Here is a 54,085-nt window from a genome sequence, read left to right on the forward strand (position 1 = left end):
TATAGCCAGGAAGATAAACCATCCTCCCCCAGCAGGAGATCCCTGGTGTGGATGGCGCCGAAGAATTCAATGCACATTACGGGCAGCGCACTAGACCCTCCAGACTGAGCTGTGTGGCACCTTCTCTGGATCGGGGGGGGGAAGAGGGATGCCAAGGTCAGCCTGTGCTGGGGGCGGGGCTTCCTAGAGCAGGCAACACTTAGGAAAATTCTACTGCATCCTGACCTTTTAACATAGATCTAGGTGTGCACGCAGCGAGACGGTCCCAATCTTAACCAGGGGGAATCAGATGCTCCCCGGCATTCGTTGGACTCTGCTGGACCAAGATCAGTGATTCATTCGTGCCAGGGATGAGCCCCGCAACTCCAGGCTCGGCAGTTCATAGCCCTGGTACCTCCGGCCTTGCTACGTCAGTTACAAAAGTGAAAGGATTCCTTGAGCCCTGTTACCTCTTTTGTTAGAAATTAAACCCTGACTAGGATGCAAGCTCCAGAGCAGAGTCCCTTCCACAAGAACACCCTGCCGGGAGTCGCACGCCCATCCTGTTCCACCCCCATCGGCTTCCGTGCCTCAAATCTCGACTCAGTGCACTCTGCAATGCTATTCCGGAGCCAGGCTTAACAACAGTGTCCGCTGGGATTGTTCTGCTGGGCCGCGACCAGGGCACAGCTTTCTAACCAACCCAATCAAGTGCCCGAGCGTCATTCTCACCAGTGACCTAGGTGCCTCAGAGCTGAAGTCCCGCTGACTTTCAATAGAACAGGTCAAAATTTTCAAAAGCCACTAGTAACTCCGGGTGCCTCAACTGCGGGGAGTGCCACTCGCAACGCCTGAAGGGGGCCCAATTTTCAGAAAGTGCTACAGACCGACTCTCTGAAAAATCAGTCTCCTTTACGGTCCTTCAAGTTGGCCACCCAAAGCCACTAGCAACCCCGCAACACCTTATCCATGAGGACCCAGGTCACTTTGGAAAACAAGATTTAGGTGCTTTTATAATTTTACCCTCAGTCTGGTACTTGGCAATTCAGAATATAGGTCAGTTTCCAAAGCCCACAGGAGTCTTTCTCCTGACTCCCAATGGTCCTGGATTAAGCCCTTAACATAAAGGGCCCCTTTAAGCTAGACCCTATGTTCTTTAATAGAGAAGCTGCAACACTCCTGCCTATTTTGTCTCCAGTGATTCTTTTGGTACCTTTCAAAATCCCTCCTCCACCCCTGCAAGCCCCCCAGCAATCTTCTCAACATTTGATCTTCTTTAGAAAGGCCTTTATTTGACTTTATAGCAAACGAAACACTAGTTTAAATCAAGTGTACCTGGTACACTGTTACAGCAATGAAGTGGCAACAATTTTAGACGCGACCTACCCTCTCCTTTCCTCCGGGCTGATCCACTGATTTAACACTGCCACAGGTGGGTGAGTGGGCATTCTATGCTCAAACATGATTTGGACGATAAAAACAAGATGAAATGTTACAGAAGTGAAAAATAAAAAAAAAGATTCTCTTAATGTTATCGGTCTAGGAGAATTAAGATTTCATGTTAAACACTGAAGAACCAGCCATTAAAACAGTTATGCACAGTTAAGTCTGTTTACCTGAAGGATGCCTTAAAGTGGTCCATATGATACAAGTCAGTTAAGGATCCTATATGAATTACTGTCCAGATGGGTTTTAAAAAAAAAAATCCAAACAACCCGTTTTGGACAAACCTGGGAACATCGGCACATGGATAAAGACTAGAAAAATCAGGTCATGAGACAAAAACGTTCTGCGCATGCCTGCTCCCCAGAATTCTGGATGACACTGCATCTCCCGGCCAAAAATCACCCCCCACAAAAAAAGCCATGGGCAAGACGTTTTGATCCAAAGAGATTCTCCATCCCCTTTTATCTTATAAATTCTCACTCACACCTCCATAAGTAACCTAGAACACTGTGTATATTTCACTTGAATTCAAGAGGTAAACACTGATGGATTCAATTTCACCCACTCTGTTTTAGGAGAGCGGAATGGAGTGAGGGAGATGTGTCAAAATCCTTGTTTGCATCTCTTAGCAGCCGCTCCCATCTGATCAAGAGGGAGTATTCCCCCCAGCCCCACACCTCTTCATGGTATTTTATCTAGGAACACTGAGGGTGAGGTGGGGGGAATTCCATCTCAATGTTGAATGCTGCATGACAGCGCTCAGGACTCCAGGGAGCCTGTAGAGATGGAAATGCTCCCTTCCTCACACGCTTTGAAAGAACCACGTTAATTAAGGTTTCACAAGTATAAAAATCAAATCACTCACTCAAAGACTCTGAATTCAGGACTAAAGAGGCAATTCTGATGGAGATGCGATTCACTCGGAGATGCTAATTTAAGTTTTGGAAAGGGACAGTACTCGTTGCAGAAATATCACGGGTTGGGTTCCCTCCCCTATATTTCCTGCTACTCTTTTTTGTCGGTTTTAATTATAATACAATTTACAACTGTAGTAAGAATACTACGGCCAAAGCCCCCGCGAAGCCCTCAAGCTTCAGAAAGTCCATCGATCGTGTAACTGGCTTTCGCTGCTAAAGCTGTTACTTGCTGAGGCCTCCGGGTTCTGTGTTTGCCGAGTGGAATCCTCGCCGTTTAAGCTCTTCCTGCAGACTGGACATGTGTCGTGCTGACATGGAAACAGGAATGTACAGTGAAAGCCCATCCCCAGCACCTTGGTAACCAGTTAGCAACCGTTGCTTATATAGCAACTGTCCACCCCACAAGTGTTTTATGTGCACTACTTGGAGGAATTCCCTTCACCTACCATCAAAATGCAGCCACCTCTGGGTTAGTGCACGACAGCTGATTTAGCAGTGCCAAGCAACGTTATATAGAGGCTTGGCAGGATCTGATTTTAAATGGATAACTATTGATAAATGTCGATTTCAACTGACACACTTAAGTTGATGAAAAAAAAAAACCCCCCAATAGATAAGTCAGCGTGCCTGCAGGGATCCGTTGTCACCGGCCTTGCTGGGAACCCCCTGCAGCACTGCTGTCACAAGAGTGAACAAGCGGGTCTGTGACAGCAGAGCTGCAGTGGTCTCCCCAAGCCGCCGCAGAGCAGATCAGACACGCCAGGACTGCAAGCAGGACAACGAGCACCCAGCTGCAGGCGGGAGGTGACCCCACTGCTGAATGGCTCCTCTGGCAGTGCAGGGAGCCCTCTGAAGCCATGCTGTCAAGGATCCGCCCCCACCTCTGCACTCACCAACCAGGAGCGCTGTGGGTCTCTACTCTGCCCTGCCAGGACTGCAGCTTTCCCTGCACTCTGGGCCTCAGGGCTCCAATGTCTCCAGCCCACAGCTCCAATGTTACAGCCCCGCTCGCTCACTCACCAGCCAGGAGCACAGGAGCCGATTCAGGGGCAGGATCTGTTCAGCAGCAGGCCTCCCCCAGGGCTGGGGGTTCGTCTTCCTCCTTACAGTCCTGGGTGGGGATCTCTGCTCTGCCAGGCCAGGAGGACTGCAGCCTCCCCCACACCTTGTGCCCTGGTCTCTCAAGCCCTTTGGCAGCCCAGGACCTTCCCCAGCTCCCCGCTGTCCGTGCTGCCCAAACCCTAACCCTATCCCCAAAACTATCAAAACAACAGCAGCTAAAAATAGAAAAAATACTAAGAATAAAATAATTAGAAAAAAAATCAAATTCTGCCAATCCTAGTTATACAGTAGTTTAGAAAAGGGAGGAAAGACTCAGCATCCAGTTGAAATGGCAGGAGGCGGGGTGGGGGGAATTTACACCGTTGACTGTTGCGAAGTGCTTTTTGGAGAGCTATGGATGAGAAGTGCTAAGAAAGAGCCAGGGATTCTACCAAGTACGTAAGTGGAACGTGGTGACCCACAGCAGAATGTGGAGAGAGCACACGGGTTAACGCTCCTACTCTTGTGAACAGCGCTGCTGAGTCTACGTGAAAAGAAGCGATTAGGGCCTTATCCGAACGACACTGCAAAGAGCCCCGAACAATATGCTGGGGCAAGTTTTTAACACCGACTCAGATGAAAGACCATCCCCTTCTAACCAACACCATTTCATTCCGCCCTGGCAGTCTCCCAGCCGAGGGCTAACCCAATACACCCCTGCTTAGCTCAGAGCTGTTGAGATCACAGTCCATGATGGCAGGACTGCCAGTTGTTTGGCCAATGTAATGTAACTATTAACCAGTAGCTACCATCATCTTTGTTTGCTATTTTGATAATGGATTACAAGGGACTGATGAATGGATCTGAAATTAATTGGTGACACGTTATTTGGCACAGCACGAGAATGACATGGTAGAAAAGTAGCCGTACGTTTCTAAAGAGAAGGGTTTTTTAATAGAAGTTACTCGGTGCTTTCTAAAAGCAGATTATATGTAACTATCTTGTAATCAGGTGCTTTAACAACTTGGCTACATAGGAAAGAAGACAGGAAAGATGAGTGGACAACAGCGACAATGGAAAGATTTCATGGGAAAACATGGCAGCAACGAACCACCATTTGCTACCAATGCAGTATTTGAAGCTCTCTTCGATTGATTCCATTTCAGATCCCTGTTCTGCCACAGCCTCCCTGCGCGACTTTAGGCAAATGCCTCAGGGTGTCATCAGTCTAAATATTAAAGACTCCGAGGAGCTCTGATATTACCATAAGGGGGTCCCCAGTCACTAAAACAGATACATCGACAACACAAAGAAGGGATGAATTCACAAACCAATTTAAATCCAAATGGTGGGAATACTTACCTTCAAGTGCTCCATTGAGGCTTCTGAGCTTGCAGTTTGGGGATTAATATGAGAACTGAACAGTGGATAAGGAACTGGTTAAAGGGGAGACTACAACAGATCATACTGAAAGGTGAACTGTCAAGCTGGAGGGAGGCTCCTAGCGGCGTTCCTCAGCGACTGGTCTGGGGACCAATCTTACTTAACATTTTTATTGCTGACCTTGGCACAAAAATAAAATGTGCGGATGACACAAAGTTGGGAGGTCTAGGCAAGAAGCAGGAGGGCCAGAATATCCTACAAGATGATCGGGATGACCTTGTAAACTGGAGTAATAGAAATGGGATGAAATTTAATAGTGCAAAGTGCAAGGTCTTGCATTTAGGGACTAACAAGAAAAAGTTTTGCTGTAAACTGAAGACTTATCAGTTGGAGGCAACAGAGGAGGGGAAAGACGTGAGTGTATTGGTTGCTCACAGGATGACTAGGAGCCAGCAATGTGATGCGGCTGTGAAAAGGGCTAATGCAGCCCTAGGAAGTATCAGGTGAGATATTTCCAGTAGAGACAGGGAAGTGTTAGTACCATTAAACAAGGCCACAAGGAGACCTCATCTGGAATAGCGTGTGCAGTTCTGGTCTCCCATGTTTAAGAAAGATGAATTCAAACTGAAGCAGGTGAAGAGAAAGGAGACTAGGATGATCCAAGGAATGAAAAACCTGCCTTATGAGAGGAGACTCCAAGAGCTTGGCTTGTTCAGTCTAACCAAAAGAAGGCTAAGTGGAGATACCATTGCTCTCTATAAATACATCAGAGGGGTAAATACCAAGAAGGGAGAGCAGTTATTTAAGTTAAGCGCCAGTGTTGACACAAGAACAAATGGATATAAACTGGCCATCAACAAGTTTAGGCTTGAACTTAGATGAAGGTTTCTAACCATCAGAGGAATGAAGTTCTGGAACAGCCTCTCAAGGGGAGCGTGGCGTGGCGGGGGGTGGGTGGGAAGAGAAAGAAGATGGGGACGGAACCTAACTGGCTTCAAGACTGATCTGGAGAAGTTTACGGAGGGGATGGTATGAGGAGACTGCCTACAATGGCATGTAGCCAATCTACGACTGCTATCAACAGCCATCTTCAGTAACTGGTGATAGGACACTAGATGGGGAGGACTCTGAGTTACTACAGAAAATTCTTTCCCAGGTGTCTGGCTGGTGGGTCTTGCCCACATGCTCAGGCTCTAACTGATCGCCAGATTTGGGGTCGGGAAGGAAATTCCCCCCAGGTCAGATTGGCAGAGACCCTGGGGTTTTTTTGCCTTCCTCTGCAGCGTGGGGCACGGGTCACTTGCAAGTTTAAATTAGTGTAAGTGGTGGGTTCTCTGTAACTTAAAGTCTTTAAATTGTGATTTGTGGGCTTCAGTGACTCAGCCAGAGGTTAGGGGTCTATTACAGGAGTGGGTGGGTCAGGTTCTGTGGCCTGTGATGGGCAGGAGGTCAAACTAGATGATCACGATGGTCCCTTCGGACCTTAAAATCTATGAGCTAAGTTCTCTCCATTTGGCAGGGGGGGAAACTGAGGCAGAAAGGTGCAGGGACTAAGCTCAGCTCACAGAGGAACAAATGGCCTAAGCCATGCTTCCTTCTACAGTATCTTCTTAGGGTTGGATCAGAGGTGGTGGAGACAGAGATATTCTGTGCATTAGGCAGGCACTGTGCTGTTCTGCAAGCTTCCCCCACTCTCTGCCTATGCATCCTCAGGCCTGCCAGGAGGGGTGCAGGAAGGTCAATCGACATGATTCATTCATTCCATGATATCAGGATGATGAGAAGTGGTGGGGGAGTTTTCAAGTCGACACTTCCCACTACGACAGAGACCCCAGCTTGTTTCACACGTAACAACCAACTGTCAGATGGCACAAGTTGGACTATGCTAACTCCAGCAGGATCTGACTGGGTGACAGATAAAAAGCATCATAAATCCATTAGCAATTTCTCCAAGTCTCCACTTTACTTCAGCCTGAAGGACGGCTTTGGACCAGACACGTCTCAAAGGCTGGATGATTAATATTATGGCGTCATGAAATGAAAGAGCTTTGGATTTAAGTGGCAGATAGTGTGGTCAATGTACCACATGCACTAGTAGCTCAAGACTGAGGTACGAGACAGCGAGGAGCAGTCAGTATTAGCACAGTGTCATTCTCTCTCTCACACACACTTACCAGTTCTAACCATGGCACGATGCAGTTGCTGTGGAAGAAGTGATTGCACGGTAACTGTCGAACCTGCTCTGCTACTGTATAGTCTTCTTTACACACAGGACACTCCAAACCTGTATCTGCAGGACAGATTCATACAGGGAATGGGTTAGCACGCTGGACACAGCAGAGACCTGTTTGCACGGCCTTAATCCATACTGGGCCCAATTACAACAGCCAAACCCTTACCAAAATGGAGCATCAAATGCCGCATTCACTTACTGATCTCAGCTGATTTCTCCCAGAGGGATGCAGACAGGAGGACTCGAGCTGGGGAACAGTGATCAGTTGTTGAAGAGGTGCATGGCTGAGTTTGCAGACATGAGGAAATGATGGAGGATGGATTGGTTTTTTGTTTAGGTCTCCCGTGCATGGCACAATAAGGAGATATTTTATCCAGAGTGCACTACCCATTGCGCCCTACCCATTGCTGACGGGCGACCGACAGTAACGGAGAACAGGTACCGGACACCCCGCACTGATAAACAGAGAATAAATTGGGGGGGGGGGAAAATTCAGCACAGGAAAGGGGAAAGGAAAGGTCCCAGAGATGGGGAGGAGGAGTTTAGAACTAGGGAAGGAGGGTCTGAGCTGGATAGTGGTTTCTAGTTCTGTCAATGGGATTACTCACAGGGGTGAAGTTACACAGTGTTTGTAGGATCGAGCTCTAGAGCAGTAAATTTCTCAAATGCCTTTGCCATTATTTTATTGACTTTTTATGGCCTTGGCGAGTCCATTTTCAAATTTTATTTTTATTATAACTTTTTTTTGTTTTTGTTTTTATAGTTACTGTTTCCTGATGGCTGGACTCCAAAACATACATGGGAGGGGAGAACATTCAGCGACTTTAATGGCTCGCAGTCTGCTTTATATTTGATCTTGGGGCCACAATGGACTTTTTTACATAGTTAATGCTCTGCAAAGTGCTATTAAAGATCTTCCAATATAGGGCCTTGGGGACTACACAGCCTCTAGTGGATGCTAACATTTACCAGGCTGGCACAAAAGATGACCGATAATGAAAATCAAACTAAGGGCATTTTACTTGTCTAATAAACTCACTCGCGTAGGACAGTGCCAACAACACCAACACAAGAACTAGGGGGTCACCCAATGAAATCAAAAACAAACATAAGAAAGTACTTCTTCACCCAACACACAGTCAACCTGTGGAACTCATTGCCAGGGGATGTTGTGAAGGCCGAAACTATAACACAGTTCAAAAAAAGAACGAGGTAAGTTCATGGAGGATAGGTCCATCAATGGCTATTAGCCAAGATGGTCAGGGATGCACCTCCATGCTCTGAGAGCTTAGTCTCTGCCAAAAGCTGCGAGTGGATGATGGGGACGGATCACTCACAATTACCTGTTCTGTTTCACTCCATGTGAAGCACCTGGTATTGACCACTGTTAGAAGACAGGGTATGGGCTAGATGGACCATTGATCTGACCCAGTTATGGCTGTTCTTATGTTAATTTTGCAATGCTGCTATGGAATTAGGATTAGTGATTCTTCCTCCCCAGGAAAAGAGCATGTTGGCTACAGGGCAATCCCAATTTTGACACTGAGAGCTGCTCTCCCGGCACCACTAGTGCTGCACTGACACTGCAACTCCAGCCCCAAAAACACATTTCCTAGCTTGTGTCCTTTGCCAGCAGAGATACTGAACCTGTCACATTAATTCCCGACTCAGTTGCCTGGTAGCACAACAGATGCTCAGCTAGCTCACAGACACAGGGCAGACCTTGCTGTTGCTTTGCATGAGATATTATAATATGGAGATACACGCTCCTCTTCAGTCTCCATAAATGAGACTAAAACTCGTGCATATAAAAAGATCCAGACAAAAACAGATACCATGGAAACAGATTTTTTTTTTGGTAAATGCGTCTTCAAAACAATTTTAGTTTCAGGGAACACATTAGCTTATAGGGGGGAAAGAATCCAGACTGCGACTTTGTGAGTCACACACGCCTGCAAACACACTAAACAAAAACAAAAAAAGAAAAAACCCACAAAAATACACCACACGTTGCTGAACCAACTGTTAAACCGTGAGTACTCATGAAACGCACACAACTCTTTGCTGTCAGTTATGCCAAAGGAACCTGTGATCCTTACACCCACATTTTAAGAGGATTTAGGGGCAGTTCGGTAGGAATCTGTTCAGAGTTGTATTTACCAGCTAAGAAAGGAGAAGTGACATGCAACCCCCCCCTTGGATTTGATAAACAGAAGGCGATAACATGAATAGAAGGAGGTAAGTTAAAAGTAGAGCAGCAACAGCTCAAATAAGCAAAAGGCGTGTTTCTGATGACTGGATAAATGCAACATACCACATGCACCACGCATGCCGCTGTCAGCCCAAAGCCTTGACTTTACCAACCAATGCCTGCTACTCATACAATTCAGACCATTTTAGCTTTTGGGAGGGCAATTGAGATAAGGGATCAAAGCAGGCCCACCTCCAGAGTCAGGGTAGCCCGAGTGGTCAGCAGAATCTCCAGAATTAAAAAGCACAACCCTCCATTGCTTGAGCTGAGTGACTCATCTAGATGGTGGAGCAGATGTTAGAGGGTACACACAACACACTACTGAATGGGAGATAGCAGGCAGTGGTGGAGGCAAAGCGTCTAATCATTAACATAGGGAAGCTTAAGTCAGAAAAGCCTTAGGAACCTATGGATGAGCACTAGTGTGGATCTAGCAATGCATCCAAATGGTAGAAGACACACAGCAGGACGTCAAGCATTATCAGACATGGGAAGACCGACCAGCTATTGGATTTAACCCACCGACTTGTTCCTGAGTTACTGTCACTGTTGGAAGAGAGGTGATCTTCTCTTTGTCAGCTGGGGGCGGTCCTGTGTTTTCCAACTGTCCTAAAAGCTGCAAGGGGATGACAAACACACCATGTTTTAGAACACAACACAGCCTTGTCTTGTGGAACCCCTCTCATTCAAGCTGTGCCTCCACACTACTCCACCACATTAACCAGGCCAGGGAGGGAGCTGCACCATAAAATGTACGCTAGTCACTCGCTACAGGATAGAGAGGTTTTCAGACGGCATCTGATGTTAAATGGATGCAGGTAGGCTGCATCTGGCAGAAACGGCAGAGGAGAAGGCTCTCTGACCACAGCAGGGAGCCAGTGCTGTACGAGCAGGGTGGGGAGGAGAAGAAAAAACCAAGAGACAGGCTGGAGGGAATGGGAGGAGGATACTGGACTGAAAGGGAGTTGACAGAGGTGTCTCAGGACTGAAGGGTTGGAAAAAGGCATTGTGCAGCCCGGTGGGCGTAAGAAGATACACAGCAGTGTTCTGCACACGCTGGGACTTGGGCAGGACATGGAGAGGAAATTACAAGTGGTCCCACTCTAGCCCAGTAATGACACCACAATAAAATGACAGAGGGGATATCGACCTGAGCGGCACCTGTCACTCGCCCCCTCCAGACACTGGAGGCAGAGTCAAGAGGAGCTGTACGTCCACACAGAAGCCAGACTGCTGCTTGTGGAATAGAGGGGGAGGTGATGTCAGCAAATGGCACCCGATGACCATAATGAGACTCTCTCCAAGCCCCCTCCCCTGGACATGTGGGATCTGGGCTCCTTTGAGGAAGCTGTGATGGAGAGCAAGATGCGTTTGAGAGGCAGTTTGTAAAGCTGTGGCTAGCGGCGAATGACGACAGATGGCCTGCACGCCATGTTCACAGCAAGATTAACTACCACAAAAATGTTCTAGTTGCTCATCTTCTCCAAGACAGGGGAGTCATTGCCCTCCAGAGATTTGGCTCCACTCCCAAGCCAGCCCCTTCTGTCCTCATATTAGCCAAAAAAAAGGCTTGTGGGGTGGTGATGGGAAAGGAATTGACCCAATTCTCCCTCAGCCAAGATGCACAGACCCTAGTGGGCAGAAGGCAATTGGTAACTCATAGCTTCAGAAGGCTCTGTAGCTCTCTAGACATAAAAGCTGCATCTGTCTGAACAGGGATCCATGCCGAGAACTGAAATCTTCAACGCAATGCCGGGACTGTCTTTTTGTCGTGCGTTTGTACAGAACCTAGCACAACCGATACCTGGGCGCTACGGTCAGACAAATAAATGATAAGAAGTTAGCTTTGCTATCGTTAAGGTTTGCAGGTCTGTTGCAAGGAACTTGCAACCTTCCTAGCAGATAGCGGCACAGCTAGAATTTGCTCTCACAAAAAGGCAAGGAGATGAAATAATATACACTTCAACGTCAGCTTTCATATGAAGCCCTCAAAAAGCCTCTGCATTAGCAGTCCAGTAATTAAGCCTCAACGCTGCCCCATTCCCACAAGGAGACAGATATTCCTGTTTTATACAGGGGAAAACAAAGCAGAGAAAGAAGAGATTCACTCAAAGTCTCACAGCCAGTCAGCAGCAGAGCTGGGAACCCAAGTATCCTGACCCGTCTCCCCATCCTCTTTGCTTGTAAAGATGGGCTGGTTCTTAGCAGAGATGAAGCAAAAATTATCAAAACCAATTCCTCCTCCTCTACTCTCGTCCCTGTGAGTGTTCTAGATGATAATTAAAAATAGCTTAAAGCACTAGCAGCCTCACTGCTACCATAATCAGGATCCCCTTGTACCAAGACGTTTGAGGTGGAGTCAGAATGAAGCACTGGGAGCTGCATCAAATTACTACATGCAACACTAGCGAGGTGTGTTCTCAGACCAGGTACCGAGGAGCCTGAGGTGGGGCTGATGGTTGTGGAACTGTGGATCAGCTGCTCTCAAAATCATTAGCCTCAAAAATGATTTAAGGGCTGAAATTAATGCCTTACAGTGAGAGACTAAAAGAGACTGTTTAGCTTATCAAAGAAGATCCAGAGGGGACTTGATGATGGAGTTTAACTACTTTCATGGGTACAGATACTAAAGGGCTCTAACAGGGAAAGGCGTAACAAGAACCAAAGCCAGACAAATTCAAATTAGAAATAAGGCCTAATTTTTTTAAGTGAGAGTAATTAACAATTGGAACAAACCACCAAGGGAAGTGGTGGATTCTTGATGTCTTCAAATCACAACTGGATGCCTTTCTGGAAGAGATGCTTTACTCAAACCAGTTATTGAGCTCCATACAGCAGTAACTGGATGAAATGTTATAGCCTATGCTAAACTGGAGGTCAAACCAGATGATCTAATCATAGAACCATATATCTGTAGGGCTGGAAGGAACATCAAGAAGTCATCAAGTCCAACTTCCTCTGATGAGGCAGGACCATGTAAACCTAGACCATCCCTGACAGGTGTTTGTCCAAGCTGTTCTTAAAAACCTCCAACAATGGGGATTACACAACCTCCCTTGGCAGCCTGTTCCAGAGCCTAACTCCCCTTAGGGTTAGAAAGTTTTCCCTAATATCTAACCTCAATCTCCCTTGCTGTGGATTAAGCCCATTGCTGCTGTTTCTATCTTCAGTGAACATGGAGAACAATTGGTCACAGTCCTCTTTATAAACAGCCTGTAACATATTTGAAGACTTACCAGATGCCCCCACACTCTTTTCTCAAGACTAAACATTCCCCTTTTTTTAAAGCTTTCCTTAGAGGTCAGGTTTTCTAAACCTTTATCATTTTTGTCACTCCCGTCCAGACCCTCTCCAATTTGTCCACGTCTTTCCTGAAGCGTGGCACACAGAATTGGACACAGGTCTCCAGCTGAGCCCTCCCCAGTGCCAAATAGAGCAGAACAATTTCCTCCTGTGTCTTACATACACTATTTCTGTTAATACACCCCATAATGATATTAGCCTTTTTTTGCCACTGCATCACCCTACTGACTCATACTCAATGCGTGATCCACTAAAACCCCCAAGTCCTTTTCGGCAGTACAACCACCTAGCCAATTATCCCCAATTTTTTAGTTATGCATTTGATTTTTCCTTCTTAAGTGAAGCACTTTGCACTTGTCTTTATTGATTTTCATCTTGTCCAACTCAGACCAGTTCCCCAATTTGTCAGTGTCATCCTGCACTGCGATCCTGTCCTCAAAAGTGGCTGCAACTCCTCCCAGCGTGGTGCCATCTGCAAATTTTATAATTTGTTATCTGCTCCACTCTGTTATCCAATGGTCCTCGCTGGCCTTAAAAATCTATGAAAAAGGGATTATCTCTAGAAGGAGGTGAGACTGACAGGAGAGGGAAGTGAAAGATAGAAAAATCTTACTGGCACAAATCAGAAAGCTTGGGCAGCATAACTGGGTCTCACCCCACATCAGCATACATGCAAATCTTACCTGGGTCACAATAGCATCAAGGCCGCTCTGTCCCCATGCATAGTCACCTGGATTTGAGTGCAGCATTCCACTCCTGCAGATAGGGGCAAACAGTTAAGGGAGCAATTTTGTCAACCTCAATACAGCTCAGAAATTGTCTTGCACTGAAATTCAAACAAACACCAGCAGTATTTATATAGCACAACATCTTGTGGGATCCCAGAGATGAAGCCGTTCAGTTGGGTACAGCTCTGACGGCACCAGAGCTGGAGTGCCATTTATCGCAGACACAACAGATTTGCAGCACGACACTTTTTGATTGCAACGATCTGATCCAAGGTGGTGGTGCTGAACGCTGCTCGCTACTCACCAGGAAAAAGGGTGCTGTGAGCCTGGGATTGCGGAGTTTGCAAAAAACCCTGCGAAGATCTGCTGTATTATTCTGTTAAGAAGAAAAGGTAAAAAAAATAACAAAAACAAAACAAAAAAAAACAAATTGAGCAAACAGGCTAGGGAAAAAAACCTAGGCAAGCAATGACATTTTAGTGAGAGAAGGACAGTAAACCACTAGCTCCTCCCAAAATCAACTCTGGGTCCCTCCCTCAGAAAGCCACACTTTTGTTGTACATCTTTCCTCCTAGGGTGAGCCAAGACTGCCCAACAGGCGGGAGGAAGGAAGCGTGTTAAAGCAATGCAAACTTCTCCAAGATGGTGCCAGGGGTTGAGAAGGGAAAGCAAAGGGTTGAGATTTCCAGGGCACTGACTCTTTTTCCCTACCCCGATAGCTCTCATTGCTGTGGGGACGGAGATTAAAGGAGGAGGAAGTGGAGAGTGAAAAATATTCAACTCCGAGTCAATAGTTTTCACTGATTTTGGAGGAGAATATGGGTTTTTAAATGACATGCCCTGGATCCAAGGAGTTATGGGATTTGCAGGTATGGCAAATGAATGAACACTCAGAGTTAAAAACCTGGGCCCATGTAAAGGATTTTAGGCACTGCAATACCTAACTAATTTAGGAGCCTAAATCGCATTTTCAAAGGGGATTTAGACACTTAGGAGCAAAAATTCCATCAACTGTCAACAGGATTCGCTTCCTACGTGTAAATAAATCCCTTTTGAAAATGAGATTTAGGCTCCTAAATCAGTTTGGCACTGCAACACTGAGCCCAGCGATGCAGAAACACCTTTAAAAATCTGGGCCCTAGACTCTAGGGCAGTGGTCCCCAACCTTTTTCGTCTGGCGGGCACGAGACGACGAGCCACGGAGCACCGTGGCGGCGGCGGAGCATCCGCTGAAATTCCACCAAGTGGCAACGTCGACAGGCATCACCGCCGAAATGCCGTCGACAAACTGCGGCATCCAGAGGCATCGCTGCTGAAATACCACCAAAAATTGGAGGCATTTCAGCGGCGATGCCTCTGGATGACGCAGCTTGTCGGCGGCATTTCGGCGGATTCTTGTCCGCCGGCCAGTACGCGGGCGGACTTAGACGCCCCGGCGGGCACCATGGTGCCCACGGGCACTGCGTTGGGGACCCCCTGCTCTAGGGATACTCAACAGATCAAAGCCAGTCTTCCTGCACCTGCCGCAGCACCAGATGCAGGACCAAGACCCCTTATTGTATTAGCTCTCAGCATCCACTGGGCCGAGCACACTCCCATCCGGGGGAGTCAGGAGCCAAAGAGATTATTCCAATCCCTTCTCTCCTCCATAGCACCAGTCCTCCCTGCCTCCCCAAACAAGAGCTCTCGTACCTCCCGCAGCATGTCCCGCGACCGCAGGGGCAGCCCCTTCCCTTAACGAACGCCCCACGGCCCCTTAATGGGTCCTGGCTTGAGGGTGTGCTCAGGGACGAGCGGCGGGTAGAGCGGGTTAGGATGCAAATAAGAAGGGGGATTCCCCGCTGATGAACGCAGTGCCAATTTGGGACTTCGTCTAGGTAAGCACTCTGACCCAATACTCCCGCTCTCCTCCAAATCTAAGGACCCGCCCCATGCCCAAGGCCTTAAGAATTAAGACGACTGCGGGCCCAACGCCACAATCTAATGGGAGGGCATCTCACTGCCGTGCAGGGGTTTGGAGGTCACGACTCGTCTCTGTCCTTGTTCCCAGACTGGTAGCACCACTGGGGCACCCCAGAAGCAGTGGGTCCAATGCCTCTCTTTAGCAACCCCAATTCTGGAGGGGCCCCAACAGGCTTTACAAAGGACCCAGTCATCCACAGGGGGTAGGGGGATGAGTCTGCTGAGGGGTAAGGGTCTGGGAAGCCTGGCGGCTCAAGCAGGAGGGAGGCCCGAGAGAAGCCGCGATAAGTACACTGAAAGTCTCGTCACTTACCCTTCAATAGCAGGAGACCTGTCTGGACGTGAGCTGCCCCGGGATCTGTACCTCCGCGTCATGGGCAGCCGCGGGGGCCTGCTTGGTCCCCAGAGATCCGCATGTGCTTGGTGGCCCCTTTCGTTGTCTCGGCTGTCTTGATCCAGCGAGCTGCTGCTCAGAAACGGTCGGAAGTCTGGGAATAACATCGTGTGGTCCAGGTGGTCCCAAAGCTGTTGAGAAGCCAAGACACGCACAACACACACGCCCAGGCTGTTAGGGCAGGAAAGGAAGAACCTGCTTTAAATACAGCTCAAGAGGGACTGGATGGGTTAAGGGATCAGTAGCGGACATGGGATCTCTCTCCTCTTGATCACTGGCTTGATTCTAACGTAGGTCGATAGAGACTGAAAGCTGTTGCCACTTGGATGGTGGCGCACGTTCAGTAGCCCGTGGAATGAGCAGGGAGGGGAGGATACTACACCTAGGGAGACAGACAGACACCCCCACCACGCCCCTTGTTACTAGCCTCAGCAGAGGCCAGGACTGACTAGGCCACAGAAACCCCCCCAGGGCAGAACAGAGGCTCAGGATGAGAGCAGCGTAAGGACACTAACACTGCTGGTATCTCTTCTAGGGTTAGACAGAGGACTACAATCTCTGAGGCTGCAAATCTGGACTCTTTCTCCAGTGTGATGGATTTTAAGATTACTTCTAGACCAAAAGGTGAGGCTTCTTCTGTTCCAATGGAGACAGGACCCAGAGGGGAAAATATCGGCTGCTCGTAAATGCAGGGCTAAACAGCAGAGGAGCTGTGGTTTTCTAAAGGCCCTTTAGAAAGGAACAGTATAGCAGTGACAAGTGTTAGTCTGACATCCCTGGAGACTGACAGTCTCTATTCCCAGAGCAGGTACTGCCAGGGCAGAACAAGTTTTCACACACACAGCTCCCTGCCCTATCTGTAGCCCCGTAGCGCCTAGAGACCCCATACAAGATCAGCTGCCAGGTGCTGTACAGACACCTAGTAAGCGCCACGTGTTGTAAGCTCTTTGTGGCAATGCTGTCTACGCAGACAGACAAAAGGCTGGCGGGAAAACAGGCACAGAGAAGGGAAGTGAATTGTCCAAGATCATATAGCAGGTCTGCCGAGTCCCAGTCCAGCGCTCTACCCACTAGGCCATGCTGCCTCTCTGATAAGTAATCAGGGACTCACTACACAGCAGGTACCAACCGGCAGAGGTCAGCAGTGGCCAGAAGCCATTGCTACCCAGCAGGGGATATTCTGCATGTCAGCAGTCTGAAAAGGCCGACCCCACTGACAAATAACGGACTCCATCTACGCAGGCTATTGTGGGCTGCAGGCTACAGATTACCTCTAGGTTCGTGCCTTTGAAGCTGCAATTGCTGGGACAAAAAATCCTCAGCGTACTGCAAAATGGGGCAGCAGGGTTATGCCAAGCCTGGGGAACCGGACAGAAGGAGGCAGCAGGGCTGCTATAACCAAGGAGTCGGTTAATTAAGAGCCGCCTTTCGGGAAAACTTTGTAAAACGTCAAGCAGAGCAGGGTGCGGGGGGAGGAAACAAAGTCATCCTGAGAAAAGCAATTTAGCAAATTTAGATTGTTTGCCAGACATTCTCTGGGAACCATGGCAACCAGCTTAATTTAGCCCAAACTAATCAGGTGCATCACCCCCAATTAGACTAATTTGTTGATTCTTCCCTGGCAGATTTATGCACAGCTATCAAAGCAGACTACATGTTTGTTTTAGTAACTTACATAGCACTCCTCATACTCAGCCAGAATGGAGCTAAATGCAGTTCTCAAAGCCCTGGGCTAGTGGGTGTTAGCATAGTCTAGCTGGTAAGAGCACTGGACTGGGACTCTGGAGACAGGGGTTCTAATCCTGGCTCTGCCACTGGCTCAGTGTGTGACCTTGGGCAAGTCACTTTAACTTCTCTGTGCCTCAGTTTCCCCATCTGTACTTACCTTCTTTTTAAAGTGCTTTAACAGCTATGGGGGAAAACAGGTAATAACATTATAGGTGCCTCTGGCAAAGAAGGGGTGAGGAAGGGAAGGAACAGCTGAAAAAGGCTAGGGGAGAACTAATCTAAGCCTTGCATCTAACCTTCAAATCAGCTGCAAAGGAGCCGTGGTGGATACACATAGGGAGGTAACACCAGGCCATGGAAGTCTCATGTTCAGCCAGTTCCAGATGGAACCTCGGTGCATCAAAGAGACGGAATGAACACGATTGCCTTGGACGGACTCACAGAGAGATGGTCGCTCGTGTGTTCTTCCCAATCAGCTGACAAAGGTCCAGGGAGAAAGTAGCTGTTCTTTTTCCTTCGTGGCCTTGCAGCAGAATATTTATTAGCTTTTCTGCCAACAGTAGGGGAGAGCAGCAATGCTTCCGCTCCTTTCACTGCACTAGGTTTAATGATCGAATGGGTAAAACTAAAGCATTTTGTTTTAACACCGATGAAAAAAGAAGTCTTGATGGGATGTGGGGGAGGAGAGGTTTCTGGTGGGTAGAGCAGAGGACGAAAAGCTAAGCCTCCATATTGTGTGACATTGGGAAAGCCACACCGCCTCCCAGTGCCTCTATTTCTCCACCTGTAAAATGGGGATTAAGCCTCCCTCGCGGAGGGCGATGTGAATCAGCATGTGACTAATTAGCATTAGATCTGAAATCCTCCAACGCCAGGTTCCATAGAAACAGAAGAGCACGTTTTGCTCTTAGCTAGGACAACCGGCTTGGAAACAGGTTGCTGAGTTCAGACCACAGACAACAGCTGTGGTGATAATGGCCAATCGTCTAAGTCAGACAGTGCAACGTATTTTGTAGGACCCACTGATATGTTTAAGCCCAGCTTTCTGGCCGGCAACAAACAGTAGCCTGTTCATTCTGCAACAGGTGAGCTGGCTCATTAAGCGAAACTGGGCTCAGCTCTCCAGATCCGGTCCAGGAGCTCCCTGTTGGGCCCACTGAAGGGCTAAAAAGGTCATTGAGAAGTCAGAATAGGGGAATCAGGCAGGGGAGGAGAGCTGCTGGGGAGATGGGGGTTCCTGGGAGAAAGCTGAGACAGGGGAGCAGCACACGGAGTTTGCTGGCTGGTGTTCCCAAGCCAGAGGGCCAAAGGCAGGGGGAGCAGCAGAGGGAGCTACCTGCAGGCTCTACGCCAGAGCCAAGGGCCGGAGAGGGCGGAAGGCAGGGGGAGCAGGAGAGCGGCTTACCCGCTGACATCTTGCTGGAGAGCTGGACCCTGAGGAAGAGAGAGCGGGCTGGGAGAGCGAGGGATGCTCCCAGCAGAGAGGCTGGGGGAGTTCCTGCTGGGAAAAGCAGGGTTGCACCCCAAAAGGATGGGCAGGGGTTCTGCCCCAACAGAGGGAAAGGACAGCTGTGACGGAAGATGCTGGGGTAGGATAAGAACAAGGACTAGATGCACTGGGGTGAGACAGACTATAATTTCGGGACATTTGTTACAGACTATTTGCACGACCATTTTGTAATAAATACCTCCCCGCTTGGGGGCCAGTTTAATTAAGAGCCTGAAGTGGAGTCCTCTGAGTTACCCAAGAGGGAAACTGAGGCAAGGAGCCACGTGCAGGGCTGCCCAGGAGGGGACTCACTTGTTTATACCACCACCAGGGCAGGCTCCATTCGCTCACACACCTGCTGCTTTTGCTGTCGAAACCCACCTGTTCCTTTACTAAACTGAACAGCTGTCGGTTCCGTGCCAACCCCTTAGGTAAGCCGAGACGCTCGGCTCAGGTGTGCTATTTGCATAGGACATGAGCTTTCGGGGTAGTTGATGAAATTATGCAGCGCAATTAGCTCGATTTCCTTGCCTTTTCACCCGCTTGCAGGAAAGAAGTGGGGCGTATAAAGACAGTCACGAAGCAAGGGAACCTCCCCAGTCTCCTCTCCTGGACCTCTGACGGCATCGTTCAGAACTGAAAGCGCTAACTTGCAATCTTAGGCTGCAAAACCAGTTTTGTTTTATTGCATTTTTAGAAAGCCTCTTCGTGATTAAACAAGCCTGCGATTCAAAATAGCTCAGTCAGTAGTAACTGATGCTCTGTTACTATGAGGGCACAGAAGGTTTTATAAGATTTTTATGAAAGATTTCAGAATGCGCAAGCAAGCAAGTAGTGTCAGACAACAGAGCTACCTGTGTGAAGCGGGAGCAGTGGGAATTTACACTGGATATACCAGTGTCAGGTGATCTAGACACATCGCTATAAAATGACATTAGAAACAGCTGCATTTTGAGATGTACCAAAAGAATCAGATGCTACAGAACATATCGTACAACGGAAATAGAATAATCTCAACATATTTACTATCCACATTTTACTGACACCTCATCAGCCTGGGGTATGAGTGGAAAACTGCAGCTTTATTTTGTGCATCCGAGTAGCTCAGTTTACAAGATCTTTATGCCTATTAGTTCAACCCGGCATCAGAGGCCGAGGGGAAGGAGAAGAAACAAAAATAAAATCAAGATTATGATCTGCTTTGTGATTCACCAAACACACGCCCCAGAATCAGAACTGAGCGGGAACTTTTGTTGAACAGAATGCAGCTACGCTCGCCTGCAACCCCGCCAAGAGCAAAAGCTCATTATTAACACTAATCTTGATACGTCCATCGCGTCTTTCATCCTGAACATCCCAAAGCTCTGTGTGAACTGCCACACAAAATACAAGCAAAGATCGCTTTGCTCACCGTCACTGCTGGAGTAGACCACGGCAGTTTAATAGCACACAGTGATGGTTTCATTTAGATGAATGCTATATCCAGCTGAAATGCAGAGGGGAATTGAGGCCATGCGAGCTTACAGTGGCACAACAGAGCTGCTGTAAGATCACTCGTGAAGGTGCTCTATGCCAGTGGGCGAGAGCTTTCCCGCTGACATAATTGAACCACCTCCGACGAGCGGCGGTAGCTGTGTCGATGGGGGCGCGTCTCCCGCCGACAGAGCGCTGTCCATAACTTACGTCACTGAGAGGGGTGTTCTTTCACATCCTTGAGTGACATAAGTTACACTGACAAACATGGTAGTGTAGACACAGCCTCAGATATGCAGATTGTAATTGATTAATTGATTGTAAGATGATTAATTGCATGGAACAGTTTCCATATTAGGAGAAATTAAAAGGCCTGGGACTGTTCAGCTTAGAAAAGAGATGACTGCGGGGAGGGGGAGGGAGGATAGGATAGAGATCTATAAAATCATGACTAGTGTGGAGAAAGTGAATAGGGAAGTGTTATTTACCCCTTCGCATAACACAAGATCCCGGGGTCACCCCATAAATTAACAGGCAGCAGGTTTCAAACAAACAAAAGGAAGTGTTTCTTCACCCAACGCACATTCAACCTGTGGAACTCATTGCCAAGGGATGCTGTGAAGGCCAAACTATAACAGGGTTCAAAAAAGAATTAGATAAGTTGATGGAGGATAGATCCATCAATGGCTATTAGCCAAGACGGCCAGGGATGCAACCCCACGCTTTGGGTATCCCTAAACATCTGACTGCCAGATGCTGGGACTGGATAACAGGAGACAGATCACTTGCTAATTGCCCTGTTCTGTTCATTCCCTCCAAAGCACCTGGCACTGGCCACTGTCAGAAGACAGGATACTGGACTAGATGGACCCAGTATGCCTGTTCTTGTGTTTTTATCTTCTTCTGTCTCCTAATACTCCTGCCAGCGAGAGATGACTGGACAAGGCCCCTTTCGGGTCCCATCACCGCTGTTCGTTGCTACATGTGGGGGAAAGAAGGGAATTGTGGTAGATGCACCCTAGATCATGCCTCTTTCCCTCCCTCTGCATCTGCTGCCCCTGTCTCCTTGCACGATTATCTGCTTTGAGCCTTTGTCCTGTCATGCTCTGTACTTGGAACTGTTCTGTTCGCATGTGCCAAGCCATCAACTTCAAAGCCCTCCTGAAAACCCACCATGTTCATGAAGCCTCCTAGAGAGAGCTCCTTAAAGATTACAGGTGAAATCCTGGCCCAGCCGTAGTCAATGGCAAAACTCTCGTGTACTGGGACCAAAATTTCACCCAAGGTCACACTGTACCTTCTTGTGTGTGTCTGAGATGAGAGCAGAGATTCCATCTGTTCTGTAAAGGAGCGTGCCTCTACTCAACAAACATACATACAAAAAAGCTCTCATCTAGCATGGCTTACGACAACACATTCAGGGTTTGAGACTGCTATCTGCTGGAAAGCAAATAAGTCAGTCACAGATCAATCTCCTCCGCCTATCAGTGTGTTCCTAGACATGCTTTCAAGACATGCATTCCCTGAATGTAAATCTCCATTCCAAAAAATTGCTAAAATCCAAACTAGATTTTTTGCTCAGCTAAGGGTATAAAAATAAAAACCTTAAAAAAAAAAAAAAAAAAAGTCAGCATTAAAAGCAAACTCACCTCTGCAAACTGTGTGGATGGACTGTCGTCTATTCCACTGCCACTACCATCTAGAAAACTGAGGAGAAAAAACAGACTAGTCAGAGCCGGTTGTTGCTTTCAAAAATAAGCTCCCCCCCTTCTGGGGGTTAAATATAGACAGAAGCCAGTGTGAGCCAGACTCTCTATAAGGAACAAGACAAGGCTCCCATGCGGGCAAAGAAGGATGATCAAATGTGGTACATGAGTTCCTTTGTGGAAGGAATTAATCTATATATAAAACACAGTGTCAGCTCGGAGGGGAAATGCAGGTAAAGCTGATGCGCCTGCTGAAAGAATAACGTGACTCTGCAGCGCACCGATTTAGGTTTCCCTTGTATGGAAAAAATATGCAAGATGTTTTAGAGAGGCTCCAATTTGGAGGAAGCCAGTTCACAAGAGAGTCACTGAACAGCGGTATAAATACATTTCCCTCGGGTTGCTAGATTAGCATTTGTGCTTCACTGTAGCTGTTTATTTGCCCTTCAGAGCAGCTCACTGGTTTATCTTGGACATTTGGCACTTTGTCCCCTCCCATAAAACTCCCTCACCTCCTAAACTGAAACTGAAAGCGTCCCGTGCTTAGCTCTGCAATACAAACCATGTCATTTTGCAGAGTTTGTTCAGGGAACGGTGAAAGGGCTACTCGGTTCCAAGGCAAACATTCCTAACCACAGAGCCAAGCAAAAACATTGGGCTTCATAGAGTTACATTTTCATGTTCATTTGTTAACTGCTAGGAATATCTGTGTTCAAAAGGGACAGTGACTCACATCTTTCCAGTGAAACATGTTACATGGCTTTCCTGCTTTGGGAGCCCTGAGATATCAGACTTTAGTTACCACTCCCACTCCAAATAGCACAACTTTCTCAGCAGCAGCTCGGGACTGAATATAGTAAGTGCCAGACTAGCACATTTTTCAGTCCCTAGTTGTTTGTAGGCAGCGTGTTCGACTGGATAAAGACCTGGACTGTGAATCAAGAGAGCTGGCTTCTATTTCTGGCTTTGCTACCAAATCGCTGTGACTCCTTGGGCACAGTCCCTCAATTTCCTCTTTCATAAGACGCGGAAATCAATGGATGAAAACTGCTAATTGTCATTTAAATCCTGACAACTAGCACATTAGAAGGAGCAGAGTGTCAGGATACAGAGTCTGCTTTATGCAATCAGAGGAAAGGCGGAGTCTTGTTCAAACACGATTAATCAGCCCTGTTTAATCAACTAACACACAAAATAAAGTTCTACCCATCTCCGAAGAGCTCACCAATACAAAACATCTTTGAAATAGGCACCATATAATGAGTTACACCATCATTACTATTAAGTGGAATATTAAATCAAGCCGTATTATATGGCATTAGACCAAGATTTTGCTCCACCTAAAACTTGGTCAGGATTTGTGTTGCAAATCAACGTTCCATCTCGCCTACGTTTTTGCCAGAAGAGTGCTAAATTAGTACCTAGTGATGCTACCCCCCACCACCAAATTAGTTTCCATTAATAAAATAGCAGCAGCTCTATAGTGCTCTGTATGTTCAAATATTAATCAGTCCCAACAACCCTATTAAATATTATCCCCGTTTTAAAGTTTGAGAACTTGAAGCAGAGGCACGAGGAGACTTTCTTGAGGCCATAAAGGAAGTCGGTGTCAGAGCAACGCACTCGAGTTCTAATCCTGACCCCCAGTTCCAGACTTAGACAGTTACTCTTAATTATAGAAAAAAAAAACAGGAGTACTTGTGGCACCTTAAAGACTAACAAATTTATTTAAGCATGAGCTTTCGTGAGCTACAGCTCCGAAGAAGTGAGCTGTAGCTCACGAAAGCTCATGCTTAAATAAATTTGTTAGTCTTTAAGGTGCCACAAGTACTCCTGTTTTTTTTTGCGGATACAGACTAACACGGCTGCTACTCTGAACTCTTAATTATAGCAGCCCATAAGAAAGAAGCAGTAGTATGGGAAAAGTTATAGCATCAATATGGCTTCTGCTGAGCTTTGCTAATAGAGAGGAGGGATGATCTAGTGCAGAGTTGGGCAAACTACGGCCCGCGGGCCACATCTGGCCCGCAGGACTGTCCTGCCTGGCCCTTGAGCTCCCAGGGGGGAGGCTAGCTCCCGCCCCTCCCCTGCTGTCCCTCCTCCCCCACAGCCTCAGCTCACCATGTCGCCAGCGCTCTGGGCAGCGGGGCTGCGAGCTGCTGCCAGGCAGCGCAGCGGCATGGCTGGCTCTGGCCAGGCTGCGAGCTCCTGCTGCTCTGAGTGGCATGGTAAGGGGGCAGGGAACGGGGGGGTTGGATAACGGGCAAGGGGTCCCGGGGGCAGTCAGGCGACAGAGAGCAGGGGGCAGTTGGATGGGGCGGTCAGGGGACGGGGGCGGGTGGATAGGCTTGGGAGTCCCAGGGCGCCTGTCAGGGGGCAGGGGTGTGGATAGGGGTTGGGGCCATCAGGGGACAGGGAGCACGAGGGGTTAGATAGGAGGTTGTCAAGGAACCACCAGGGGGGTTGGATGGGTCGGAGGTTCTGAGGGAGGCAGTCAGGGGGCGGGGGCCAGGCTGTTTGGGGAGGCACAGCCTTCCCTACACGGCCCTCCATACAGTTTTGAAACCCCAATGTGGCCCTCAGGCCAAAAAGTTTGCCCACTCCTGGTCTAGCGGTTAGGGAGCTAGCTGAGAGACCAGGGTTCAATCCCCTCTTCCGACACAGACTCCCTATTTGTGGCCTGGACAAGTCACTTAGGTCTAACCCCCGGTGTAGACACTACTAGGTAGATGGAAGAATTCTTCCATTGACCTACATACTGCCTGTCGGAGAGATGGACTAACTACACTGATGGAAAAACCCCTTCCATTGAGCCAGGAAGCGTCTACACAACAGTGATACAGGAGCACAGCTGCAGCACCGTAGCTGTGAAGCGCAGCGCTAGTGTAGACACTTAGTGTCTGTGTCTCAGTTCCCTGTCTGTAGTGTGGGAATAACAGCACTGCCCCACTTTACAGGGGGTTCGGAGGATAAAGAACTTTAAAGAGTAAGAGGTGCTCAGATACTACAGTAATTAAAGAACCTTACATGGAGAGAAAAGTTACTTTTAACCTTCATACCTGCAACCACAAAGGTTTGAATCTCCTCTCGATGAACTTGCCTAATTGGCATTAACAATTATATCCCCAAATCCATAACAACACTCATCTACCACAGTGGTTCTCAACCTGTTGTCTGTGGAGCCCTGGGGGTCTGAGACCATGTCTAAGATTTCCAAAGAGGTCTGCACCTCCATTCAGATTTATGTAGGGGTCCGCAAATGAAAAAAAAGTTGAGAATCACTGATCTACCGGACACAAGCAGAGACTAACCTCATAACTTCCACTTCTTTATTAAGGGGCTTCCTTGAAGTTCTCCTTGTCAATATCACTCCAGTGTCACAGTAACTGTTTTTGTTTGTTTTACTCTGGGGAGATGAGTGTTCTATAATTGTCACTGCTATCAGTTGACATAAATAGGTCCTGTTTTAATTTTGCATCCATTTCCCCTTATTTTATGTACAGCATTTAAATGCCTTGCAATACACAACTTACACACTGATTACAAATATATAGTAGTAATTGACCTCACACATTCATGAGTATGTACAATACCTGGAATCATCTGTCACTTCTTCAATAAAGCCGGATTCACATCTGGGGCAAATGTACTCCTGCGAAGAGAGAAAAGGGAAGTCTTTAGTCACATTATGCTCAGTTTGCAGATGCAGGCAGGAAATACAGTGCCCAAGGTGAAGCTCAGAGACACCGCATGTGTGACTCTGATATGGATTCTGAATTTTTGTTTCCCCTGCAATAAAAATACAGACTTTGCACCTCCGTGACATCTTTTATCAGAAGATCTCAAAGCACTTTAAAAAGGGGGGTATTATTCCCGTGCTATAACTGAGGGTCCGAGAGATGCCTTTCCCAAGGTCACACAAAGTCAGTGGCAAATTGGAAAAAAATCAAATCCTCTGCTTCCTGACTCCCTTGCTCTAACCAGTAGACCGTGCTACCTCCTTTCAGTTTAGGCTTGACATTCTTGAAGTCCTTTACAAGCTATGCTTTATATTTGTAAAAGCAGCTCCCAGGTGAGATCGGGGGGGAAAAAACCCCAATAGTTAAAGAGATTCAACATCCATATCACTTCACACTGTATGCTACTCGAACAGGAAGAATTGGAAGGAGCTAGACTGATTGTCCCTATTTGCTTAGGTCCTTTGGTTATGTCACTCGTGATCCATTTTATTCATCCATCAAGTGAATAGAATATTTAAGTCACAAAGGTGCTATGACTGGGTGTAAAATGCTTAGACAGTCTCAGATTAATCGACATTAGGGAAGGGCAAAGTAGATTATAAGAAGCTATTGGTTGGAGATGTACACTGGGATAGTTTAACTGGAAAGCAGATTTTCTGCTTCTTACAGAGCAATTCCACAGCTCAGCATTGGTATCTCTGTGGCGTCCGGATGCTCTGTCACAACCCGCCTGAACACGGGTCTTTATCTATCAGCAGCAAACCAGCCTGGATAACTCCATTTAAGAAGAGTGCCATTTAAAAGCCTACCGAGAAGCACTGGGAACTTTGATAACAGGCCTCGGAGGAGGACTGCTTCAACTGCCAATTGACAGCAATGGTGACAGAAAAAAAAGCCACTTCAATTAAAGAGGTGCCAGAAAGCAGCTATTTCAAACGCAGCTCTGCCGCTGCGCTGGCCCTCCTGTAGCGAGCACTGCAGGAATTTACAGGCCAGTCACTCTGTAATTATCAAAGTCAGAGCATAAACAGCTTTGTCATCTCTTTTTAAAGCCACTTTCATAGAAGGAGATAAGAGAAATGAGCTGGATTCACTCAGTCCGCCAACCAGATACCAGCTCTGCCTGGTATTCTGTTTTCTCGCCGACTACGCTGTCCCTTTACAAGCCTGAATTATTCAGACTGGACATTTTTTAAATGCACGGCCTCATGTCTGTCTCCTGTTGCATGTTGCCCTGCCCCCTTACCTGAATGGTCACACAAAGCTATACCCCTTTAAACCCCCAAAATATTAACCATAAGACTCACACATCCACCTTTCCTACCACAAGCTCAACCATGACATCATCCTTCTCAGTGCTCTGTACACAAGGCAGGAAGCTGCAAGACCAGAAGCACGTAGCTCCTGGGAGGTCACCATCAATGCAAGGGGGGGTGGGGGGTGCCAGTGGCGCAAAACTTTCAAGAACTGGGGTTCCCCAGTCATATGAATTTAGGCAAATGCCCTGCTAAGGATATCAATGTAAAGTTAATGGATGCATCCGTTATAGGAAAGATATTTTAAAAAGCAGGTTTTAGTTTATGTGCTGGAAGAAATTGGAAGCCCAACTTATTTCGTTTATACAGGTAGCTGGAGTTCCTCTAATGACTGGGTGGTTGGGCTCCCCATTTTGGGAGCCCTGGGGAGAGTGCATGATCTAAAGGGAAGGATGCTCCTGTAATTAACGCATGCAAAGGAGAGGCAAATCTAGGTTCCCATCTGTGCCATGGGCTTGAGAGACTCCGAGCAAAACATTTCCATTCCCTGGGCATCAGTGTCCCCATCTGTAAAATGCAGACAATATTGCCCCCTATTTCTCTGGGGTGGGGAGGTTATGCGGTTTAATTCATTAATATTTGTAAAGCTCTTTGAGGAAAGTGATTCAAAGAACCTGCCTCCTCTATAAACAACCTTACTTCCAGTGATGGCATCTGCCCTGGGAACGTGAAGACACCTGCTAGCATCTGTGACTGGCCAGAAGATCACACTCTATACCAACACACACGGCAACCCATGCATTTGTGACTGGAAAGTAAACACAATGAGGATCTGGCCCAGAAGATGCCAACTGGTGTAAACCAACATTGCTATGGAGCTGTGCTGATTTTTAACAGCTGAGGATCTGGTCCCTAAGCCCAACATTTAAAAAAAATGCTGAGGTCGGCAAATAGAAGCAATCTGTCAATGTTAATACAATGTGATCTTTCAAATATTTCAGTGACCCTACATACAGCAATGCCCCCTAACATACACAGCCTCCACTAAACGCTGACTTCATCAAATATTGGTACACATTAAGGCCCATTGTATGCACAGTCTGAAAACCTGTGGTTGTACTTTGGTATTCACCTTCAATCTGAAACCTCCTTGGAAACATACCCAGACTCTGTTTGCGATGTCAGATACTGAGGGTGGGGGGAAACTGCTGTGCCAGGACAAGGGAGGGGAAGCCCCAGAGATGGACAGAGAGATCCAGAGCAGACAGCAGCTTCCTCCATGCTGACCCGTAGGAGCATGTTTCCAGTTCTTAGCCTCTCCTCCAAGACTGCCAATTAGGGATGGGCTTTTCAAGGCTTAAGGGAGTCAGGCGCCCAGCTTCTGTTGATGGTCAAGGAAAGCTAAGCATCTAAGTCATTAGACCCCTTTAAATACCCCAGCCTCGGGTGCCAGTTTGTGCCAGCATTTTTTGTCCTGTAGACATTTGGTGGTCATAGTCCAGGATTCTAGTTTCCAAGTTCACCCCAGATGGGCTAAGGAACAACCTTGGAATGTTTTTCTAAATTTTAAAACTCACTTTAAAATAATAGAGAACATTTCAACTCTGTGGCAAAACCTGGCTCCCATGAGGGCAAGCTAATCAGCTGTTTACCCTGAGGAAAAACAGGCAAATGACCTCATAAAACAGCCTAAGCTACTGTTTATCCCTTAAATGACAGGACGTAAAAATTTGGCTGCCAGCTTAAACATTCTGGGATCTGCTCTTACACTAGAGTAGTGGGGAATTCCTTTCTCCAATCCCCATCAGCATACTGATGAGATTCCCTCTACCAATTCCTGGTCTTAAAAAGCTTATTTAGAAAGTGGCCTAGTTCTGCTCCCGCATCATAAATCTGCTTCAATTTATGGCAGACATCACCAAAATAAAAAAAATAAAAAACAGTCTCTAAAGATTATTTTTCCTCTGCTCCCACCATGCTGAAGAGTGATTTAATAAGGAACATTCCCAGGACTCAGGAACAGAATTTCAAGCTTGAATTTGGCAGCATCTAGTCATCCATATTCTTGAGCCCCATGTGTATCCAGGTAGATACGAAACAGGTCAGAAGGAGGGGCGGGGAGAAATGATCAAGTTACTTTACATCTCACTAGTGGTTTCATGGAACTAGTTTAGTCATAAGCAACAGCTGAAATCTAATCCAAGAATCGCTAATATTTTTCCCCTTGTTCCAGATGCTTCTAAAAAAATATTGAACACAGTTTATCGGTGGAGCGCATACTGGAGAAAATTAAATGCTTAGGACATGTTTGAACATTCAGGCTTCGGGCCAGAACACTGCTTGGTGGGTCTGCAGTGATCAGAGAAGTTATGAGCACAAATGCCATCGGCTACATCCACCTCCCAGGAAGACCGTCAACAACCCAGCAGGAATCTTTACAAAATGCAAACCAAGAGAGTATTTTAGGTATCAAGAGGTCTGCTAATCAGACAGAGCATTACAGGGAGCACAAACAAAAGACAAGATACATAAGCGTCAGAGATGGAAGAGACCTCTCACTTTGCCCAGTCCATCCAATAAAGGATTACTCCCTACAATGCATCATCCAGTTCTCTTCTGAATTCCTGATACCTTTTGGTGTTGAATACCTGCTCAAATTCCAGGAGTGATGTTATCAGAGCTATAGAGAAGATGACAAATACCTCCCTGCTCTGTCATGTGATGCCTTCATGGGTGCAGCCTCAAAATTTGCACTGGTCTTTTTGCCGTCCTACTGCAAACTCCAGTTTACAGTCTTGTGTGTGTCTGGGTTGGCATAACTGCTTTCCACATTCTTCCTTCTGATCGAATCTTTCTAATGATTTCCCACATATATTTATTTATAATTAGTATTACCATAGCACCTCGGAGCCCTTATTAAGGACCACAAGCCCTTCTGCCCTCCACAGATTAATCTTGTTTTGCTATTTTCTACACTGACGCATCAGTTATGAACATTTACGACTTGTCCTTCCTGCTTGGACATAAGGGGACAAGCTTCTATGGAGAGCTCAGGTATCAGTTAGGTAGCTAAATAAGTGGCAGGATTTTCAAAGGAGCCCAGAATTATTGGAGCTCAGCACCAGTGAAAGTCTGAGGTCAGTTTAAAAACGCTAAGGAGAACAGACACATACATTTGAAAGAAGACTTGCATTGCTCAGTTCTGTGTAGAGGCAGGTATTTGAGTGAAATACCAATATGCACAGCTAGACTAAGTAACCACTGAGGGAGGAAGCACGTACGACCATGTAACCATCTGTAAGTATCTGAAGGCATCAATAACTAGTAGGGAGATAACTATTTAGGGTGGAAAATCGCTGTGCCTCCTAGGGCCCTGCTGTGGGGTTATGGTCCAAATCTGAAGTTGCTTGAGCAAGGGATTCCTAAGATATAAGACCCCCCCCCACCCAAAAACTAACATTTTATGGTTCTTATAACTTTTCTTGCACACACTCCAGGTTCAAACTATGACTCTGATTCTCCCCAAACTGAGATCAGGATTGACCTCAGCTAATGTCTCCCACCCACTGCCCCTTGGCAGAAACAATATTTTAGAAGTTATTCAGGGTGGAAATGGATCTACAAAGGGCTTCAGCCAAGAGCTATGATGTCTCTCAAAGAGGGCGGAGTCACGGTTGTGGGGTATTTTAACTCAATTTCCTGGTATTTAGAACCAGAGGGGTTGACTCAGGAGTGTTACAAGGATGCTCTGAAGAATATGATGTTCTATGAGCGTAAATACAGAGTATTATTTGATTGGACTAAGCAGCTGAACAAGTGACATAGGGAACAGACAAGGGGCCCAGAAGACCTAATGGGAAGAGACTCAAGCCCTGTTTCCATGCTATCCCTTTTTAAGTTACATGAAGCCCCCGTTTAGTGAAGTACTTAGACACATGCTTAGCTTTAAGCATTCAAGTGATCCGATTGACTTTAATGGATCTGCTCCTGCCCCTGAAGTTGGGCACGTGCTGAACTGAGTCTGAAGAGACACTCCTCCTCCCTTTCCCATGGTGCACCTGAGACAAGCCCCTAATTTTAACAGGAAGTTGCTGCTAGCAGGGTGTTCATGGTGAGGGGTTCTTCGAGCCTGGAACTCAGCCCTTATTGTGGTCTGACAAAGCCACAACTCTGTTATCTTTCAGGAACAAGCCAACTTTACTTTAAGTTGGCAGTGAGATAAGAGGGGTGGTTTTTGTACAGCTGAATGGATGAGTTCACGGCCCTGATTTATGAAAAATGTGACTAGAATGAGAGGGCCACGTTTCCTAAGAGCACCCAGATTTCAGGCATCCCCACTTGAGATGCCTGGGGTCTGATTTTCAAAAGGTGCTGGGCTGCACCTTAAGTCACTGGGAGCTGTGGATGCTCAGCAACTCTCAGAAAATCAGGCCAACTGTGTCTGTGCTGGGCACCCAACAATGGAGGGACCCAAACACAAGAGCCAGTTTTGGAAAGGCAGCTACATGTTAAACAAATGCCAAATTCCAACTCAACAGCACGGCATTCGGCTTTGCTTAAAATCCTTTGCTTGGTTTTCTCTGTTAAAACCACCATGTTACAAAGATTTTCTAAACCAGCACCATTCCGTGTCATCACCGACGCTTCTGTTTCCCCAAGGCCTGCAGAACTGATGCATTTCAGTTGGCTGTGCAGTTCACTGCAGTCCAAGTGAAGGACATGCATGCAGAGAGGTTCTTTTCCAGAAGACAGACCTCAAGATAAAGTTCTGCTTAGGATTCTGATGCTGACGTGAGCTCCTCTCAGAGAAGATGCTAGGATGAACATCTTTAAAACTAGGCTGATTAGTTCCAGAGTCCATGACGCAGTGATTCAGGGGATATCATGATCGTGCACAAAGACTAAGACAGATTTAAGGCCTGTGGCCCTGTTCATTTTTGGAAGTCCTCTCCTACATCCAATCAGTTGGAGAGACAAACACAGGCATTTTGCCCAAAAGCTAATATACTATTACTTGCAGGATACAAACAGAGATAAATACAGCATTTGGACTGAATAACTAAGATAGAGGGGAAATCAGCAATGGGAACAAAACAGATGAGTGGCGCTGTGTATGGTATTTCAGAATTATTTCTTACACTAAACAAACGGTTTTGTTTTTAATACTATCCATTGTTTAAAAAAAAACTCCCCTAGAAAGCTGGAAGAATAAAGAGGCGCTGGATTGCTCAGGGATACAGAACCTTTCGTCATTAAGTTACTGCTCAGTGTCTAGCTATGGGGTGACTGGAGGTTGCTCACATGGACTGATCACGGTGGGTCTCAGTCCCGTCCCTGCATCATAAGAACCATGATCACAATTGGCCCCTTTCGTGGTAGTCTTGGCTGGAAAGCCATGGGCCCTGGAAACTGAACCCCCCGCTGTTACCTCCGACGGTGGTTGAAGGTACCTACCATCTCCAAGGCAGGACTGAGCCACAACGGGGAAGGGATAGGGAGAGCAAACTTTGCCAAGGAGTCTAGAAGTCTCCAGCACACTGCCCAGCGCACCCAGCCAATCTTCCGTCAACACCAATCAGCTCTGATTCATGCATTTCCCAATGTGGCCAGTCTGCTAGAAGCCTTCTGTCCCTCCAGCCGATCATTAACTGTGCAGAAGTGTCCAAGCCCAATTATTTTTAAGCAGTCAGAACTGGAGGGCAAATACGTATTTCATCCTTTTGCCTTGATTCTCAATCTGAAGCAGGCAAATCAAGAGAAACGGCAATGGAACGACACGTGCAGTGCTTCTTAGCCATGTTATCATCAACCAGAGGGTAAGACGCTCAGATATACAACCTCCATACCATTCTACTGAGGTCACTGACAGTCTCTTTTCTTTTCCTCTCCTTATCTTCCAGGGCAAGCAGCAAGCTACAGTCCTATGTGGGAATCTCAAGCTAAATTTTCCTTTGGTATATGCTGGATGAATATTTGAACTCTTCATCCACCCACAAAAGGATCCAGGCACCCTAATTTCTTCCACATGATCAATGTGTCTCAATCCTTACATGCGGCACAGTCCCCTACAGGGTAGCCAAGTATCTGTGGTCTAGTCTGTCTTTGGCCAGTCTGTTGGGACTGTCCTCAACTGCAGTAGTTCTAGTGATGTAGGCACCTTTCCACTGGGAATTCAGTTGAGCCACCAAAATCATTTTTTGTGGGCCACTAAATAGCCAGGTTAGTTCACTTCAGAAGTAACATGGCACCCACATACCAGTGTAACAGGCGTGGCATAAGAACATTTTTAGCCAGCAGCTAAGGAAGACATACTAGCTATTTACAGTTTGAGCTGTTTGCTCACACTATGCCAAGAACTTATCAGGCAACTTAGAATGGAACAATTTAAAGATAATTTTTTAATCTATTATATATATAATATATATATATATATATATATATATATATATATATATATATATATATATATATAAACACACACATTATATAATTTCTGTGATACGCAAGTAGTCAGACTAGACGACGCTAATGTCCCCTTCTGGCCGTAACCAAAACAATTTCCTCATGTTGGGGAGAAGAAAAACCAAAACCAAAACCTAGTATCTTTCCCTTCGGTAGCTCCTACTATCTGAACTGTGCTCCTTGCATGGATCCTGAACACAGTTCTTTTGTGCTGTTCCTATACCCTTTCATTTCTTTTTCTGCTATTATTTAGCTCGGTAACTGTATTTTGCAGAGGATTTTGGGACAGCTTCACTGACTATATAAAATTGTACTGACTCTTCAGCTACACTGCAAGGAAGGGGCAATTGCATTTACCTGAACTTTGTCATAATGGTTATTCGATACCTCGGTGTTTTTCTCTTCCTCATGCAGCACCAAGTGCTTTGCAGATTTGTAGCAAGATGCAAACGTATGCAATTCACCTGCGGGAATGCGGGAGCCTGCTGGGTCCTACCACCTTTCCCTAGAGCCACGGCATTAGCTAACTGCTATTACTTTATTGTCTAGCCTATGTATTTCACGTTTTACACGTATGTTCAATGCTGTAGTTGTTTTCCTACCCCTTATATACCTTGATGTGCTCTGTCTGGCAAAATTCATTCCTATGGAGAGAGACACCACAGAAGTACATTTTGCCCTTTAATTGTGAGCCAACTATCTTCGAGGTAGAAGAGTAATGGGTGACCTAACCCAGTGTCTTGGCCAGCCTGCAACACAGGTGAGTATTTTTTGCCTACTTAAAAGTTAACCAACTAAAACTAGAGGAGATGGTATTATTCACTTCCTGTTTTAAACTGCTGTGCAGCGTCACTTCACGCTGCTAAAACTGAGCCCATGTTCACCCAAGGGTTAAATAAGCCCCATATACATCTTGCATCTCATATAGCTTGCATCTTGCATGGATAAAAGTACTGATCCTGCGATCTGTGACAATTTTGCATGCATAAAGGGCGACAGGACCCATCTCCAAGGCTCCAGGCCTGCAAACACACACACACGTGGTTAACTTTAAGCACGAGCAGGCTGATTCATTTTCATAGCACTACTCGTGTGTTCACGTCAACGGGAATTCACTTTAAGCATGGGCAGGATCAGGGCCTACGTTTGTAAAGTGCCCTGGGATCATTTCTATTAAAAGGGTGTCCTGACCCCAATCAATATTTCAGAGCTGTACAATTTTGCAGAAATTTTAGCCTGCAATGCACTCTCAGAAAGGCTGAGCCCCAATGGCCTGAGATGAGTTGAACCTTTTTAATTAATACTGCAGGCATTCCTTATTCAAACCTAAACGGAGCACAGCAGAAATGGCACAGGTGCCTCCCATCCAGCGTAGCCTTTACTACAGGCATTCTTCTGGAACAAAAAAACCCATTAGAACCAGAAAGAAAAACCTGTCAAGAGAGTCCAGCTTAAAGGAAGATGCCAATTCATGATGGACTAAGTTGCACAGCTTGTGAATCTTTTTCCTCTAATAAGTTTACTGCTCTCAGGTAGCCATTAGAAAATGTTTCCCTACACAAAGCTACCGTCAACCAACGCAGGACAGACTGTATTCATTTAAGGGATATGGGTCACAGAATTTTTAGAGAATCAACCAGTTTATTCCTATGTCCGACACAGATGAGATTAGATAGGATTTTCCCCTCTCTTGCTTAGCGCATTTACCTTATAACTTTGATGTACTGCATATAGTAAAAAAGTTTCATTCTTTCATATGATAAGAAGCCAGATTTAATATTAACATGGAAAACATTTCAAAAGTTTCTTTTAACCATACACTGGGATTCCAGGCTGTGGGATTAAAATCTACTTTGACGATGACATTGGAAGCCAGTTTTGGGGAAGTTGGAAAAAGTAGAGTTTCCTAGTTTACAATTCTGATGTGATGAGGGGTAACGAACTTACATTCCTTCAGCACCTTTCACTCCCCAAAAGAGAGTACTGCTCCACCAACATAGCTGAATCAGGGGACACAAGATCTGACTCCATTCCTGGAACAAAGCTAAACCCTTGAACGCTCCAGTGTTTTAGCCCAGCTGAGGTACGTCTTCACTAGGAAAACAGATGTGATCATAACTCAAGTTAGCTAATATGAGGCAAAATCCTAATGAAGACAAGACAGTTTGCAGTTTCACATGAGTTTGCAAGCCAAGGTAAACCCCAGGCTCCTCCATAAGTCTTTAACTTCACCCGCTAACTTGAGTGAAAACTACAGACTGCCTTGTCTTCACAAGGATTTTACCCAAATACAAGGACTTAGAGGGATGCAGATTCTATCCTCACTACACATGTTAACTGTGTTGTCACCAATGCAAGGGGCAATCGTATTGTACCCTTGACTTGGTTATAGAGGTAGTATCGATGAGGCCAACATTTTATACCGACCGCTCTGCGTATTTGAATTGCGTAGTGCTGATCACATTCTCAGCGCTAAAAGAATTAGTACACCAGGATCATTTAATCCATCACTAAAATGCAGTCAAACCCGTGGCGACATGTGGCCACCATTTAACAGTGCGCTGCAACCCTACACAACAGTTCGGGATGGGAAGTTAGCATAACCTTTAGCGTACTTTGGATGAGTTCAAAGTGCTTTACAAGAGTGGAGAAATGTTAAGTGAAGGGAAGCTCTACACACACACACACCCCAACATAAATGAACCTGCAGGGATTTGATATCTTCGGACTACAACTGGGGGATGATCAAGATGCCAGGGTCAGCCACCTATCCCTGACAAAAAGGGCCATGAGATTTTTGACGACATTAACTGATCAGGATCACAGAAGACCCGAGAGAGGGGCAAGCCGCAGATTCATTGTAACGTGGGCCACTGGGGGGGGGGGGGGGAAGACTGTTTTTAAAAAGCATATGGCAGCAGTTCGCTTCACCGCAGATATTTAACTTGGAATTCTGAAAAGCCTTCCTGATTTCTCTCTCGTGCTGGGTTTAATCAAGATGAGTTATCCCGTTACCTTAAAATAAAAACATCTCCACTGGGCTGCAGCTGCAACATGACTTGCACCTGCAGCATACAGCAGAGAGCGTGATTTGAAATGGCAGTCAGGGAACATGGTTTATTCTCCCCCCCTCCCCCCCGCTCCAAATGAAACCAGGCCACATTCAGCCAATGGTGGCTTGCACAGCAGTTATGCTACAGAAGCTATGGAAACATTACTACTGAGATCCAACACGCGTTAACGCTTTCTGTGCGTGTCAGTGACCAGCCAGCCTTCACGTGACACCCTGGGAGGAGAACAGCTCCAGCCATGTATAGACGTGGTTTGTTTCAAGGACTGCTTGCCTTTCTCTCGCTCTTTTTTGGTGAAGGAGGCAGAGATGGGAAATAGTGGATTTTAAATATTTTTTATATACAGTCGATCCCAACAACGCTGCTGTTGAATAGAGGACAATTCACAGCTACACTGAAGATCAGCACAACACCAAGATCTGTTTGTCCCACTGACATTCTCGGAGATTTACCTGAGGCCTGTCCATGCAGTAAGCACCAATGGAAGTTGTACACTTGCTTCAAAAGGAGGAGATGGCCTCACACTTTTCAGCAGCGTGTTACTCCGGGTATAAAGGATTACCTCCTCGCCCCACTATGTAAGCAATCTCAGAATCTCTCTCAAAAGACATCATTTTTATTTTAAGATGGCATTATCCTAATCTAAGGATCACACCAAAGCAGCACAAAAACTTCCCATTTTACGAGGGGAAACTGGCAGAGAGAGGGGAAGTTACTTGCCTGAGGTCTCTCAGAGAAAGTTATTGGCAGAGCTGGGAACAGAAATCTTGACTCTCAGTCTTTAGTTCTCAGGCTTAGGCCAGGTCTGTGCTACAGCAGCACACCTAGGATGCTGCAGCTGGGTCACTGTAGCAGGGCAGCATAGACTATAGCAACGGAAGGGGGTTCCCATCAAAGCAGGTAATCTACCTCTGTAAGATACAGTAGCTAAGGCAACGGGAAAATCCTTCCATCGACTCAGCCTCATCTACACCAGGGCTTACGTCAACCTAACCACGGTGCTCAGGGCACGATGCCCTTTACAGCTCTGAGCGAAGCAGCTAGGTCGACCTAAGTTGAGTGCAGACCAGGCCCAAGTCACTGGTTTGAGCTATCTCATCCTATCTGGAGGTAAACAGGCCCATGTACTTCTACTGGATAATTCAGAGATCTGAAAGCAAGTCCTAATGTAGCCCTTTACAAACAGTAACCCATCACCCCATGAGACCAATGTTTGCCACATTTTACAGATGGAGAAACTGAGGCATGAAGAAAGGAAGTGACTTGCCCAAGGACACAAAGGAAATCAGTATCAGAGCATCATTAGAACTAAGGCGTTCTCCTCCCAGTTTCATGCTCCTTAAGGAAAGTTTGCCTCAACCAGAGATTGCAAAACACAGGTTGATTCATGATGACTGGCCTTCAGAAGAGTGCAAGAGTCCTACTCCAGAAATATGACATGACAAGGCACGTCAGGGCCTTCCTTAGTGGCTGCCTGGGACTCTGACGGGAGATCCCTTGCTTGAGAACTTGAGGAGGTGACTGAAAGAGTGGGGTGGCCCCTAACTCAAGCAGGTTCCCATCAGCTTAGGTGTGTGACCGGAAGAGGGAGAGATAAAGAGGTTGTCACCCCTGTAGTGGAGAGGTTGAAAAGGTGAAACAATTAGTTGGTTTGGCAGGTACAAGTCCTGAACATATTATTTATAGAGTCTGGGTAATAATATCTCACATTTCTAGAGTACGTATCATCCTCAAGAATACCTGACATGGAGCCACCTGCGGGGTGGAAGACAGAAAATGTTCAAGAGCACAACACAGTGTCCACAAACAGAGAGGGAGATGACAGGTTCCCAGCACAATGCAACCCTGATCCCAATTAGGGTTCTGGGTGCTACTAATTATAATAATAAAAGCCAGGTCAAACCATTAGCCTTACAAAGAGTCCAGAAGCTCTAATGCCCAGGCAGAGCAAAACTGAAGACACTGATTTAGAAATAAAGGGGCCAGGGTAGGACATATACATCAAAGCAAAAGAAAAAAAAAGGAGCCAATGCTAAGCTGTTTACATGGTGAACAATCGAACAACAACGCGACATGTAAATGCATGGACATACTAGGCCTGGAGTTTTAGTTCCAATACCAAAAAATGCACTAATGGCATCAGGAAATCCTTAATCCCAGTCACGGAAAAGAATTGGTCGTGAGCAATTTAGGGCAGCGTTTCTTTACAACAAAGGACAGTTGAAACATGGGAGGGAAAACTGCATAAGTCAGCAAGAGAGGCAAGTAGTATAAAGAGGGAACCGAACATGATTTGGGAGGGGGAGAGAGAGAAGAGAAAACACCAGAATGCAGGGCTACTAGCTACACTTGAGGGGCCGTAGGGTGGGTTTGGAAGCAGAGAAATACATGATCGATTTGCATTTCTGATGGACAAGCGTAAATCTCAACAGGACTATATGCAGTTGCAGAGGTGTGAGCTACCCGTGACGCAAGCTAGAGAAATCTTCAGGATCATCAGTCATGTCATGTATGAATGATTTTTAAAGTAAAAAAAAAAAATCCTTGAAGCCCCCTCTCACCTCCCTTCACGGTGCAGAGGGGAAGAACAATAGCGCAGCATTACCTCGTTTACCTAAATGTCAGGGGGATGCTGAATCAGTCTGGATAACTGAAGGGTGCCCCCCATCTACGAAATCCCCAGGAATTGGAGGACATCACCCTGTTTCGGGGTCCAGATCATTGAGATTTTGCTGCAGCACCCTGGTCTTCATTAGCTTCTTTCTTCTGAGAATCGTAAGGCGCATCACAAACTTTAAGATCCTCACAATCTTCCTATACCTGCTCTCTCAGAAGGTAGGTGGGTATTATCCTAATTGTACAGGTAGGGAAACTTAGGCACGGGGGGGGAGGGGCGCAGACCCCTTTAGCAAAGAATCTCCAGACATTCCCATATATCAGGCAAAAAAGGTATTACATGCCTGGTCTGATCTGGTCAAGCTGCATTGCCTGTTCCTCTCCTCAGATAGCCTTATGCTCCCCAACACTCCTAGGACAGGAGGTCACCAAGATACGGTCTGTGACATCACTAGAATATCAGCAGCACAACATGGACACCCTTTGACTCTAACCATTTTGGATCTAAATGGAGAGACCTCAGACTGGACTCGTCCTGACCCCGCCACCCTATCGCAGAACCGCTGGTGTTAGCTGTGACACGGCCCCCGACTACATCGCATACAACGTCAACCTCAAAGAGATATGGGGCTATTTTACTGAGATACGCACACCCAGAGAGGGTACTCAAAAGGAGAACCATTTTCCTAGGGCATGAAGGCTCCCTTGCTTGTGGCCCTACTGATCCTCTGTCCAGGGAATTGAAAATTGCCCTTCTCACCATGAGAACTGGAAGTCCTCCCTCCACGCGGGGGACTGGACTAGATGACCTCTCAACATCCCTTCCAGTCCTACAATTCTATGCCACTGGGTACCTGCCTCTCTCCCCCAGCAGCTCTCTCTCAAGAGTAGGGAGAATGGGTGCCCTTGCTTTCTAGAAGACCTGGGGCCACCGTAAAGGGTGAACTGGGGTTTACCGCCACTCTCAGTGGGGCTTAACCTTCCCTGTGTTCCCAAAGGGAACCCCCCCTCTCTCCATGGGGATGGTTGGGATTAGCTCCCGCCCGCCACACCCCCCCCCTACTGTAGTGGCTCCTCCCATCAGGGAAGCTTGAGGTTTAACCTGGCAGCCTCTCCAACACTAAAGCGGGGGAGGACGGGGGGGGGGGTGTTATCCCCTCGTGCCTTCATCTCTTTGAAGGACAATCTGGGGCTGAACGAGGACCTCCCCTTCCAGTTCTCTGCTGTGCAGATTAGAGGGCTCAACTGGAGGAACACTCAACCCCCCCCGCCCCCCCACCACCAAGAGATGTGCTGGGGTTTAACCCCCCCTTCCTCTTGCCCCCACCCCCCACCCCCTCAGGTGGGAGAGGGAAGAAGGAGCCTGTCCCTTAAGCTGGTCTTAACCCTCAGGCCTGCCCCCCCCTTCAGGGAATATGTTGGGGTTTAACCCCCCAAGGAATATTGAGGTTTAACCTCATACTCGCCCTCGTTCTCGGGAAAAGGCAGATTTAGGGGTTTAAACCTCACGCCCGCCCGGGCCCCCTTTCTCCCTGGGTGACATGTTGGGGTTTAACCCCCCCCTTTCTCACGCGGGGGGGGGGCTGGGGGTTCAACCCCTCCTGCCTGCGCCCCCCCCCCCATCCCCGAGAACAAGGATTTAAGGTTAAACTCCAGCAGCTTCCCCAGCCGGAGGGGGTTAAACCCCCCCACCTCAGGGGGGGAGGAGAATTGGGGTTTAACCCCCCTTCCCGCCAGCCCCCCACGGGGGAGGGGACCGGGGTTTAACCCCCCCCCTTTCACGGGGGGCTGCTGGTCCCCCCCCGGGGGATCGGGGGGGTCGCGCCCCCCGCCCGGGGGCCTGGCCCCGCCCCTTACCGGCAGCTTGGGGCTGACCTCCCCCTTGCAGCTGTGGCAGAAGAAGCGATGCTGGGACACGGCGGCCGCTGCCGAGGCCTCCGCCATCTTCTCTCTCCCCCTCCCCCGGCTCCCTGCCTGCCGTCAGTCCTCCGCGGGGGAACGCCGAGACTAGGGCCCGCGCGCCCAGAGCGACCGGCAGGCCCCTCTAGCCGCCCACTTCCGCCTACTCGCTTGTGCTCCGCCGGGAGGGGGCCGGAGGACTCAGTCCTCCACCAGGCTAGCGAGACGCGAGGGCTGCAAGGTAGAGCGGCCCCCTCGGTTCTTCCGTCTCCCAAGTCCTCCACTTGGCCAGCGAGACTTGGGCGAGGGTGAGGCTAGAGCGTCGCCCGGTAAATTCCACCGATGGCCTGCGCTTTAGCGCGCCAGTCTTACCACCGAGACGAGCAGGGGTGTGCGTAGAGCGGCCCCATTATAGCCGTGCTCTCTAGCGGACAAGGGATAGAGTCTCTATAGCTCTGACTGTCGGGTCCCCCGCCGAGGGGGGATCGGAGCGGTCGGAAGTGACCGGAAGTAATCAGCGCTGAGCCGGAAGTTGAAGGGGACGGGGTTGCTATGGTTGCTGCGTGGGCCTAATCGACCCCCCTCCTCCCAGACAATTCAGGCTGAGGCCCCAGGTGAGTGAGGGCACCGGGGGTGGGGCCCCCAAGGCAGCCAGCGGCGGGGGGAGGAGTGCCTCCCTGGCCAGGGGGCATCGAACTGTGGAGGCTGTCCCACGAAGGCAGCTGGACAGGCAGAGAACCCAGGAGTCCTGCCCCTCCTCCCGTCCCATGCTGCGACCCCTCGGCCACTCTCCCTTCCCAGCGCTAGGAGCAGAACCCAGGAGTCCTGGCCCCACGTCCCATGCTGCGACCCCTCGGCCACTCTCCCTTCCCAGCGCTGGGAACAGAACCCAGGAGTCCTGGCCCCACGTCCCATGCTGTGGCTCATTCAGTCCTTGGCAGGTGTGCCTGCCTGCCTAGATTGCCAAGAAGGGGGCAGGCTGTGATGGTAGCTTTGGTATAGGCTTAGCCTCAAACCCACCAGATTCATTTCAGGCATGAATCGGTAACAGCTTTTAGTCTCCACTGATCTAGGCCAATTCAAACAGGTGACTAGAGAGGTGAAAATCGTTGCATCCAATCAGCAAATCTCCTGCGCTTGCCTGTATCACCTGATAAGAACTTTAATAACATAAATGCCTTTTCCCATATCCTTCTGGTATTTTAAGTTGCTGGCAAGATGACTCAGGCAGAAATTAAACTCTGTTCCCTCCTGCTGCAAGAACATTTTGGCGAGATTGTGGAAAAGATAGGGACTCATCTTATCAAGACAGGCAGCCAGCCGCTGAGAGTGATTGCCAACGACACAGGGATGTCACTAGATCAGGTATGTCTGGAATACTGACTGAACTATTATTCGCTCATTACAACTTGTCAGTCACCATTTCTGGTGCTTTTGAAGAATTCTGTTATTCTAAATGTGTTTGCAAAAGGTAAATCAGAATTTGAACATGTCTCCTTAAAACCAAATCAGTTTCATAAATAGTACAGATTGCAATCCATGGGAGTTTTGCCGTTGGCTTTAACAGAAAAGGTTCTGAGCTCTTAAGTCTCCACCGAAGGGCAAAGGGAAGGAGGGTGGTCTAATTTAGTTTTATAGAGAGTGGAGTGCACAAGAGATGGAGTTCCCTGAAGTTAGTGCAGCATCTGGAGAATAAGGAGGTGAGACTTACTGGCCCAGAATCACACAGTGAATCAGGACTACAGTCGAGATTCTCAGGCCCTGCCTCGAGTAGGAGGAGATGTTGTATGTTTTTCCATCTCTTAGTTCTGTGGCAGCCCGGGGCCCCTGGGGAATTTCAAACATCACCCTTCCCTCTCCCACAATAAAGATGATCTGGTGAACAGCTCAATAGCTTTATCTTAGGTTGTAAATGATCAGCGCTAATTGGGGAATGTATGACCATTCCTGAGACTATGGATGGAGATAAAGCACCTAAGCGGAGGGGCATTCCCTTCCTGATCCCTGAGGTGATCAGCCCTGAAGTATGATGGTTGTTTTCCCCCATATAAACTATGCTAAGTTTCCAAGTACGTGGCTCATTCCTTTCTCTGGCATGTGCAGGTTAAGAAAGCTCTCTGTGTCCTCATTCAACACAACCTGGTGACCTACCAGCTGCAGAAGCGAGGCTTTGTGGAGTACGAAGCTTCATGCAGTCGGGTGCTGAGGATCCTCCGGTATCCACATTACATCTACACTGCCAAGACCCTCTACAGCGACATGGGCGAGCTGATCGTGGAGGAGCTGCTGCTGAATGGCAAAATGACCATGAGTGCTGTGGTGCGAAAGGTTGCGAACAGGCTGACGGAAACTATGGAGGGTGAGCCAAAGCGGTATGGAGATAGCTGAGAAATAGAGCTGAAACCTTTTGCTGCAGCATCTTATCATCTGTCTGGCAAGGTTTGGGGCTGCCGGGCCGATACTTCATGCTACCAGAGTGGCTGGGTTCTGTACGCAGTGAAAGGGGATTGGATGGCTTCCAGGATCTGTGCAGAAGAAGAGGGCTCTGGACATAGAGCCTGATCCAAAGTCCATTGAAGTAAATGGGAATCGTTCCATTGACTTCAGTGGGCTTTAGGTCAGGTCCATATGGAGCATCCTCTAGGGGCTGTACAGAACACTGACACTCCCAAGCACCTCCAGGAGAGAGGTCAATATCATCATCCACATTCTGTAGATGGGGAAACTGAGGCACAGGGAGAGGAGGGGACTGCCCAAGATCAAACAGTGAGTCACTATCAGAGCTGGGAACAGAACTGGCTCCTGTGCTTGGACCATTTGACTATGATTTATTTCGATGTCTCTTCTACCCTATCCTTCTATCAGTAGACAAGTGTAGAGTCAGCATGGTAGGAAACCTGGGAATCCATTCTCTGCTCTACCATTGGCTCACTGTATGACCTGGAGGGAGTCACTGCCCCTCATTGTGCCTCAGTTTGCCCATCTGTAAAATGGGAGTAACAACACTTACCCAATGACAAGTGCTATGTAGATTCCAAAGAATGTAAGTCCTGGTTTCCTGCATATTTCTCATCTCAAGGCTGAATTTTACTAAAATGGAAAACACATGTATTAGTCATTGAATCTGTTTTTCCCTTACCTCCGTGTCTGTCCCTCCAACAGACCTAAGTTTGTTCTGCTCATTTAACTATTTCCCTTGATTCGTAGCCTACAAAGAGGTGGAAATCTTTGTGTTTCCACTGCATCTTTCTCTTAAGAGAAATGTGGGAGGCCTTAAATATCTGGGAAGAAAGATATTCCCAGATTCCCTCGGGGGGAGGGGATAGCTCAGTGGTTTGATCATTGGCCTGCTAAACCCAGGGTTGTGAGTTCAATCCTTGAGGGGGCCATTTAGGGATCTGGGGCAAAAATCTGTCTGGGAATTGGCCCTGCTTTGAGCAGGGGGTTGGACTAGATACCTCCTGACGTCCCTTCCAACCCTGAGATTCTATGAAAGGGAAAAACCTCAACTGGCCAGCCAGAGTCATAGTTGTTCACTGAACTATATTAGTGGCTCCGCTTGATTAAAAGACACCAATGCTGTATAATCCAATGGAGCTTTATAGCCTCTGGTGTACAAGCTGTGTCTCAACAAACACTGAGTTAAACAGGAAGAGAGGGGAGAGCAGCGTGCAGTGACTACAGCACTGCATGGAGAGTCAGGTTTTATTCCTGATTCTGCCATTGACCTGCTGGGTGACCTTGGGCAAATCAGTGCCCCACTCCGTGCCTCGGTTTCCTTTCCTGCCTTTTATCTGTCTTGTCTATTTAGATTGTAAGCTCCTCAGGGCAGAGAGTCTCACTACATACAGTGCCTAGTGCAATGGGGCCCTGATCTCAGGTGCTGCTGGAATATAAATGACGATAATGAGAGAAGTTAAGAGGCATCAGAGACAAACTGCATTATCCGGTGAGATTTGAAATAAGACGGAGATTCAGGAATTTGCTAAAAGCTGCCAGAAAGACTCTCCTGTGGATGGTGGCAAAGAGAGAGGCTGAGAGAGGGCCCTGCTAGAGGTGGGGAGTGGAGCAGGAATATACAGGAAATGTTTCAGGTGTAGAAGCAGCGTAGGAGAAGGTTCTTGCACCAGCAGTTGTGAGATCTGCAAAGGGACAGAGAGCAGACTCATGCTACGAGCATGGTGGGGAGAAAGACGGGTTAAGATTTTTCAAGGTGACTAGTGATTTTTGGGTGCCCAAGTTGTGACACATTAAAAAGACCTGCCTGGCCCATCTCAGGCCCCTTTAAGGGGTCTCTAGTTGCCACCTAGAAACTGAGGCACCCGAAATCACCCATCGCCTTTGCAGATTTGGCCCAAGGTCTGAAGTCAGCTGGAGTGAGTGGGTGGAAGGTGCTAAATGCACATCAAATATGGAGCGTTCTCTTGCGCAGCCCTGCTTGTTTGTCTCTTAAAGACGATGGTGCGGCCTGATCCCCGCGCGGGTGCAGGAGCAGCTGGAGTTTGGGATCATGATCCATTATGTTCTCCTTGGTATCCTTTTGCCCAGATGGGAAAACCATGGACTATGGTGAAGTCTCCAACACGTTTGTGCGCCTAGCGGACACGCACTTCATTCAGAGATGCCCAATGGCCCCTGAAACGACTGAGACTTCGGATGCGCCACCACCTCCTGTGCCCACTTTGGCGGTTAATGAGAAGGACATGTACATGGTCCCCAACCTGAATCTCATAGGTGAGAGCTGTCAATCTCCTTGGGTAGCTTGCATTTAGAATGTGGGTGGGTGGCATCAAATGCTCGGGGTGATCTCTGTGTACTCAGCAAAGGGCTTTGGGAGCTTTCTGACCTGAACGCAAGACTGCTGGGCTGGTATTCAGAGGCAAACCCTGTCTTTGGCCCGCAGGGAAAGGGAAAAGGAGAAGATCATTTGACGATGAAGATAACGGTGAACACAAGGCAAAAAGGCAGAAACAAGATGCAGACAGCAAAGAGGTATTGCTAACCCGCTGCTGCTCCTTGGCTTGCATTCAGACCAGCGATGATCTCTGCGATCTTAGCAGTCCTTTATTCCAGTATCTGACCTTTTGGGTCAATAGCCAGTGAAGACCAGCAGGGACCACAGAGTCCACAGTGCCTACCCTAGGGGGAATGAGGCTGCTCTACAGCCTTTGTTCAAGAGGCTGTTTGGTGTGGACAGTCTGCCTGTCATCCACTATGTAACCTCCCCTTCTTGGTTCGATTCCCGTTGTTCCAACTCTTCTGAGATTCGAGACACTTGCAGCTCCCAGCAAGCTCCAGGGTTCATTGCAGGTGCTCAGCACCCCTCAGAATTTGCCCTGCTGACGGTGCTCATTCCTCAGACGAGCATCTGGCTCTGCAGCCAGTAAACCAGCCTCAGCGTTTCCTTCTCCCTCTTCCCCGTTTCTCCTCAGCCCCCGCCCGATGACGGCATTTATTGGCAAGCCAACATCGATCGGTTCCACCAGCACTTCCGAGACCAAGCCATAGTCAGCGCCGTGGCCAACAGGATGGACCAGGTACGCAGACGTAATCGGGAACTTCCTCAGCTGGGTTACTCCAGGTAGCAGGAGTGGGGAATTGGGTGATCGCAACCTTGACAGTTACATGTTAAAAGCTTCAAATCTCATGCTTCAAGGTACTAGCTGATGGTTACAAGGGTCAGGAAGGAATATTTCACCTTCTTCTGAAATATCGGGCATTGGTTGCTGCTGCAGACAGGAATTGGACCGAGGGCTTCTTCCCGTTTTATTCAATGGGAGTTTTGCCCTAGATGCACCAGCTGTTTGCTCCAGTATATCAATTCCTACATGCCTGTTATCCATGCTGCTAAGCCCATATGTTGCTCTCCCAGAGCATCTTTCACTTCCCCTGCAATGGAATGGTCTTGCTGGCAGTTCAGTGGGGCATGTGACCAGCCTAAGATGAGTGGAAGGAGGCTAATGCAACCTAGATCTTACTGGAGGCTGATTTCTGAAATTGGAGCACCCTGGTTCTTGACGGGGGAAGGGAATTCTTCTTCTTCCGTCATGTGAACAGAGATTCTTTCAAGGCCTAAAAGCTGTTTCCTTCCTTTTGAAACAGACCAGCAGTGAAATAGTGCGGACTATGCTGAGGATGAGTGAAATTACTACATCTTCCAATGCACCTTATACGCAGCCACTGTCTTCCAACGAGGTGAGTTTCTGCAGAACTTGGGGCACTCCATAGTAATCGGACACGGATAACTGGATTTCTTTCGCTGTTATATGCATTGTGGCAGCAGCTAGCAACCCATGTCCTCGACCAGGACCTCTTGATGCTCGACACAGAACAAGCTCCAGACACTGTATTATTGAATGGCACAGGAACCCAGCTGAACACTCGTTTTAGACTTCAAGGCAGACAAAGATCTAACAAAATCCAATGGCTGAAAGTTGAAGCTAGACAACTTCAGGCTGGAAATCAGGTGTGAAATGTTAACCGTGAGGGTAATTCATCATTGGAACAGCTCACCAGCGGTCGTGGCAGATTCTCCATCACTAGCAGTTTTTAAATCAAGTCTGGGTGTTTTTCTAAATGATCTGCTGTAGTTCAGAAAGGCATTATTTCAGGAGTTTCTGTGTCCTCTTATATGGAGGTCAGACTAGAGGATCACAGTGACTTCTTTTGGCCTTGGAATCTATGAATTGATGACTGGCTCTGCTGCTGACTCACTGTGTGACCTCAGGCAAGTTACTTCACCTCTCTGTGCCGCAGCTTCTCCTTCTGTAAAACGGAGATAAAAATGCTTACCGTGGAGCAGGGCTCTGAGGATCAATGAGCACATGTTTGTAAAGCCCTCTGATATCCAAATGAATTAAGTACTGTTTATTTTTATCATCTTAAATGCGAATAGCACGTATGTTCTGGGTGTTCTTTTATTCCACAGATATTCAGATCTCTTCCAGCAGGATACAACATTGTGAAACAAATTCTGGATCAGTATCTCACTTTGCTAGCTGATGATCCGGTAAGAAATGCATTATGTATAATTTGGGTTTGAACAGGGTTTCCGCCTTTGGTCCAGTTCTGATTGAGGGCCCCAATCATGCAGTCCTCTCCACGTGAGTGGACCCCATTAAAGTGAGTGGTACCTGCATAAGCAAAGCTGTTCACCTGCTTATGCGTTGGTAGGATCAGGGCTTTGGTTTCTTCACCTCACTCAGCGTGGACAGCGAAAACAGGCACTAGTCAGTTTTACCTTCTGTTTCGAGTCGATTTCATCTTGGAGTTCTCCTGCCCTAGGTCAGAATGGCTGCAGCTGGGAGGAGGAAGATTTAAATGCAAAAGAAAAACATGTTTCTCATTAACCTTTAAACATCATGAGACTGTTACTATTAACATTAGGCTTTGGAAACATCCTCTAACCATTAAGGTTGGGGAATTTTAAGAAACTTGCATTCTGCTCCAAATGGTATTCAATTTGTATCAGAATTATAATAGTCTTTGGATACATTGAACCCTTTTATTTCCTTGTAGCTGGAGTTTGTTGGTAAATCCGGGGACAGTGGGGGCGGTATGTATGTCATCAGTATCCTTTACTGAGAAATCTACTATGGGCAGTTTACTGCTGGTCACGGGGCTTACTGAGCGTGGTGTGATCCCTGGTAATTCATGTGTGGTACCTTGACACGTACGGCTCAGATCTCCACAAGGCCCTTGCGACTCTGGCAACAGCAACTCTGGAATCCATCGTACAGGAGAGGTAAAGCAACGCTCGATTGCGGCTTGTTAGCCCCCTTGTTACTCTGCCCAAGGCACAGATATCAGAGAGACAAGGTGGGTGAGGCAGTACCAATATTTGCTGGTCCAGTAAAAGAGATGATGTCACCCACCTGGTCTGTCCATATCCCACACAGCTACAACCGTCCTTTATCACCCACAGTCTCCATCCTTTCATTGAAGAGGGAGGGAGGGAGGAAGGAAGGATCCAATCCTGAGAGGTGCAAAGCTCCCTCCCAACTCCCATCAGTTTTAGTGACTGATATATCTCAGGATCAGGCCCCACATTATCCAGCTGGATGTTGAAAGTATTCATGGTTTCAAGGCTTCCTGGGTGGTACCAGATAGGAAGGTGACATTAGTTGTGATGAGTTGGCTGCTCCCTCTTTAGCTAGCCTGAATGTCAGGAACTAGGCAAATGAACATTGCTGAGTGAAGATTTAGTGACATCTGCACGATTAACTCTCAGACGCGTATCATTTTCCTGCATTTCTAAAGCATCAGTCGCTGGTCCAGAGACCAGGTCCTGGACTCAAAGCACCAGCGGTCTGACCTGGTTTGGGCCTGTGGCTCTGAAGTCAGGACTTCATTCCATCTCCAACACACACAAGATGCTTTTTCTCCTCTGCAGCGTTAATGTAGGAACCTTCTCAATTCTCCGATGCCCCTGTGCAGCGGGTCTAGGTTTTGATGTTGTGTCTCTTCCCCAGAGTTGTGTGTTAGTTGGTTTGTTCCTCCCCCATCTAGATTTGGTTCCCGTTGCGCGAGGATATTCCGGCTGCTTCTGCGGAAGAAGCATTTGGAACAAAAACAAGTGGAAGATTTTGCCATGATTCCTGCCAAGGAGGCAAAGGACATGCTGTATAAAATGTTGTCCGAGAACTTTGTGTCCTTACAGGTGAGCGTTCCTACTCGCGCTGTCACCCAGAGGTGAGCGGAGTGTGCCACAAACAGGGCATACAGGACATCGAGATGAATGCAGATGAAGGAAGGTGGCTAGAGCGGGGGACTGGGAATCCGGGGTTGCATCCCCATCAGAGCAGGGGGCTGGGAGTCAGAACGCTTGGCTTCCATTCCGAGCTGTGGGGTGGGAGCGTGGTCTAGTGGATAGAGCAGTGGGTGGGATCTTAGTTTCCATTCCCAATTCTGGGAGGGAGTGTTGCTTAGCATTAGAACAAAGGAATCAGAACTCTTAGGTCATTCATCTCTCTCTGCCTCCGTTTTCATAGACCTGGACAATGGATCCAGTGTTACCCTGTCTCCCTGGGGAGTGGAAAGCTGATTTCATTAATATCTGTCAAGTGTTTTGTGATCTCAGTTGCTCTCCCCTAGCTGTTGGGTCCCCTGGCTGGCTAGCCCCTGGTTTGCTAACGAATAATAGTAACGGGAAATACGTGTCACTGGACAGTTTCCAAGCACTGGTCCTCAGGCTGCCACTAGCAAGTGCCCTTCCCTGCAGTTTGCCACGGGGGGAGCCGAGGCCGGGAAAGGTGCAACGACTTTCCCAGGATCACATGGCGAATTACTGGTGGAGCCGTGGTAAGGATGTAAGCGGTCAGGGTCACACCACTAGCCCCCACACGCCCTCTCTCTCTTTGCAAAGACTGACGATCGCTGGGTCCCTGGGGGAAGCTAGAAAGGAGTGCACAGAGAGAACAGACAGATACCTTCTCCCTGGAGGGCTGACACATACGTTACAATCTTCCTTCCTTCCTGCCCGCAAACAGGAGATTCCGAAGACTCCCGACCACGCCCCCTCCAGGACCTTCTATCTGTACACAGTGAACACGCTGTCCTCTGCGCGGATGCTGCTGCACCGGTGTTATAAGGTACCCGATGATTCCCTGGCCATCCACCTGACACTGTGTCCTTCGCACCCCTTGTACTCCTTTGGTTTATTCCCTCTCTGATTCCGCGTCACCACAACAGCAGTTGGGTCGTCAGGGACCCGGCAACATGGAGAAAACCATTCCCAGGTGCACAGTCACTGAGCTGACCATCCTGGCCCCTTTTCATCCCATAGCGATTTACCGGCGGAGGGGAAAAGTGACACGGGGCTCACTCAGCCACTGAAATGCAGCCCCCTTGATTGGGTTGATGGTGCGCAGCTGCCCTGCACAGGAAATGGAAAGTCCAGCATTCCATTGAATTGGCAGGGAGAACTGTAGGGAGGCACAATGTCACTCGGTGCATTCACACCTGCCCAGGAGGCTGGTGATGGTAGTGCCTCTTTACTGATCACAGAGAGCGGATCAGTGTTGCATCTCTGCTGACAGAGGCAACCGCTCGCAGCACAGTGCCCTCTGCTGCTGTGCTTGGGCATCGCGTTCACCGCTCCCTGCTCTGTCTAGGTTTGCCTTGAAGGGCTGTCATCCGAGCATAGACCTAGCCTGACCCTGCTTCCCTTACGAGAGGCTCAGAGCACGAGGCTGCAGTTCCCACACGATGGTAGAGGCTCATGCTCGGGGTGGGTGATAAACCCTCTCCGATGCGTCTGTGACCTGTAACACCATCCCCGGCAACTGTGCGTGAAGGTAACACGGATTTCCACACCAGGACCTGTAAATGGCACAAGAATTATCTGCAGAGAGACCAGAGCCGGAGCAGATGCATAAAACCCATCCCCCACCCCGATTCTGCCCGTCTTTGCGGCTCATGGGGCAGAGGATCTCTGCAGGCTGAGAGCCGGCAGGAGCCAGTTTTGGGGCCCAGTATTCCCCTCTCCTCCCCCTTTGAACGCACAATCAGACGGTGCTGTTTCTTTGTATCCCTCCCCCAAACCCTGCTTCTTGTTCCTCTCTTTCCCTTCCCTAGAGTGTGGCCAACCTGATTGAAAGGCGACAGTACGAAACCAAGGAGAACAAGTGAGTCGCGCTAAGCAGGCCGAAAGCTCCTGGGCCGAGTCATCACGCTGGGGCCAAGTAGCTTAGGCCTCCGGCATGGCCTTCGTAACTAGAGGGGCTCACCAATGGGAAGTGTCAGCAAGCTGGGGCTTAGCTGGTACCCGGCTGCTAGAGCAGTGGGGCCCAGAGCCTCCAAGGGAGTTGGGCACCGAGCTACCACTGGGAGTTAGAAGCCTAAATAACTTGGAGCAACTGGGTCTTGGTGCCCAATAAGCATCAAAGATAGACAGACGGATGGCAGTGAAGACTGTTTTGCAGGGAGGGCGGTTAAGGATAAATATCATCCATGCTGGGATGGTCACCCTGGAGTGCACACACAGACACACACACCCTGCCCCAGCATCAGTCAGGGCTTGAGCCAATGTGGTTCACTCCAGCTTTGTAATAGTGGGAAGTGCCCTGGGTGCAAGGATCTGCAGGGGGGGATTCACCCCTCTGGGGAGCTGCATCAGTACAAACAACCCCTGCCGAGACAGGCCCTGGCGCGTCTGGCACAGCCACGGGCATTGCTGGTGCACATGACGCTTTGCAAATGCAGCCCCTACCCCCAGAGTTTGCAGGGTAGGAGGGGAAGAGGAATAAAGACACGCCCCGGGGGAATGGGCGAAGGGAGGGCCAAGGAGGAGACGTTATTGATGAGGACAGTGTGTGGGGAGGTAGACACGTGGATTTGAAGACAGGCAGGAACCTGCCTGGATCCTAGATTGGGTCTGGCCCCTTGCGAGTAGCGCGGTCGGCCCGAACCTGAGTGATGGGTACGGGCTTCAGCGTCTCACTGGCACTCAAGTGCACGCTGTCTGCCTCGCCCCCAGGCGCCTGCTGGAGAAGTCTCAGCGGGTGGAGGCCATCCTAGCGTCCATGCAGGCCACAGGCGCCGAGGAGGTGCAGCTGCAGGAGATCGAGGAGATGATCACAGCCCCGGAGCGCCAGCAGCTGGAGAACCTCAAACGCAACGTCAACAAGTGAGCAGTGCCGTGGGGAGGGTTGGGCAGGCTGGTCTAGGGGATGGGGAATCAGGATTCCTGGCTGTGGGAGTGTGGGTCTAATCAGAGCAGGGTGAGGGCTGGGAGTCAGGACTCCTGGTTCTATTCTTGGGCAAGTTGCATTCTCCATCTGCGTCGTCAGGTTCCCCATATTAGCAGGGACAAGGCCACTTCCCCTCCGCCCGCATGACTGTTAGTAAATAGCTTTGCACTGCTCACCTGGGAGACTCCCGCTAAGCACAAGGCAGCACTGACACGCGCTGCTCGGCCTGTGACGCTCTCCCTCTCCTTGTCCTTAAAATCACAGGATCGACGCCAGCGAGAATCAAGTCGACGAAACCATCTTTGTGCTGGAGTCGTACATCGAAAGCACTGTGAAGAAGCTGTGAGGGCACCCCCTGCTGGCAGGCTGCGTCCCTTTCACCACGCCCATCATGGCACTCTGGGTGGAACTGTCTGCTTCCTGCGCGGGGGGGAGTTTTCAGACAGATGTTCTGAGTTTTTATTTATTTTTACTGTATGTTTAACAGTGATTGGAGGGGAAATAAAATGCTGACTGTGCTGATTAGCTTCGGAGGGGGTTGTTGGAGGTGGGGATGGTATATAACCCATTCAGTCCGTGGCCGCTCTGGGGAGAGTGCCACCCCGTGGCCAGCTGCCGGGATGCTGCGCTGAGTCTGAAGGGCAGGGTTCCTTGCAAAACCTCTCCACTGAGCCTCCTAAGTCTGGAATTGACCATGAAGAGCCCAGCCTGGGGACCCCATCTGTGCCTGGTCTGCAGCAGGATTTCATAGCAAGATCGCGGTCTCCGTGTAAACGCACCTGTTGCTTGCAGTGCAGCCAGAGCCGCAGCATGACTGAGAGGTTTGACATGGTGGTGGAAAATAGCAGGAGGCTGCAGAAAAGTCAGAGTATAGTGGAAATCTAGTCATGACGTGGTGCCAGCTGAACACATCAGACGTGGTGCCAGCTGAACACATCAGACAGGGTGCTGGTTGGGCATGTTTTTATTATCCGCTAGGTTCATCTCTCCCTAGTGCATCTATTTCACTGTCCTCTAGTGTAGTGGTTCTTGACCATTTTTCATGAGTGGACCCCTAAAAAATTTCAAACGGAGGGCCGGACCCCTTTGGAAATCTTAGCCATCAGCTGTGGATCCCCATGTTGAAAACCACTGTCCTATGGTAACAACCTTTCACGGCCCCCTTAGACATGGTCCATGGCCCACAGGTTGAGAACCACTGCCCCAGTGGAGGAACAGGAGATCTGCCCCTGGGTGCAATCACATCTGCCCCCCGGTGGCTGCAGATAGAGGCACGAAGCCCTAAGGTTTCACCCATCACTGCTAGCAGGAGGAATAA

At 48.2% G+C, this 54,085-nt stretch overlaps 2 protein-coding genes across 3 annotated transcripts; one reads left to right on the top strand and one right to left on the bottom strand.

Moving 5' to 3' along the window:
• Positions 1–1,251: 1,251 nt before the first annotated feature.
• On the bottom strand, positions 1,252–41,536 carry RNF115 (ring finger protein 115). Its single transcript, XM_044991129.1, has 9 exons — positions 41,036–41,536; positions 25,627–25,685; positions 21,977–22,034; positions 15,557–15,768; positions 13,586–13,657; positions 13,237–13,309; positions 9,773–9,866; positions 6,941–7,056; positions 1,252–2,650 (listed from the first exon to the last, which is right to left on the bottom strand). The coding sequence occupies exons 1-9, from the start codon at positions 41,120–41,122 to the stop codon at positions 2,519–2,521; spliced, it is 903 nt and encodes a 300-aa protein (XP_044847064.1). The 5' UTR covers positions 41,123–41,536; the 3' UTR covers positions 1,252–2,518.
• On the top strand, positions 41,537–53,292 carry POLR3C (RNA polymerase III subunit C). 2 transcript variants are annotated; one of them, XM_044991127.1, is made up of 15 exons: positions 41,537–41,691; positions 42,276–42,442; positions 43,181–43,436; positions 45,626–45,811; positions 45,981–46,069; positions 46,510–46,614; positions 47,180–47,272; positions 48,006–48,086; positions 48,596–48,647; positions 48,761–48,821; positions 49,586–49,736; positions 50,566–50,667; positions 51,653–51,702; positions 52,554–52,703; positions 53,032–53,292. In XM_044991127.1, exons 2-15 carry the CDS (start codon positions 42,296–42,298, stop codon positions 53,111–53,113), a joined length of 1,605 nt encoding a protein of 534 aa, XP_044847062.1. In that variant the 5' UTR covers positions 41,537–41,691; positions 42,276–42,295; the 3' UTR covers positions 53,114–53,292. The 2 variants fall into 2 exon arrangements, with proteins under 2 accessions (XP_044847062.1, XP_044847063.1); XM_044991128.1 differs by having other exon boundaries at positions 42,285–42,442.
• The last annotated feature ends 793 nt before the right edge of the window (positions 53,293–54,085 follow it).

The sequence above is a fragment of the Mauremys mutica genome, chromosome 17, assembly GCF_020497125.1.
Source record: "Mauremys mutica isolate MM-2020 ecotype Southern chromosome 17, ASM2049712v1, whole genome shotgun sequence".
In the NCBI taxonomy this organism is placed as follows: domain Eukaryota; kingdom Metazoa; phylum Chordata; order Testudines; family Geoemydidae; genus Mauremys; species Mauremys mutica.

What these genes read in the sequence shown, in the direction of transcription:
- POLR3C (XM_044991127.1), top strand. Translation starts at nt 42,296, where the DNA reads ATGACTCAGGCAGAAATTAAACTCTGTTCCCTCCTGCTGCAAGAACAT. An exon ending in CCCCAACCTGAATCTCATAG is followed by an intron (nt 45,812 to 45,980) that starts GTGAGAGCTGTC and finishes TTTGGCCCGCAG; the next exon opens with GGAAAGGGAAAAGGAGAAGA. An exon ending in AGCCACTGTCTTCCAACGAG is followed by an intron (nt 47,273 to 48,005) that starts GTGAGTTTCTGC and finishes TTTATTCCACAG; the next exon opens with ATATTCAGATCTCTTCCAGC.
- RNF115 (XM_044991129.1), bottom strand. Translation starts at nt 41,122, where the DNA reads ATGGCGGAGGCCTCGGCAGCGGCCGCCGTGTCCCAGCATCGCTTCTTC. An exon ending in AGGTCTCCTGCTATTGAAGG is followed by an intron (nt 13,658 to 15,556) that starts GTAAGTGACGAG and finishes TCTTCTTAACAG; the next exon opens with AATAATACAGCAGATCTTCG. An exon ending in TCGTGCCATGGTTAGAACTG is followed by an intron (nt 2,651 to 6,940) that starts GTAAGTGTGTGT and finishes TTTCCATGTCAG; the next exon opens with CACGACACATGTCCAGTCTG.